The 72,089-nt window shown below is 37.5% G+C and overlaps 1 long non-coding RNA gene across 2 annotated transcripts; it reads left to right on the forward strand.

Moving 5' to 3' along the window:
- Positions 1-1,172: 1,172 nt before the first annotated feature.
- Positions 1,173-38,554, forward strand: LOC112541575 (uncharacterized). 2 transcript variants are annotated; one of them, XR_015794231.1, is made up of 5 exons: positions 1,173-1,423; positions 20,652-20,698; positions 24,413-24,604; positions 34,883-35,035; positions 38,159-38,554. It is a non-coding gene; the product is annotated as an uncharacterized LOC112541575 (long non-coding RNA). The 2 variants fall into 2 exon arrangements; XR_003085575.2 differs by lacking the exon at positions 20,652-20,698 and having other exon boundaries at positions 1,179-1,423.
- Positions 38,555-72,089: the final 33,535 nt, after the last annotated feature.

A 72,089-nucleotide genomic window follows, 5' to 3' on the forward strand; every position in this document is an offset into this window, starting at 1 on the left:
GCCTAAGCTTCCCCAAACTCTCCCCCAAGACTCAACCATTTTCTGCCTCCTCCCAGATCTTCCTATCATTCAAGACCAGGAGAAAGAAAGTCCTCTCCTTGTTGACAAGGGGAGGAAAGTGAGTTGTTTGTGAAGAAAGAGAACTATCACAGAAGAAAAGCTGAATGGAAGGGGAGCATGGGAATAGGAGAAAGCGTGGGAAGAGGAGGGCATGCACAAAGAAAGTGTAAGGAGAGGATGTGGATGGAAGCAAGTGGGAGAACAGGGTAGACAAATGGTTGTAAAAGTTTGTGTGGACAGGTGTGGAAGAGGGAGGGAGACAAGAGAAGGGAATGTTTAGGACATATTATACATTCCTGAGAGAAAAGTGAACTAGGTATATATAGGTAGGAAGGAAGGAAGGAAGGAAGGAAGGAAGGAAGGAAGGAAGGAAGGAAGGAAGGAAGGAAGGAAGGAAGGAAGGAAGGAAGGAAGGGCAATGATTACATACTGAATAAATGAAAGCCAATAAATGATCTGCCAAGAGGAGGGGGATGATGAAAGCAGCATCATGTCATTGTGATGCAAGCTCCCTGCTTTTGCATGGGCACCATGAAAACCTCCAAACCTGTAGATGTTTCTGAAGTGGAAGATAAAAGTGCCATTCCTACTGACTTGTGACTTTGATTCTGCCTATGTTGGGGTAGGACCTGACTTTTTTTAAGGAGTGTATACAGATACGGCCTTGAAGAAAGTATTCAACAGTTGTTGAGGGAATGAGGAAGAAGATTGCGTGCCTGGAGTGTTTTGGTATATGAGGTGGGGAGAGAATGCCTGTCAGGCTTTGAAGATTTTGTTATTTAACCTTGCAACAATAAAGTAGTCCTTATGGAGTCAGTTTCCAGACCTGGCCTACCTTGCAAGGTTGACAGGATATAGCTCCTTGCCTCTTTCACCCAAGGAAATATGGCCTTGTAGCCAGCTGCTAACCTTTGAAGGAAGAAGTAGATATTTATTATCCCCCAATGTTGTAATCTTTTTGGTACAAGAAATGTGTGTTAAATAATCAATGCAAACTCTAACCTGTTTTTAAATTCTTTATCTGCCGTTACGTCTCTGTTACTATGTTGTATTTTATCTGTCCTTGAATTGGAGGCCAGGACAGAGTGTGATGGAAGATCTATCTGCACATTGGTGCCTGCTGCTGGTTCTCATGAATGAGGAGGTCAGGACGGAGTCATTTGGAAGGGCTGGCTGGGTTGATGTTGTCCTCGTTCTATGGGTACTCCACCTCAACATGCATAAAAAGTGCACTAAAACTGGTGTACTTTATTCCTTCCCACTGCATTCGGTGAAATTAAAAAAAAAAATTGAGAAAAGGCTGTCAGCCATTACAAGTCGGAAAGGATTTGGATGGAGTCATGGCCACAGTGCATTGAACCAGGTAAGCACATTTGCTCTGTGAATTTTGTGGGATAGATTGCCATGAAATTCTAATAGGATGAAAAAATTACATGTTTTCATCTGCAAATAAATATATTTTCCCTCCCACAAAATCAGGCTAACTTTTATATTATACACGTTGCCTGTTTTTTTTTTTTAATGGAGGGAAATTTATTTTGATGTTTCTTGATTTCAGGTGGAAGGCACTCAGTCTTTGTGCATATTTCTTTTGCTGATAAAGTTTCTTTGGGAGAATGACATGCAGATACAGCACTACCGTATTTTCAAATCTTGGCAGCTCCATGTATGACTGAAAAAGATCCATGCTCTGATTTGGTTTGAAGTCCTGAGTAGAGTCTCTGTGGAGGTAGATTTAGTATGATGAATTAGACAATTTTTCTTTCTCTTTCCTGTTTTGGTCCTGAGGAACTGCACAAGGCAGGCTAATGGCTGCAGCACACAGTTCTGAAATGGGGCTGAAAATAGCCTCCCGCCTCAACACTGTTCCTTGCAAAGTGGGAAGCCTTAAAGCACAGGACTCTTCCATCTCTAGACAGTGATACAACATACACTTCCTCTTCATATACCAATGGACAGGATCAGCCAAATTTAAGTGCTCTATGTCCTACTCTCTTCAGCGAGAAAGTTAATTACATGTCTAATTTTCTCCCAGACAGGCTGGACTAGTGCATTGGTGTAGTGTGAACCAAAGGATTTTCAAAAGTGCTACATTAAATCTTGCCAATTTAAGATCACTGATTTTGTCCCATGAAGTTTTATGAGTACCTTTGAGAACCAGGTCATAGCCACGTCCAAGTTCTTGGCTCATGTTTCTTAACCATTAAGAAAAGAAGTGGCTGCTTTTTAAAGAGTGCGGACAACTGATACATTCATGCTTCCAAAATTACTCCATAACACCTTTTCCAATTATTTCAAAGATGCTGCATAATCATACTATTTAGTCACCTGAGAATTTGCCTTTACTTTCTCACCCTTAAATAAATGGCTGACATGAAGTTCTATGAGAAACAGGATTATACTTTGAGATGCCATTACAATACATGGATGGCAAACCTTCCATAAGAGGGCCTCCATGCAGGGCAGCATGTATTACTCAGTACAGGGCACAAAATAGATACTGCCACATACACATCCTCCAAAATTGCTACAATGACAGATTGTTTATTACAACAGTGGACACTTTGCTTGATAATTAGAGTGATCACATCACTTGATCAATGAGAGCTTATTTACTTTTACAACATATCTTTGATTGTCTGGCCTGAATTTGGAGCATATGGAATTGGGAAGACTGATGCTGTGGTTGGTACCCCAAGTGAATTGAACTGGTGCTTCGAAACAGGAGCTAAATCCTTTACAGAACACTTGGCAAGACAAGCATTTTGAATCCATTTATCTGCAACACATTTTGCATATTTATTGCCTCTAAACTCTGGTTTGCAATATTTTACAAAGTTGCAAAATTCATGAAGTCCAGAAACACAAGTAGTTTTTGCATGTTCTCCAGCAAACACAAGTGAGTGACCATTTCAAATGATGAGATTGAACTAAAGGAGAATAGAAGGAAATATCAACTGTAGGATCACAAACAAGGGAACAATTGCTCAATTGGTGCCTGAAAACAGAATGATGAAAATAAATAAGTTGCCCTTAAAAAAGAAGTCTGTTAGTGCTTGGTAAATAACCTTCTGGGGCATGAATTAATTAATATAGTTAATAGGTGTGCTCTGGGTCTCATTAATTAAAGAATGTCATCTTGCAGGACTTAAGAAATGTGCCTACTGGGTTGGAATTCCTTCCCTCAGGAATGATCCCCCCTCCCCAAGATTTGTGTTCATGAAATTACTGAAGACCTGGTTGTTCTCCCAGGCCTTGAATGTGGAGACCCCTTTTTGTTTTGTTTTGGTATTTTGCTCTTCTGGTCAGTTGTATGTTATATGTTGGGTTTTTAGTTGTAAGCCGCCCAGAGTGGTTTAGGAGTCAGGCAGCCTATTAATCAATAAGTAAATAATCTAGCCTGTCCTCCAATCTGGTGTTTCTGATCAGTATGCCTGCTAAAAGATTTGCTCCAAATAGCATTCCTTCAAGCAACTAAAATGTTTTGCTTTTAAAATCATTGCCTGTTTGGGAATAATGCTGGGAATAACTTTTTAAAAATATGTATTTTATTGTGGTATGGGATTGGAAAGAGAAAGAGAAAGATCAGAAATACTCAGGTTCAGATTCACGCTAACCCATGGGAGTTTACGGGGTAACTTTGGATCAGTCTCTATTTCTCAGCCCAATCTACCTGGCATTTTGTTGTCATGGGGAAAAATTGAAGGAAAGAAACCTGCTGTATGCATGCCAGATTTTTGCTGCTGGAGGACAAAGTGGGATACATATCCACAGAATACAAATACCAAATAAATCTTCAATACATTGCATCCACTACAACCAAAGATACTGGTGTCTATGTTCAGGTCAACTGGGTAGAGAACAATACTGTGCAGGAAGCCTGGTTCCCCCTTCCGTCCCCATTCTCTGTGCATTCTGGAGGAATGCCATAGGAGAGCTGCACTGGGGTTTGTCTGAAAAAGATTACACCTCTCAGTGTGATCCAGGACCCTGATAAAGGAGGGTTCCAGCTTGTGCATTCAAGTTAAAGTGATTACACCTCCCCTTCAGATATCCAGCAAATGTGTGGTGCATGGGAAAGTAGGAATATAACTGTAAGTGTCTATACAGTAACTCCAATTGCAGTTCAGGAAAAAAAAAAGACGCATTGATCAGAAATTTGGGAAGCACTGACAGTCCATACTGATATCAAAGGCAGCAACCATTTTGTTCTGTTTCTTCCATGCAATTTTTAAAATAAAGACAATGGAAAATATCCATTGTAAAACACTTTGCAATAAATTCTGCAGTTTAGTTTTCCTATCCACCTGCCAAACACTTTCTGTTGCTTTTGAACAATTTGTCCCTTCCCTAAATCATGACCTTCGGGCTTTGTAAAATATAGGCAAAGAGTCTGCCTACGGAACTTCAAAGGCGAATCAAGGTGCCTCCAGAGCAACAATGGAAACCACGACTTCCAAGGTGGCTCCTTAATCTTGCATTGCCCAAGGTAGTTTTTGTTATTGTTGAGGTGGCAACTGAATGGTGTTTCAAAAACTAAATTAGAACGTGCATGAAAGGTGACCTGCTTTGTGTTTATGACCAGAACAAACAAAGCTCCAAAGGGTAATGTTTGCCCAATAACTTAACCACGGGTTGTCTCTCCTGTCTTCTGTGCAAGTAATGGTTGGACCACTGGGTGCTGCAACAGCAGTCATAAAGCAGACCTTTAAAGAACAGATTTAAAAAGACTCTGATCCCTCTTCGAATATCCACAACCAGTTTGTGTAAACCAGTGTTGTCCAAACTTGGCCACTTTAAGATGAGTGGACTTCAACTCCCAGAGGAGTTGGCTGGCTGGGGAATTCTGGGAGTTGAAGTCCACTCATCTTAAAGTGGCCAAGTTTGGACAACACTGGTGTAAACCAATAGAAATATGTTCTTCCTTTATTGCTAAATTCTTATTACTTATGGCACTAGTTCTATCCTATTTGGTAGAGCTGGGCAAATTTCAAATCAGTGTGGAGTAAGTACCTCAGCCATGGCTATTTTCCAGTTTCTGTGCAAGCCTGAAAATGCTGCTGCTTTATTTTAGAGTCTACTTCTCTAATATAGCTGCTTTAATTAATAGCATAAAGGTGTTTTTGCTAGATCAGAAGCATTTCTTCCAAATCAGTTTTGATGGATGCTGAATTCTACAATTCATTTTTGAAAAAGGATTGTCTTGTTTTATTACATTTTATTGCATTTTATTGCTGGCTGTTTACTGAGAGATTTCATTAGAATAGGAAAAAACAATTGTATTTAATAGGGCTGAGCAGCCCTTTGAATTCAAAGGAAGAAGTGTGCAAGCAGCACCTGGTGATGACAACTTAAACCAAACCCATCTTTTCCTGAACTTTGAGTAGCAGAAGAAGCAGCAGCAACCTATAGTAACTCTATGGAAACAGTTTTAGTCAGGGACTTCTTCTGGTTTAAAGCCTTGGGCAATGTTGCAGTTTAGAAAAGATCCATCTGGTTCAAGAGTGGTTGATGAGGGTTGTGAGTGTATCACTGCATATTCTAGAGTACTGTTTCCCTTTGAATCACAAGCACTGCACAGCATGAGGATTTAATCTGGATCTGGATCCAGTACGGTCCAGCAGAGTGGGTGTGCTCCAGGTCCCCCCATTAAACATTGTCACCTTGTCAGACCCAGGAAGTGTGCCTTCTCTGTTGCTGCCCCTGCTCTTTGGAACACCATCTCCCCATAGATGTGGATGGTACTCCTCTCCTGGGGTTCTGGAAGGCCCTTAAGGCCTGGTTCTGTTCCTAGTCCAGGGGTTAACATGTTAGTGGAGCCCCTGTCATGTTCACAACAGGAACCCTGTTGTGGCTATTTTTGTCAGGGCTGTTATGCACTGTAGTTATGTTTTTATTTGTATATTGGATGTTGTAAGCCATCCAGAGCCTTCTGGAGTGGGCAGCTATAACTGATCCTCCTCCTCCTCCTCCACCTCAGAATACATGACTTGCAAAATTATCTTCCTAAATCAGGGTCTCACTTCCCACACCTATGGTAACTTTATAAATAAAAGGGAAGATACATGTTATATACCTGTTTAATTTGTCATGTAGCATAGTGTTCAGAACTTTTGCAGATTTTTTTGAGGCGGCTTTTGGTTGTCATACACAGACACAAGTTTAGGCATATCCTTCAGGTCATGCAAGGCATCGCCAGGGTATTGTAAAGAATTAAACATACATATGAATGCAATAAAATATAAAAATAAATCATCCTATATAACAGTGGAAATTGTTAGTTTGGGTGAGCCATTTTTGAGTCTCGAGTGCCAACACAACTAAAAATGTTTTTAGCATCTGTCTGAACTGTAGCAGGGAGGCATCCCACCATCAAAGGCCTCTTCCTAGCTAATGTCAAATGTAGATCTACAGGATGGTACCAAGAATGTTGCCAGTGGGCCACATGCAGCCCACATGTGGCCTCCAGAGGATCTTTCTTCCCCTTCAGTGTTTTTTCGGGGGTTTGGGGAAAGGATGTAAAGAGTAGGGCTATGAGATGCTTCAGATTTAATTCCAAAAGGGTGCTTTGCAAATTCTGGGATAAGTCCCAGAAAAGACACTATTGCTTTGAAGAGTTGCAGACAGATGTTCATGCCCCCGCTCAATGTTCATACTTTTATGAGGAGCCATTACAACCCCATAAAAAGCTAGGGACCTCCCTCTCCTACAAATTAGTCTAAGAGAAGTTGCACTTTTGAAGCACAGCCCCTCAGCTCCATACAATGGAATCTTTGAGCTGTCAGAAGTTGTGTAGTCCTGCACTATGGAATACAACACAACCAGGAAGGCCTCCAGTGACTATTACAGTGGCTGGGCAGCTCTATATGGAATGTATTCTCTCAGATTTTCTGATTCAAAGTTAATACCAAAACCTTAAACCTAGGCATTGCCATATCAGTAGCCAATGTAGTTATTTAAAAATTGTGAGTTTTTGGCAACTGCCAGGGGCACCTTACAGCTGCATTTTGCATTAGCTTTAAGTTCTGGACAGGGGTAGCCCATGTAGAGCAATTACAGCAATCAAGACAAGGAAAGATTAAGCCACCCCTGTCCAGATATGGCTGAACAAATAGTGAGAAAAGATGCTCATATCACTGCAGTCACTTGGGTCTCTGCTCACAGTTATGCTTTGAGGAGCACCTCCAAGCTACACACCTCCTGCTCTGTGGAAACTGCCGTAGTCATCCCGGACAGGAAAAGTACCTATTTCCTGGATCTGAGAGTGACCTACAAACGGGACTCAGCATAACACTGGAGATTAAATGATACAGATGGCAATAATAGTATTACAGTTGCCAGGGAACTGAAAAAGTGTTATCCTGATTGTGTGTCAGTATAGCGTACGTACCTTCTAGCTGATGGCATGTGGTCATCTATGTTGGTTTGCAAGGCAGTCTCTAGATTAGAGATCCTAGTTTGCGTAGAGTAGTGTGAACATGGTTAAGTGTGGTTTGATTGTGCTTTTGGCATACTGGCCCCCCCAATGTGCTCAAGCTAAGTGGTATTATCCTTATTGTTAGCAGAGAATGCTGCATGTGGCACAGGTGTGATTAAGGCTGACAAACTAATCTGCTTCTTCTCTATTTTAGGTAGTCTTAATCAGCCATGACAGAGGGATTGTGAGACTAGGTAGTTTGTCTTAGAACTACAAGCACCTTGTTTTGGGGCTATAAGAAGTGAAACTCATCATAAAAAAGGGGCAGGTGTTGTTATAGACATCCTGCTTGAATCAGCCTGAAACCTGCCATCTGAATTGTATTGAATCACTCTACAGCAGGGTTCCTCAACCTCAGCAACTTTAAGATGGGTGGACTTCAACTCCCAGAATTCCCCAGCCAGCCTTGCTGGCTGGGGAATTCTGAAAGTTGAAGTCTACCCATCTTAAAGTTGCTGAGGTTGAGGAACCCTGCTCTACAGTATTTAAAAACAGATACTGAAAATATAGCAAGGCTGGCTGGGGAATTCTGGGAGTTGAAGTCCACCCATCTTAAAGTTGCTGAGGTTGAGGAACCCTGCTCTACAGTATTTAAAAACAGATACTGAAAATATAGCAAGGCTGGCTGGGGAATTCTGGGAGTTGAAGTCCACCCATCTTAAAGTTGCTGAGGTTGAGGAACCCTGCTCTACAGTATTTAAAAACAGATACTGAAAATATGCCAATTGTGTACAATGGAACATATTTTTCAAAATTAAATAGAATTTATTTTATTGTCCACTCTTAACAGAATGATCTACATATCTATCTGAAAGAGATATAGCAACAGATCAGATTGCCACTTTCAGCAGTGGCCAAGTTCTAACTGTGTTAGACTACTGATGGAGACTCACTGAATTGAATGGTCTTTTATGCAAAACTACATACAGACATCTATAATAGTGATGAGTGGCTTAGCAGAGGGCAATGCTCTGAAATCTTATGTTCTACTTAAAAGGCTGGATATTTTAAATGTATATTTTGTAAAAAAGCATATTTTATAATGGCAGCTTCCCCTTGCAATCCAGGTGGCACTATGCAGCCACAGGTCTCAGTGAGGACTGAGCTGGAAAAATGTTACACCTTTAGCAAAATAAAAATGTATACTGCTGCTTTTATTTATCCCATTCAACATGAAAACTATTTGGCTACAACAAATAGGTAAAAGTCAGACATTTTTAGAGAGATAAGACGTCCACTAATTTCTTCAAACATGAAAGGTATGTAGTTCCACTCTGAAAAAGAAACTACAGATGTAAGGTATCATTCTATGGTTACAAGGACCAGTGTCTGTTTGGGGCTGATGAATAGTTAGCTTACATATACATTTATATTATTTAAATTTTCATCACTTAACTACTTACCACTTGTGTCTTCTGGTAAATGTGAACTGGCTGTACTGGGAAGTACTATATATATGATTACATATAAATATTATTTCTATAGGCCCAGTAGGTTTGGTCAGCTGGATAATGCACTCTTGTAAAGCTCCCTTTATTTGTAGTTTAGAATTTCTGAAGGCTAGTTGCATAAAAAACAACAACAAAGTGACCTGTGGCAATTTATAACATAGTCCTAGGCATATCAAAAATAAATCTGATAAGGATCTAGACATTTACTTTCAAGTAGACAGGTACAGGAATAAATCTATTCAATTTGTTTTGACATTATATACATAGATAAGTAGCTAGACAACATCTTGTTAGATAGATGAATAGATAGAATTTACTTTGTAAAGTAGCATTCTGTTTGTTTTAAATAGCGATACCAGGGAATTTCTGCTATGTTTCCTGAACATTCCTGAGCCCCAGGAGAGAAGTGGCTTCACAGAAAGTCTGTGCATTTGAAATTATATTAGAAGATGTGGATACTTTTTCTGTAATGTTTGCTGAACAACAGATCATTTATCCATGCATGCTACCACATGAGGCTGCAATCCTATGCATATTTGCCCGTCAGTAAACCTTAGTAAACATAATGGCAAACATGAAAAAGATTGCACTGTGATGGATGGATTCATTTATGAATCAACCCCCAGTTAAATTCCCTGGAATACAGAATAATGGCTTCAGAATAACTTTTTATTCTTTCCAATCCAACAGTGTTAGAGAGAGATTATATAAAGGGACTCAAGATTTTATCAGACCATCAGCAGGATAAATTTCTGAAAAGAGAACAGAAAGGAAACAAATTTGGCCTTACAGGAGAAGCCAAGAAAAGGAAGACTGAGTTCAAAAGTGGTTGGATTTGTCTGCGACAGGGTTTCTCAACCTTGACAGCTTTCAGATGGATGGACTTCAATTCCCAGAATTCCCCAGCCAGCTCACCATCAGTAGGGATGCAGAAGAAGCCCAAGGTAATTTAAAGCAAACATAGTCTCACATTCCTTTCCCATATGAAAGCATCATTTTTGTGTTCAAGCTAGACTGAGAATGCTCCAGGAGGGTTGGGGAATCATCCCTTTTTCTGTTTCTGATTTCCAGCTTTTCTTCCTCTTTCACTTCTCCATGCAGCTGGTTTCACATTTGCTCTTAAAGAAGATAGCAGTTGGGAGAAGTAACAGGAGGAGTAGCAGCCCAAAGTGTTGATGCTTGCTAGACCTCACTGACTGACCATGTTCTACTATGTTCATGTATACCAATTCTCTGATCATTAACTGACAACTGTCACCAGAACATATCTTCAAGAGCAAATATGAAGCCAGCTGCATGGATATCTCTACCTCATATTAACTGATCTGGAACAACTACTACTGCTTCCTTCTGTATTTATTTTGCACTCACATTAAAAAAGATTGAGGCCTGAATTATGAGCTTTCCCATTCACATCATAGCCACAAACTCCTTAGATGGTCTTCAGCAAGCCACTCACAGTCTGCAACTGTATGTTAGGTAGAGTTCTGTGATCCTTTCAGATATGGTCTCTCAGAGTATTTTTCTAACTGAAAGCAACCTTTTTAGTGTCTGAGTCAGCAAAAGCTTATTTATCCATTTTCTCCATTCTTTTATAGGTCTACCTTATCCTTCACAATCTGTGCACTTAGAGAATCAAGATAAAATCTCCCTATCGCTTCTCCATGCCTTTACCTTATGGGTAAAATCAAAATCAAAATCCTTGGTAATTTGAGCTGTAAAATAACTTCAAGGGGATGAACTAAGTAGCTTGGATATAATAGACTGTTTTGTGGTTTAAAAAAGAAGGAACAGAGAATTCCACAAAAGTAGAACTATCACATATGGATGGCAAAAATCTGGATGGACACTGGATGGCAGGAAAATCAGATTTTCCAGTATCTTTTTTCTTCTATCCAGTAGTCATTTGGACTTCTGCAGGCCACATATGGTAGGTCTATTTAAGTGCAGCTAGTCTGCAGGAAGTGTTACCAAGCCAACTGTTAACCTTAGTTTATTAACTTTACCAGTTTCAAAACATCAGAGTCATTGAAAAGTGCCACATCATTGGAAGATACTTTTTTTTCTTTTCTTTTTAAAATAATTGTTATTAAAGAGGTTTTCAACAGAATAAAAACAGGACAAATTTTAAGTTGAAAGTAAGAAGAAGAAAGAAAAATAGTAAGTGAAGAAGAAAGAAAAAGAGAGAAGTAGAACAGAAAGAAAAAGAAAAAAGAAAGCAAAGTTATAAAGAAGTGGCTTCCAATCTTCTTAACAGCAGTTATAAATGCATTTATATTTTACGCTCTCTTTCTAAGGTTACATCATAATTTCCTTCTTTCCATAATCTATCCTTTCTAATAATCAAATCTATAAATCACAAGTTCATTTTTTCTTTTTTCAGCAAAAGTTATTGTCTTTTTTCCCTAAAGTAATTACTCTGGAATATTTGGTTAGGCTTCAGATGTGGCTTCACACTACATCTACTATCCACCCATGCTGTTCACAGCAGTGCACATTTGTACCATCTTTTAATTTCAAAGATGGCCTTTTTCCAGTTACAGTGAAATTATCATGTAGCCAATCAGATATGACTGTTTGATGACATCATGAAAGGGGAACAAAGTCAGTTCAGAGCGAAGACAGCATCTCCACTGGCATGGTCATGAAGCTCATATGAAGAATACAAGCTGAAAAAAGAAATGATTGTAAAGTGGCAGCTGATTTGCTCTGAAGTGTTGCTATCATCTGAATATTAGGTGGAGTGCTGACCAAATGTACGTCAAAGAAAGGCTGAAGAAATATCATTGTGCCGCTGCACTGAAAACAGTTACCCTCTCCAAATGCCTAAGGAGGGCACTTTTTACAAAGGAGAAAATGTCCACAGTATGCTTCCCCTTATTTGGCTTAGCCATAGAAATGAGCAAGTGGAGAGGACAGACAATGCCCCTTGTTAATGTTAGCAATGACCGCTGAATGGCACCAGCAAAGTATGCTGGCAATGTTTAACAACCCATCTGTCTTTCACCTTTTTCTGCTCAACAGAAACCTTTGTTTGAACCACATCCTCATTCAGGCAGACTGTTATCTACTTATCTGAAATATTAATCTGAGATGAGGCACTGTATCACTGTTAAAACAAGCTTTATTATTTTAAATGACCTCTTGTGTAATAGTTTAAAGCAACAAACTGTTTTTATAGGAAAGGAAAATTCTGTGCTCGTCTCTATTGCTGCAGAGGGACACATTCATATTGTGAAATTAAAATGGGGGGAACAGATAAAGCAGAAACTGCAGATGGCATTTGAATATTCATGTTACCAATAAGGAACTGAAATGCTAGAGACATTTTTCCTTTTCTCTTCTGTTCTACACCAAGACTGTTAATAATATTAGATGAATGGATGTTGTCGCCAACTCTGTACATTATTATGTTAAGTGCCGTACACTGCAAGTGTACATTATTTAGGCAAGAGAGATGAAATCTGGGCAGTCATTGTGGGGCTCGTGAATCAGAAGAGCTGGACAAAGCATCTTAAGTTGGCTCTCTGTGTCAAAGGTCAGAGGAAAGGCTTTAGCACAGACGCAATCCAATACAAATTTCTCCATATTAGTTATTTATTTAAAACCTGTAGAGCCCTTTTTCTCATCAGAGTTTAAGGCAAAACTGAACAAGAATAAAAATTAACACAATTGTTAAATAAAACAGCAAAAACAAAACATTATCTCCACCAGTCGCTTTTTAAACAATAATTGTATTCTTTCTGTGGGAACCTTCAAAAAGATTAAATCCAGAACTTAAACTGGAATAATAATGCAATGAAAGAAAATGTCAGCATTGATCAGATTCCCTCAAAGCCAACCAAATAAATAAAAAACCCTACAATGCTCCATTAAATAAAATGTGTACTACTTAAATCTCAATCAGAATAAACCAATTTGATTTGAGTTTGGAGTGGCTAGCCAATAGATAGGTGACTCGGTAAAACTCCCTCCCCCATTAAGGTCTAAGACTGTGCCCCTGTGGACAAGGGGTTATTGAAACTATAGCTCATGTCCGGTTATCTTGTACCCTCGATAAGGATCCCAGGACCCACCTTATAACTCCATACCTGGTAAAATATTGGGGAAACTCCGATTTTTTTAATGTACAATTGTTATCAGATCAGTACAATTCAGTCTCTTTGAACATAGCCAAATTTTGTTATACTGCTTGCAAAATTAGAGAGACTTTGATTGCCCACCGATGAACCCAAAACCAATTGTAATATTTTTATCCTGTTTTGTTTTTACTTTATTTTTAATTTCTTAATGTGCTTCTATCTGTAAATCTGATCTGTGACAGTAATAAAAATTCTGTTTTATTCTGGAGGGAGGGAGAGAAAAGCTTAAAATGATTTCCTGGCAGTTTATTTCACAGAAAATATGGAAAACTAATTGGTACCTATGAGGAACTCATGGAATGGATTAGAGAGAAGGGAGAGTTTGTTTTCCCTTTGTCTCACTCCTTTATCCCTTCTCTTGATTCCCCACTGCCAGGTTTTCTTGGAACAGTCCACATGGGCCCAACAACAGAAATGGGGTGAAAGGTGGGGAAGATATTTTATTTGATGTCAAGGCCATAATTGAGGATAGTTTTGCTTTAGAAGTCAGTCACAAAAAGCCACGTTCAACTTTTGACTTTGAGATACTTTCACCCTTACATTGCTGAAGGGCAAGGAAAGCAAGCTCCATCATTTATGCATTTAGTTTGCTAAATTAACACCAAGATAAAGGAGTTTGCTCTCCTGGAGCTACCAAACCATACCTGTATGTACTGACTGACTGTTGTTAGGCACCCTGCCCCAAAAGCCTGACCAAATCTCCAAGTTGCTGAGTCTGAGGGGGGAAGGTTCATTAAAACATTTCTGGTTTTCCAGTACTGTATTTTAAAATTGAATTGGATGTGAGGATTAATTTTGCTCTGAGTTAATGGTTCATTTGTCAATTTTAATATTTTGGAGCATAATCCAGCCAGAATGAAGCATGGCTAAATCCATCACTCTCAATAAGAGATGTAACAATAAGCATATGCTTATATCCCAGTGTAATCAGTGAAAATTAAAAAGTATGATTTTGACTGAATTCTCTTTGACATTTTTTCCACTATATTTTTGATTTATGATTCACAAAAGAACAATGCAAGAGAAAGGATCAAATACCATTTTCACAGGAAGTGTAGGTATATTATAGATTCACTGCAGTATTGCAGTTCATCTCGTATATAGCAATTGTAAATCTAATGCAAGTATCATCGAAGCCTGGTGTAATAAATTAAATGAATTTTAGAGATTTATGTCAGTGTGTGTTCTGTGTATATTCTAGTGTACAAATTAACACCGTTTCAAAACAATTGGTGTTTTTTTTAAGAATCACTTTGATGTTCACTCACTGTGGACCTGAGTGTATGTTTTATAAAAGCAAACATATGCATTTCCCTGTTTTAAAAGAGCAGAATATTTTTTTTAAAAGAAGAGAGAGAGAAAAGCAGTTGAATCCAGATTTTCAGAAAGGTTCAGGTACAGCCACGCTGTGAGTCAATGTGTTCAATTAGTACCTGGTTATGACTGAAATTGACCTGATGGCAAATATGAAATATCAAGGCCCTTGTCAGCACTCCTGAATGGGACAAAGAAAAGGCACATTAATGATTAACTCTGCTAAAAGCTCCAGCTTTTGTATTCCCATGGTGCTTGGCCTATCAGGCAGCCATGTGACATGCTCAGGCCATTTTCTAGCAGATTGGAGAAAGCTAGAGAGCAAACACAGGTGCTTTTCAGCCAGCCGTGCTGTCAGGGACAACCACAAACAGCCACAGCTATGCTTGGCTAAATTAACCCCTCTGTTTGCCTCCATCTTGGCTTCCCGGAGATCTCACTGGTTGAAGCCAGGCAGCCTTTGCTCCTGGCCTAAGCTATTCACATACCTCCCCCACCCCCGAATAAAAGAACGTTTCTGCTTTTAAAATCAGTCAGTATCCTTGAGGAGATTCAGTTTAAAGAACTGGTAAACTACTTTAAAGTGCTTCATTCTGAACTTTAAAATAAACAAATCAAATGAGTTTGCTTCTTCATTCCCAGAATAATTATTTCAGGGATGCAAACATGCATGATGACAGTGGGACATACATCAAACGGGGAGCCCCATCATTCAAGATTACCTTTTGTCAAAGGGTATTTACAGTGCAAGTAAAACTATTTAGCACTACACATTTGGAGTAATGACACAAGGAATTCCTTCTGTGCACTTGGGTTTGCACAGACGAGCTTTCCAATGGATTGCAACCTTGAGAGCTCCCTGGACAGAAAGGGAGGTACAAATTGATGGATAATGATGATGAAGGTGGTGATATTAAACAGCATTTGTGAACATGGTTTCTATAGAGTAATATAAGCAGAACAGAAAAAAAAAAATTGCCCTGAGGAGCCTACAATGTATGTCGAAGTTTGTAATTCACTGACATGCTGTAAATTTTAAAATAGTCCCTGCTTTCAGATATATAATTCAAACTATGGCCAATATTTTCATGTCATTATTTCTTCCATGAAACATCAGACTTACTTTCTTTTCTTGTTCAAATATTTATATTAGTGCCCCACTCAAAGAAATCAAGCCAACTGCAGTTTCACTGATATAATAAAGAACAGACCTAATACCGTTCATGTGATACTCGATGTGTGGAAATTTCTTCTATGCAGATGTTCACATCTAATTTTTGGCTTCTAGGAGTGAAAGTTAGAAGCACAGCTCCAGAGTTCTTTGCTTACATGATCTCATGACCTTTGATTCATTTCAAGGAAGGGAGGTTATCGGCAATGAGCAAAAATACATATTCCATATATAGCCGGCTGCTAAATACACATATCCATTTTTATCCCATTTTAATAAGTGCCCCAAGGAATTTGATTATAGGGCTACCATATCTGTACTGCAAAACTCTGGATGACCACCGGATGGCAGCAAAGTTTTAGTTTTCTTGATGTCTTTGCTGGCATCTAAGGACTTGGATTTTTGCAGCCCAGATGTGCAGCTTTATCATTATAACAATGTTTTAATAATCTCTATTAGGAAGGAGTTGTACATACAATTCTTGGGGAGTAAATTTTGCTGAACTCAGTAGAACTTAATGCCAAGGAGAGTTGTGTGGGACTGCACTGTTGAAGCCACTAAATTTCCTTTCCTATATTCAGGGAAGTGATGCTGGCATTCTGTTTTGACCACTGAAAGTGAAAATAACAACAAATCAACAACAAATAAGGCCCTTCCTCAACAACATTGTATACCAACTTTCAGCAGTTTCCCAGTGCTTCACATGCAGTATCTCAGTAATGAACTGTAATACCCCTGATACCTACTCAGTTTTATAAAAGCTCTACTATTTTCTGTGCTTTGTGACTATCTCCAGTTATTTGGGCAGAGGCCATTCATCCAGACTCATTGTGTCCTCAGACACGGCACAGACAGTGACCAGCTGCCTGTGGCACTGAACAGCTATGCTGCACAGAGTTTGCCTTTTAGTGGGTCTGGCACTCAGCCTAAGTAATTTAGAATATCTTGAGGAGGCATTCTCACTGTCTGACTTGTGAGGCCCAAAGAGAATTGTTCTACAGCTGTTACGCTTAGCCTAGAATCTGGAGTAAGTAACCCCTATTTATTAGTTGAAAGGACAATGTGAGATCTAGCAAGGGTGAACCACCTAATTCTTTAGGGATCAGTCAGAGGTTGCTTCATTCATTTTGCAGTTCGAAGGACCGCATGAGTTCTAAGGAGAGCATCAAAAATATCCATAATTTAGGGATAAGGTGATCAGATACGCACAGGAGAAGGTTCCTGAGCTTATAACAGCTGAGTGCATGGAGAATTTCAGCAGCTGCAGATTTTTTTCAGCCCTCTATGACAAGTCACATCTGCCAAACTTTTTTTCTCAACACAGCTATTCAGACTGCAAGTACCCTGCTGTCCTTTATTCCTTATATTCATGTATCTTTGTTTTAACAGTGACCAAGGTTATTATTCTCCAGCAGCACCCCAAAAGATTCTGGACCACATCTTTCTAAAAAATGTCTACAGTTCTTTTTTCAGCTGCTTCCTTATGAAAAAGGACTTGGGACACTTGCATGGTTGATCCATACTGCAGAGATATAAAATGAATGGCTTGGTACAACATCCAGGAAACATCTTCCCATGCTCTTGGTTTTGTATAAGGTTTTACCATGTTTTTGAAATGAATTGGGAAACTGGTGTCATGCATATTCAGATCAGTTCGCGATCATCTCCACCTGTAGCATGGATTGAAGTGGTAGGAAAGCAGCATGCGGTGAAACACTGAGCATTCAAGTGCATTGTAATATAAGCATATTCAATACTCATCTGAGGTGCAAGTGGTATTTCTAACCATTTTTATTTGCAACCTTATGTTCACTTGCAACTTTATCAGTAGCTGCTCTTTGGCATGATGATCTCATGGTTCTTCAAAATGTGCTGGAAAGCAGCGATGTGGACTGCACCAATTGCATAGTATTCCCCCTTCTTCAGTGGTGTTCTTTTCCCAACATTATGAACACTAATGGCTGCTTTAGGCCAGCTTTTGCCAAATCTGGTGTACTCAACATATATTACTTCTGGCCTATGGCTGTAATAATAAAAATCTGGATTTGGTACACTTCAGTTATATTCAACCACAGCTTCTAGAATTTCTTGGCTGTGTTGGTGAAGAATTCTACAAATTGTAGTCCAACACATCTGGAAGGAACAAGACTGGGATAGCTGATTTAGAATGAATTGGAATATTGTGTAATCTAGGTAAGGTGGATAGACTCAGTTACAGTGGCGATGGAGATGCCATTGGAAGAGCTGAAGGACCAGGTTAGGGACAGATCATCATGGAGAAAATCTATCTGTGTGGTCACTAAGAGTCAACAACAACTTGATGGCACATAATCAATCAATCAATCAATCAATCAATCAATCAGGTAGGTATTCCTTTCCCTAATTAGTAATGGTTCTTCAGGCTTAATTGGAAAATCATCTTGGGCCCTTCTGCATGGCAAATACAAGAAACAGTCTTCCTTGGTCTCTTGGGCTAGGATAAACTGTGAGAGCTACAGCAAAGAATTTCTAATGTACCACTAAGGCATCTTATTGTCTGAATCATGATTCATTGGGGAAGAAAGTCCCTATCTCAGTAATCATTTCATTCATTTACATTTCTGAATAATACAGAGTGACTCTGATTAGGGGCACATATTTATTTCAGAACAAAATTGAATCAAAATGAAGCACAACTTCCCATTCTTCTGAAACAACTGCATTAGGAAAGAATGGTTACAACCAATTTTTACATATTTTTCACACATGTGGAAGTGAAGAGTTACTTGTCTCTCTAATGGCAGCAGAACTGATTTTAGCAACCAAGATTGGTCACTGCCCATTTTATTTTCCCAGTGGATACAGTTCTGAAAAATTCAGGGTCTCACTATCAGAAAAAATGGTAGTGCCATTTTATTTTATTTTCGATGGAATACCTTAGAATGATGCAACATCTGGAACATTCTCAGAAAATAAAATATACCCATCACAAGCAGCTGCTAAAAAGCAGCTCTGTTGATATTACCAGCTGCCACCGTAGTAGCAACAAACAAAAATAAGAAAAAAGGAAGAAAAAAGGACACTAAAATTAATAAGACCTAGATGAATATAATATAAATATAAATATAAATATATATAGCCTCTATTAATGAAATATTAATGGAAAACCCCACTCTCCCCCATCCCAAACGTTGCAGAACCTTGCAGATGCTATCAACAGTATACAGTATATGGCTGGAATCTTTATTGGTCTCTTGGCCAGTCAAACAAACAAAAATAATACAATAATACATTGTCTGGATTATACTATCCTGCTGGGGGAGAAATTGAAGATGTTTCTTTTAGATGAATAATAATTTGAGGGTTCTTCCTTACTACTATGTTAATGTGCCTTCTTCCAAAACTTGAAATGGGAGGAAAGTATATTGATATAGGAAGCACAGCCCCCACAACTGACTTTCTGCCTCTAGGGCTTTTTTACTTCCCCCCTTTTCTCTCCCACCCCATACCCATTGTGTCTTTCTTACAGACAGTGTGCAAGGTAACCTCTGTTAAGTCCCATGGCAATCCATGGGTAACAGTGATCAGGCCCTTTTGCTCAAAGTGGCACAAATAGTTTATTAATTTATGAACCTAATAATGCTAAGGGCAATTGAAACAGCTAGTTTTATTTTTGCTTTTCAACTGGAATATTGACCCTCTGGTAGACCTGTATTCAGTCAATGTTCCCATGTCCAAATCCTCCAAAATAAGAATGATTAGACTCTATAAGTGAGAGAGATGTCCAATCTCTCTCACAGCTGCAATAAAAATGTTTATGGAGGCACAGAACCCAGCAAATGGACAAGAGGGGTGGTCTCAGAACAGACCTGCAGGACCAATTGAAGCTCAGCAATTTGCTGACCGATGAAGGCTCCTCCTCCATGTGCCCTAGAGTGTCCACATAAGAGGACTTGTCTTGCAATATGAGGGGAAACAGTAGTTTCAGCTGTGACACTTTGGTCAGCCTCAGTAGCAGGATAGCAATAAGATGGAGGCTACGTTGTGAGGATATGTCCTTGAAAAACAATTGGTGGGGTTTCTTTGCACCATGGTAAGCAGGCTGTACAGGTGAACAAAAAGGGAAGCAAAACGAATGTCCTGCTTTTATTTAATGAATAATGAATCAGATGTTATTTTTAATAATAAAAGAATAGATTAACAAAATGAAAAAAGTAGAACATGCATACAGGCACAAATGAAAATGCAGTCAAGCATGGAAATCCTAATAAAATGTTAGGCATACTATCTCATCAAGACCATATAATTTTATTCTTGACATTTATTTTCAACTGAAAATAGCAGGACAAGAATTTCTATGCACAAGGCAAGGTAGGAGCCTAGGGCAGGTGAAATTGCTAGGAAGAAACAGGGATTCTGATTATTTGGCACGGGCCTGTTGGTGGAGTCCTTTCAATGTAATGGATCTTTGTGTAAAATGCATTTGTTTAAGATGTACAGCTGAAACTCCCAAAGCCTTCAACTTTGATTTTTAAGGAAAATGTCCAGATCGTTTCCCCTGCGTAACAAGTTCTATATCAATTCCCTCACTGCAATAATTTCCATAATGCAGAAGACACAGCTAGAAAGCTGATGTACTTATTCCAAGAGGACATCTCAAAGAAGCTTGCAATCACTCACCACATTTCTTGATGATGAAGAGTTAGTGCAGGGGCAAATATCGAAAAATCTTTCAGACCTAGCAAACTATATGTGCCTTTAGCATACAGTAGATCTGATTCTTGAGTGATTGGTGTTTGTTTATTAGGTATTAGCCAATGGGATCAAGAACAAGTATTGGGAGAGGGAAGGGATTTTATGGCTTGCCCTGATCCTATTCTGAATTCCCGCTCATTGCTGTTGCAATCAAAGGTCTCTGGATCAGGCCTTCAGGAAGTTAAGCTTCCTCTCTTTCGCCAATGTAAGTGTTCAATCCACACTTCTCCTATGTGGTTGCTATTTAGTAAGTCATGTACTTAGTGTCACAATTAATTGGGAACTATTTGTCTCTACCTAAGGTATCTTCCACTTCACCTGCTATAACTCAAACATTTGAGGAATCAGGGTAAGTTATTTCAATTATGGATGCGCTCCAATTCAGATGAACTCCAAATGTGATGTGGAATGGGGCAATTTGGGTACCTTTCAACTCCCTCATGGTGGAATATGCATCTTTCCCTTGATTTGCCCGAGCCAAATCCTTTGGGCTGAACAGCAGGGCACATGCTACAAAAACTGGGAAAAGAAAACTAAATAGTATTTTCCCATTCTTCTTTGTTCCTGCACCTTCACTATCTCTTCCTTTGTCATAATTTATTCCAAAGATAATAATTTGATTTCTCAATTTTTGTTCAGCTTATTTAATCAATCATTCTTTCAGTACTATTTTTAATTTGTAATGTACTGTTGTGTGTGTTTGTCCTTTTGTCTTGTAAATTATGTCCTCTTCACCCATCCATCAGCCCTACTATTATGTGGATGTGTGTACATATACAGTAAGAATCCTTCCTTAACCACTTTTGTCCCAGTTCAGTTTCTTTTCCCATAACTCACAATGTGTGTAGCTGGTGGGACTCCGCAAGGGGAGGGTGGTGGACAGTGGTAGACACACTACAGGCAGAGTTAGCGTGGTAGACACACTACAGCTTGACTCTTTTTACAGAAAGGCAGGCTTCCCCACCTTAAAGTTAAAGGGACATTCTTACCCATTGTTATTGGTTGACTTGTGTCCAGAAGGCTGCAGTATTCTGGGAAAGGCCAGGGGAAGGGAGAGGAGGCTGGCAGCAGCTTGACTAGCTGTCCTGCTACCAGCACTAGTCTAGTAGTAGCTCCACAGAAAGAATAGGGCAGTCTCATGGTTCCTTCATATATGGCACAGATGAAGGAGGCAATGGTGACAGAAGAGGGGGTTCTGTGCACACTAAAACAACGTAACTATAACTCATAAATAGACATATGTTCTTGGGGAAACAGGCAGACTGTGCCACTTGGTAAGTTGCTACCTCTTTGTCTGGTGCCAGTCTCTACCACCTGCATCTCTCTGCCCTGGGTCTCAGTGCCCACCTGATTCCTCAATGGATTCACTATGTTATTGGCTAGGTACTGTTACTTCAAGGTTCAGTCCCAAGCATTTGGTAACTCAATGTGGATATGAATTCACACAGACTGTGAAGTAATACCATAACTCTTTACTATAAATTTAAGGAAGAAAAGAATACTTCAATTTGTTTAAATCACACTGGTGTGCTATATAAAGGACAAATCTAGAAACAGTTTGCATCAGTTAGTCCTACCCACTACCTAGTATTGAATTGATGACAATACTTACTTTATTATGAAGGAGATTTGTGGTGTTACATATCAGAGTACTGTGAGCATGCAAAATGTACCAATGGAAGAGAATATGTGTAGCTCAGGGTTGGACTGTGGAGTCCCTGGAGTTCTCTGAGCTTGGCTGTTTTCTTGCAAATGTTTCGTTACCCAGCTAGGTAACATCTTCAGTGCTAGAATGGAGTGGGGTTTGCTCTCTGTTTATATACAGTGGCATGCCCTGCCAGTGTTGGTGGGGGTGGGGGTTTTGTTTTGTTTTTTCCCCTGGTAGTTCCTTGATTAGGGTATTGTTTACTGCTGATTGTATGTCTGGTGATAATCTTGGTGTTAATCTCTGCTTATCTGGGTGATGATTGCTGGTGAGGAAATGTTCTGGTCTTTTGCTTTCCTTTTTATTTTCTCTTTTGAATAGTGTGTAGATGTTATTTATCTCTATGTGCCTGTTGATGGCTGCCTTGTCAGAATATCAAGCTTCCAGGAATTCCCTCGCATTTTTGCATTTAGCTTGGTCTAAGATGCTGACAGTTTCCCAGCTGAAACTATGGTTAAGTCTGTCCATGTGTTGTGAGATTAAGGAGTTTTCATCACGTCTTCTGACTGCTAGTTGGTGTTCATGGATGTGCTCTGCTAGCCTTCTACCTGTCTGTCCTACATAGTGGTTGTTACAGTCCTCACACTGTATGTTGTAGATGACTCTTGCCTTTTCTTCTTGGGCTACTGGGTCTTTTGGTTTGCTTAAGATGTTTTGGAGGGCTTTAGTTGGTTTGTGTGCTATGAAGATGCCATGTGGTTGTAATAGTCTGTTGGTAGTTTCTGAGACGTTTCTGATGTATGGTAGTGTTATCCTTTTCGTAGCTTGTGTTGGTTGTGTTGTAGTAGGTTGAGTGGTCAGGCACTTTTTGATAATGTTGCGTGGATATCCATTTTGTTGGAAGATGTTGTATAGGTGGTCTGTTTCCTTTTTCTGCTGTTCTGGGTTGCTGAAATGCGTTTGTGCTCATTTGAATAATGTTCTTACACAGCTCCTCTTGTGGGAGGTAGGGTTGTTACTTTGGTAATGGAGTACTTGATTAGTGTGGGTTGTCTTCCGATAGACTTGGGTTTCTAATCTGCTGTTGTTTCCTCTGCTGATGAGGATATCCAGTAAGGGTAGCGTGTTGTTGTTTTCTTCCTCTCTGGTGAATTTTATTCCTTTGAAGATGTTGTTGATAGTTTCATGTGTCTTCTCTAGTTGTTCCTTTTTTATTATAGCAAAGGTGTCATCTACATACCGGATCCATACTTTAGGTTGTATGTATGGAAGTGCTATAGATTCTAGGCATTGCATTATAATCTCTGCTATGAGTCCTGACAGTGGTGATCCCATGGGTGTGTCTCTGATTGGTTGGTATATTTGTCCATCAAACTGAAAATAGGTAGTGAGGCAGAGGTTGATGAGGTCCATGATTCTGGGTATTTCGATCTGGGTATATTTGGATAGGTCGGGTGTGTTGTGTAGTACTGCTGATATGGATTCTTTCACTAGTTCTGGCAAGTTGGAACAGGATGTGGTCTAACAACAGATGATAGATCTTCAAAATTCTCATCTCTAGTTTCTCTAGAACAGAAGATACAGTCATTGTCTGGGCAATCAGATCAATGAAGGACAGGCGGTGTGGGGGTTGATTGAATTTTTCATTCCCCAAGGATTACCGGGATTACTTCTACATGGTAGAAATAATTGGAACAAGAGGTCACTATGGTCAAAATGCAAAAAAGAAAAATACAGTATGAGATGAATCAGAATCTCCAGATTGGGACTGCAGATAAACCAGCCTGTTCTACCACTTTTTAGTAGACTTGCATATGTGGTAGATCTACCTTTTGTAATTTCAGGCTGAATTTGTTTATACAGGGATTCTCTAAAAAAATTAAAGACAGTTGGCTACTCAGGAGGGATAAGAGAAAAAGCAACTTTATTGCTTTCTAGTGGCTGGATCCTGACTGTATTCAGAATGAAAAAAAATAGAGAAAAGAATCAAAGAAATGTACATCCTTGAAGGGTAATCTGATAATGCTACAGCTCCAAGTTCTGCAAATATCAGATATGATTTAGGACAGAGTTCTCCCCAGACTGAGACAAGGTTTACTCAGTACTAACAATGAATTATTTCTGAAAATAATAAATCATATTGAACTTTACATTGAATAAATAACTGATAAATATATGCTCTTTGATAGATTTATATGCCACCTTTCATACAGGAACTCAAGGCAGGATATGTAATGCTCCATTTCCCTATTCTTCCCCACAACAGCCCTGTGAGGTAGGTTGGGTTAAGGGAGTATGACTGGCCCAAAGTCACCCAGTAAACTTTGGTGGCAAAGGGTGGACTAGAACCTGGATTTTCCCAGTGTCAATCCAATAACTTAACCACTGGTTCTCAAAACTTCTATTTATTATCTTCAGACTATGGGGGAAGAAATGGCAGACTGAAGATGGCTCCATGAAAAGCGGAGCTGACAACTGAGGTTGAATTAAGAGCTGGTGAGTAGACTGGCTCTTCATAATTCCTCTCTGGACAAGAAGAGGACTTTGGATTGCCCACAAGTGCTCCAAACAGCAGCTCCTCATGATGGGACTGGAAGATAATGGTCTCTGGTGAGTTTAGAGCTCTGGGAGATGAGGGAATAGCCTCCTTGCTCAAACTGCAGTTGGCACCTTTGAAAGGAAACTAAGTTTGCATACTTCCTTTTCTAATCACTTTCAGAAATTGCTTGTTAACTGCTTTTCAGCTATTAGGAACCTTTGGATCAATATGTTTGACAGCATCAGGTGAGTTTCCTTAAATCCTTAGTGAAAGAAGTTTTAACTACAAGTGTAAAAACTTTTAAAAAAAAATTTTTTTTTTTTGGAATAAACAGCAAAAGGGTAATTAAAACTTTGATTTTAGAAAGTTACAAATGGACTAAGGCTCCAGATAAATTTGAAAGAAGATTTTGGAATTAATTATATAGAATCCTTCCCATTGGAAAGTGCTTTGGTTCTTAATTAAAAAAAAAACCATAATAAGGTAAAATTTTAAAAACTGGACACCAGCAGGAACTAGAAGAAACTAAAGATTACAATTAAAGGAGAAGACCACTTAAACTGGACTTACTAATACAGAATGAAGCAAAATATTTTGACATTGGACATACTGAAGGATATTTTTAAACAATGGACCCAAAAGTTAATTTTAATAGTGTCTACCTTTATAGATAGACTGTGTCTAAAAGATGTTATTGAAGAGGAGCAAGTTCTATCTGACAAAATCGAGATTGAGTTGAAAGTGGATTTCTACAAGAATGGCAAGGAAAAAGATGTTACACTGGACATAGAAAAGAAACTGGCTGATGTCTTAATAATTAAAAGGGACATACAAACAACAAACCAAGAGAGTGATCTGGATAATTTTCCTATATTGGATTTACAAAAGAGACTTGTTAAAGTTTTGAATAATTTTGTGAGAAGAGACAAAGAAAAAATGAAAAGAGATCAAGTTCTATAATATTATTTGAAGGGACTGAAGATCAAGATTGTTAGAAGTAAAAGGAAGAAATATAATGTTGGTTTACTTGATCAAGGTTAAAATAGATATGTTGTTATCTCTGGTAACCCTTAATCAATTTTCACTGACATCACAACTGAAATGACAATGCTTTATGGATTTGTTTATAGAAAAGAGATGGGATATGGAAAGGAGATCATTTGTTGTATTTTAAGAGAAGGCAATAAGTTACTAAAATTGTTTATACTTATTGTGATGAAGGTGGGAAGTCACTTCTTTATATCTTTCTTTTCTTTACTATATTCTTATTTTTCTTTCTTTTCTATTTCTCCTCTTTTTATTTCTTTTCTGCACCTTCTACTCTTTCTTTTTATTTTTCTATCTTTTTTCTGTTTGTATTAATTTTTATTGTTGTAATTATAATCTTAAATTACTATATAAAAACTTTATTATCTTCTACATTCTATTTGGGATGACCTTTAGAAAAAATAGTGAAGAATTTCACTATATACACTCCCCTGCAAATCCTAAAAGAAAAAAAAATCCAATCTATCTTCATTTATAGGTTAATTTGCACCGAACAAATGTCTCCATAAACAAACAACAGTTAGCAAAACCATATGGGCGTTTGCCTACCGGGGTTATTAATGTTACACATTCCATCTGGAAGGATCCATTTGGAGAGACAATAAAGATCCAAGGTCACATTAAAACACAAAGTTGATTGCAGACAAGGTTCACCATGTATGGAGTTATGGTCATAAACCATTATAAATGACAGAAATGCATAATGCATTGTTCTCCTGTAACCAGAACACATGTAGCAAAAGTTAATTTCATTTTATTACAAATTGCTTTATTACAGCTCACAATCAAGGGAAGTAAGCAGTGGGGTCCCCTAAACTTCTGTTGGAACCTGAGTTATTGATTGTATTTGTAAATGATTTGGAGTCAAAGATGAGCAGAAGCCAATTTTATGGTGCCATCAAATTATTTAGAACAGTGGGAACTCAAGCAGACTTTGGAGAGCTTCAAAAGGATATCACCAAACTAAGTGACTGGGCAAAAACATAAATGTAAAATGTAAAAAGGTATACTTTGGGGGTAAGAGGAATAGCCATGGATCCATGGATCTGAACTGGCCATGGTTAATCAATAAAGAGATCTTGGGACAACCCACTTAAACTCTGCTTTGGATGGCAATGAAAGCCAGCTGGAGATTGTTGAGAGTATTAGGAAAGAAAGAATATGTAACAGCCAGTAGTGTAATGCTGTTTTATTAATGGTACAAGATTTGGGAGTTCTTAGAGATGGGAAACTTTTTTAAAGCCTTTCCTTGATGAAACTACAATAACTTTTTATATGTCAAATATCTACAGAATCCATTCATTCATTCATTCATTCATTCATTCATTCATTCATTCATTCATTTTTTTTTTTTTTTTTACTACTGAAACAGCTAAGCAGTTTATGCCTTGGTGATATTTTGCCTGGACTATTGCAGTAGTTTGTTGACAGACCTTCCTACCCCTGCTTTCCATACCATTTCCCGTTCAGGTGTAAAATAGTGCAGTCCATGTGGTTCTGGATCTCTCCGGATGTACCCCTACTTGTTTCTGCCAATCCTCATACTGGCTGGGACTTCAGGAATGTTACTATTTTTAATTGGAGCTGACCTCCTAGGCTGTGCATACAAGAACACCCCATTATTTGAATAATGTTCCTGTGCCCCTTGGCTTGTCCATGCAATCAGGGTCACTTAGTTTTCCCTTGCCTCAGAACTGCCACTTCGCATTTTGATTCGTTGATTCAATTTATATCGCCACCCATCTCACCTGGGTGAGACACTGGGTGGCTTACATAATTAAAAAACAGCAACAACAATTAAAAATAAAAACAAAGTAAAAGCCATTAAAACCAATGAAAACCGTTAATTAGAACAATAAAGCTGATTTGCGGGAGAGTACAATAAATTATGAACAACGCAACCAACCAGCAGGCTCGATACCACCAATGGACCCCCAGGCATGATGCCAAAATCATGTTTTCAGAGCCTTCCGGAAGGGTCATGGGCAATCTAACTGCAGGGAGCTGATGTGCCAAAGGGTGGGTGCCGCAGCAGAGAGCACTCTCCTCCTGGGTCCCATCAGATGCTATTCCTTAATGGACATGCCTCTCCTGAACTTTTAGACATTTCTCCCATCTAACTACTACTTTCTGAAATCCATTTCCCATTGAATTATGTTTGGAATCCTGTTTCCAGAGATTTAAAATGCTTTTTTCAGGATCTTTACAAAATGGAGGGGTCTTTCTTTGCAGGGGCAGTATCTGATTGAAATTAGGGTGTTTCAAAATGATTATGTTGTTATACTGTTGCTACTGATCTATACTGTGCTACATCTCTATTGTATTGCATTTAAAAATAAGCAATATTAAATTAAAATACTACTGTGACCTGCTTATGGAATGTAGTTATATACAGTTGCAGCCGTCCCATCCCAGAAATTCATTGCAGAGCAAGGGAGGATGAAGGAAATCACAACCAAACTGATCAAAGCAACAAAGCATATTCCCTCTAAAGCTAGCATGCACATCCTTAGTAACCTTGTGCCCGTACCTTCTGTATTTCTTTTGATTTTTTCCTCTTAAAATATAGTTGATTTGCTTCCACTGAGCCTTCATCTCAAAGGTTAGACCTTTTAAATCACATATTTTTTCAATTAAATTGCTTTATGAATATCAAGTTGACTGAGTGAGAGAACATGGAGAGAGTTTCTCGGGGATGATCCACAGGAAGAAAAATAACCAGAAGTTCTCTATTCTGAGGAACGGAGTGCTCAGCTGTGAGGAGTGAATAACTGCTGACAGAAAGGAGTGTGTTCTGAGAGGGGCTGATTGCCCAGTGTGGGGGACTGAATGACTGCTTCCATTCAATAAGCAGAAACTGTAATAGAATTATAAGGTAGCCAGATTCTAAAGAGTAAGTTCAATACAGAAAGCGAACAGCAAGAGAATTCAAAGGGAAATCTCTAACTTTTCCCCCCCTTTACATCAAAGGTTTACACCTGGATAATCTGAGAAGAAGAAATAAATGCATTTCTAAAGTGAAAGGTGTCAGAAGCTGTCAAATCTGTCAAAAGTGAGCTGGTTGCTTTTGAAGGAAGATTGGAAGAAAGGTTCATAAAGATGAAAGAGGAGACGAAAGAAGATGTTACCAAAAAAAAAAAATATTGAAGAATCTAAAGGGTATCTTACGGGAGGAGTTAAACAACTTAATAACCAAGTGGAAATTTTAGAAAGTAAAATAGGAATAATAAATGGAGAAATGGAAAAGGAGTTATTAGACAATTTGGCATTATTGGAGTTGAGACAAAAAGAATTCTGCCTGAGATTTAGAGCAGTTCCAGAGGATCCTGGAGAAGACACTACAGAAAAGATTGCTCAGTCTCTAACACAGTTTTTGGAATGAGATGAAGATGGCCTGGAGGCAGAAACTGCAAGGCTATAGAATCAACACACAATTTGCAAAACTAAGAAATGTACCAAGGGATATTCTTGTGTACTTTGTCAGAAAGAAGACCAGAGATCAAGTTTTGCAGCAGTATTTCATCACTAGACTGAAGATAAATAATGCAGATGTGATTGTACTTAAAGAAATTCCAATTGGAATACCGCACAAATGAAAAGAGTAATTCTTTTTGACTGACAAGCTCAAACAGAAAAATATAACACTTTGATGGGATAAATTGGAAGGAGTGATCTTCACTTTTAAACAACAGAGATTCAGACTGAATTCAGTCCAAAAAGCAAGAGAATTTCTAGAAAAGTTTAAAGGGGAACTGGAAGAAATGCAAATGGAAGTGACAAAGGAACAAGAAACAAGAGGCAGAAGCTATCGTGCTAGGGGCTACAAGTGTTGACTATTCTAAGTTTTTGGCATAAATATGGATTTTAAATGCCTAACATGAAATATAAATGGAGGAAATGCTCCTCAAAAAAGAAAAAAATATTTCATTATTTTAAAAAATTGAAACAAGATGTAGTTTGTCTTCAAGAAATGCATATTTAAAAAAGGATATAAAATATTTGATCTGCAGAAAATTGAGTGAAGAATTTATTTCAGCAGAAATTAAAAAGAGAAATGGAGTTGCTTTGTATATAAATCCAAAATTGCAACCAGAATTGATATTGACTGATGATTATGGTAGATATGTAGGGTGGAAGCTACTTTGCATGGAGCCAAGACTTTGTTAATGTGAATTTATGTCCCAAATGAGGATAAAGTAGCTTTTTTCAAAGAACTTATGGGCAAACTAATGGACTTACATATGAAAATTGGTATTTAATGGGGGATTGGAATGAAGTAATTTGTCCACAAAAAAACATAACCTCTGAGAAAGATATTAAAACAACACAAGGTAAATTACCAATTTTTTTTTTTTTTTTTACATGATGGACAATCTAGAGCAGTGATTCTCAACCTTTTTGAAGCTGCCGCCCCCCTAAGGAGCGGAAAATTTTTCAATGCCACCCTTGGGGGGGGGGGGAGTTACTGAATTATAAAAGGCAAAAATTTTAAGTAATTTTTTTCAGTAGACTTACACACCAAATTTGTTCGATTTAACTCGATACTTTTGCCCTGGAAGGTAATTGCATTCCTTTTATTAAAATTAAAATGACTAATGCAAAAAAAATGAAGCGAACGAAAAGCAACTCAAGAAACACGGGTCAAATCAAACATTCATATTGAAAGGACGCTCAACGCACGCACTGCGATTAATCGTGCAGGAAGACAGCTGATGCACGCGCTGCGATTAATCGCGCGGGAAAACAGCTGACGCATGCGCTGTGCTGGTTGGGATCGGAGAAGAATCGTAGTGTCGAGTTCTTCAAGGTCAACCTACCTAGAATACAAATTCGTCTCACCATTCTTAGAAGTGCGTGAGGGCAGCCGTTGCGTAAGTTTGTTTTATTGCTGGTACAAATGGTGTAAACCGGATAATCGATTTAATAATTTTTTTGGGAGTTTTAAAATTAAGTTCGAATGTCAAAACATGCTCATTGCCCCTCTACCGCCCAAAACATGCCCACCGCCCCCCTACCGCCCAAAACAAGTTCACCGCCCCTCAGCATCCTCCCGCCGCCCCCCGGGGGGCGGTACCGCCCCCGTTGAGAACCAATGATCTAGAGCTTGTAAATGCATGGAGATACAAAAATGGTGATACAAAAGAATAGAGTTATTTTTCTGAAAGACGAGATCTTTTTCAAGAATTGATCTGTTTTAGATATCTAGGAATGTGGCTACTAGCATTCATAATGGAGATACTGCCAAAGACTTTTTCAGACCATAATCCAGTGGTTTTAGCATTTAAAAGAAAAACCAGTTCCTTCAGGTGGAGGTTAAATGAAACATTTTTGCAGAAACAGTAATGGAAGATTGTAAAAAGAAGTAAAAATAATTTTTTGATAATAATCTTAATAATGATACAGACATAAGAATGGTTTAGGACACAAGTAAAGCTTTTATGAGGGGATATTTTATACAGCATAATAGTAAACTAAAGAGAGAGAGAGAGCAGAGTAAACACAGGCAATTTTAAATCAGATAAAACTGAAAGAAGAATTAAAGCAATTCCCAAAAAAGAAAATTATTTCACAACAAATTAAACTTTTACAATGGCAGCTGTCTTTGTTAATAGTAGGAGAAATGGAAGTCAAACTGAATTATGCAAAACAAAATAATTTTGAATTTTCAAATAAGCCAGGAAAATGGTTGGCATATAAATTGAGGAAAGAAAAAGAGAAAATGATAATAAAATTGCAAGATGGAAATACTACATTAATAGATAATCTAAAGATGCAAAAATATTTTATCAATACTACTCTAAATTATGTAAAGAGAAGAAATTTCCCTGGCAAAGAATTATAAATATTTAAAGAAACATAATTTACTGAAGATCACAGAAAAACAGTATTAATGAATGGACCCATTACAATAAAGGAAGTTTGTGAAGCTATAAAAAGGTCAAAATAGGGAACGCGCCTGGACCAGATGATTTACCAGCCTCTTATTATAAACATTTTGAAGATGAATTATTACAGCTGTTGCAAAACATGAATTCTATTGTACAGACTGGAAAGATACCAGATAGTTGGATGGAGGCTAACATAGCATTAATATCTAAAGAAGGTCAAGATTTGACTTCATTAGAAAATCATTGCCCAATAGCATTACTGAATAATGATTATAAGTTATTCATGATGATTTTAGCTGGGAGAATGAAAATGGTTTTATAGGACTTTATTCATGAAGATCAGTGTAGATTTTTACCTAAAAGACAGCTGAGGGACAATATTAGAAATGTATTGCATATTTTGGAATACTTAGACAACATAATGAAAAGCAAGCTGCATTGATTTTTCTTGATGCAAAAAAGGTCTTTGACAATTTGAACTGGACTTTTTTGCTTAAAATTTTGGAAGAGATGGACTTTGGCAGGAATTTTATCAAATGGGTACAATCGATTTATACCTCACAAAAGGCACAGATAATTGTAAATGGAGAATTAACAAAACCCTGTGAGATATAGACAGGGACTAGACAAGGATGCCCCTTGACACCATTGCTATTTATTTTAGCTTTGGAAGTATTGAGCAGAGATATATGATGAGATGAGAGAATTGCTGGAGTGGAGATTAAAAGAGAAACATAAATTACAGGTGTTTGCTGATGACCTGATGATAATTTTGGAAGATTCTCTGGAAGGAATAGAAACGTTAATGGAAAAGCAAAAGGATATTGGGTTGTTAGCTAGTTTTAAAATGAATAAACAAAAGTTGTTAATAAAGAATATGAGAATAGAAAAACAAATGGAATTGCTTTTTAGATTTTGGTTTTAAAATTGAGAAAAAAGTAAAATACTTGGGTATCACTATAACTAATATGAATTGTATGTTATACCAGAATAATTATGTTAAGACATGGAATGAAATCAAGAAGGTCATGTTAAGATAAAATTACAATTGTCATTGTTGGGGAGAATTTCTGTGATAAAAATGAATGTTTTGCCAAGAATGATGTTTTTGTTTTAAACAATACCTATTATGACAACTGATGTACCATTTAAAAAATGGCAGAAAGATATATCTAAGGGTGCATGGCAAGGGAGAAAACCAACAGTTAAATATAAAATACTTCAAGATACAAAGGAACGAGGACAATTGGGACTGGCTGATATGAAATTGTATTTTGCAGCCTGCTGCTTAGTCTGGATGAAAGAGTGGGTTTTGCTGAGAAATAAGAGAATTTCAGAATTAGAAGTGCACGATCTGAGGTTTGGATAGCATGGTTTTCTATGGTACAATAAAGTTAAAGTTAATGTAAATTTTAAGAATCATTATATTAGAAGTGCCATATTGAGAATATGGAACAGATATAAACCCAGACTGTGCCCAAAAATGCCTTTATGGGTCTCAGCACAAGTGCCATTTTACAGGAAAGCAAAAGCAGGTAAAGAGAAATGGTTAACTTACTGAGAGTTGTTAGAACAGGGACAGGGAGAATATAAGATGAAATCAAGAGAGCAATTGGCTGCAGAGGGATTTTGTTTTCAATGGTTTTCGTACGCACAACGTTGAGAGAGAGATTTAAGGTACATACCGTATTTTTCCGTCTATAAGACAATACTTTTTTCTAAAATCGTTACACTAAAAATGGAAGGGCGTCTTATTGCAAGGAAGTGAGCCGAGGAGAGAACTGCAGAGTTGCGAAACTGCCCATACTTTGTCTCTGCAGACAGGCTTCCTCCTATTGCTAGCCTCCAATCACGAGTGAAATAGCTTGTCTCTGCAAACAGACTTCCTCCAATCACGAGCCTGATGTAACTGACGTCAGCTGATGCTGAACAAACCAATTGGAGGAAATCTGTTTGCAGAGACAAGCTATCGGCAGTTTCACTCGTGATTGAATGTAATCAGTTATGCAAAAGAGCATGGAAACAGAGGTGTAGAGAGAGTTTGGACCTCCTCCCACTGAGTGTATCATGTAAATGTTACCTAATTACTAAATAAAAATGTGTTCTCCTTTATCTTTAAAATATTGATTTCTTAATTTTGGGTTGGAAAAGTGGGGGTCGTCTTATACATGGGGTCGTCTTATAGATGGAAAAATACGGTAATAGGATATTTGGAATTGAGCAGCAAAAGACAGAATTTGAGGTTCAACTATGTACAAATGATGAACATGTACAGTAATTGCTAAAATGTGTAAACTTTTATTGAAATTTGAAACAGAAGAACAAGTGAAAAACTGTATGATAAAATGGGCTAAGAACTTTGGACACAATATACTGATGGAACAGTCAGAAAATATGTGGTTAAAAGGATTGAAATTTAGGTTATGTTATAACCTAGAAGAGATTTTTTTTATATGATGTATCATTGGTATAACACTTCAAAAAAATTCTGAAATGTGTCAAGGTACTTCAAATTTATGTTGGAAATGTGAACAACCTGAAGGGTCATTTTATCATGCCTGGCGGACTTGTAAAAAAGCCAGAAATTTCTGGGTTTAATACATATAATGATACAAAGAATTTTAAAGATCAACATTCAACTGAAACCAGAACTTTTCTTGCTGAGATTAATGGACAGTCAATTAGAAAAGAGACATGGAAGTTTATTTTTATATATGATTATTTCTGTGAGACAATTATCTGTGCAAAAATGGGAAAGACTGAAATACCCACAATGGAGGAATGGTTGGTGAAGATGACAGAACTAGCAAGGTTGGCAAAATGAACTTGTTTGATTAGAGAAAGATAAACAATTACATTTATCAGTGACTGGAAACCCCTTATGGACTTTTTGCTGAAAAAAGAGAAAATGAACTTATGATTTATGGGTTTGAAGATTAGAAAAGGTACAGTAGCTTATGGAAAGAAGGAAATTATGATGTAACCTTAGAGAGAGAGGGTAAAATATAAATGCATTTATAACTGCTGTCAAAAAGATGGAAGCCACTTCTTTATAATCTATTTTCTTTCTTTCTTTCTTTCTTTCTTTCTTTCTTTCTTTCTTTCTTTCTTTCTTTCTTTCTTTCTTTCTTTCTTTCTTTCTTTCTTTCTTTCTTTCTTTCTTTCTTTCTTTCTTTCTCTCTCTCTCTCTCTCTCTCTCTCTCTTTCTTTTCTTTTCTTTTCTTTTCTCTTTTCTTTTCTTTTCTTTCTTTTTCACTATTCTCCCTCATTTTCTTTGTTTCTTTACTAATATTTGTATTGTTTTTATCTTGTTAAAAATTCCTTCAATACAATTATATTATAAGAAAAGCGAAAGTGAATGGACAAGAGTTGGTAATTGTGACTTGCAATGTTTGTCTTCCTGCCTGAAAACAGCCTGACATATATTGCAGCTGATACAAGCTTGTAGCATTCCTTGAAGAAAAAGTCAAAACGTTGAAGCAGTGGATGGCCATACTTCAGTGGATCTGGCTCCACCAATGCAGGCACAAACTTGGCTGAAGCATCTCAGAAACTCAACATGACATGGTAGGAATTATTCTTTATCACAACTCAGGAATGGTAGCCATTGCAAACAATAGCAGTCTCTGACTGTTAAGGCTGATTCCTGCCTTCTTCACATTCAAATCCAATGTTCTCTCTTCCCATGTTTCCTTCTGTGTAATGGTAATCTAGCTGTCCTTATCCCACACTTGCTTGTAAGTAGCAGTTGCATGTTTATATTCTCTGCATTCCTGTCTGGGGAATCTCTGGCTACTAACAAAACATTGGCAGCTGATGAGAAAAGCAAGGACTTGTCAGTTCAAAAAGAGGTTCTTCAACAGAAACTGACAATGGAAATAACTCTCCATAAGGCAGACAGTCAAACAGAGGAACAAGTACTGTAGAAGAATCAACCAGAAGCAAGAGACATAAAAGATATTGTGCACTGCTAAAGTCAGTTTCAGATCCCTACAGATGACCCAGGCTCTGAGTATTCATGGGAAGAAAAATAAGACACTGCAGAAAAAGAGAATGGATAGAGGTCAGAGATAATGCATCTGCATCTAATAAAAGGATAAAGAAAAAGTCATGATACTTGGTTATTAATAGCTCTAAGGAAGTGAAACAAACATATGCTGACTAGACCTATTGAGTTATGAAGTGTACTGTCTGCTAGGAAGAAGGATCGTAGATGGAGATAACAAATTCTAAGCCTTATCAAGTCCCTTGACAACTATCTCTTTCAGTTGGTATGTGTAGGGATAAATGATACTGCAAAGAGATACAACTATATCACTAGGGACTTTGAATATCTCAGAAGGAAACTCAAGAACTTAGGGATTCAGGTGGCATTCAGATCCATACTTACTGTCCAGGAAGAGGATTGGAAAGGGAAAGGATATTGCAAGTCAGTGACTGGGTAAGCAAATGGTGTTGATGGGAAAGATTTGAGTTCTGAGATCATGGTCTAAGGTATCTAGATGGCTGTGGTATAGCAACTGAAGAATGTATGTATGTTTGTATGTATCAATCAGAAAAAAATCTTTCAAATCAGCATAAAGTTGTTGTGATAGGAAACATATTTTGGAAGACAAACTGCCTGGAATACTTGTATTTTGGAACACAGACTACTTTCCCAGAAATTCATGACTTGTCTTGCTGTCAGTGTCTCTTGCAGATGATGGAAGAAGACACAAGTGGATGAGCTATCTTTGATTTGATGCTAAGCAGTAGGGAAGTGTGAGTTGAGGAAATAGATATGGCAGAAACATTGGGGGAAAGTAGCCATATAATGCCGGAGCTCAATTTTAAAGGAAATTAAACCCGGACATGATAAAATGCCTAATTCCAGCAGCTTTGAATAAATTTAGTGAAATGATAAATAAGATTCCAGGGAAAGAGAAGCTTAGAGGAAAATTGGTGGGGAGTTTCTAAGGAAGGAGATGCTAAAAGCACAATCGCATACTATTGAAATGAAGGGGAAAATGGACAACAGTAGAAAAAGCTAATGTGACTACAGAAGTTCTTCTATTGTGAATATCTGAAAACAAAAAATGTATGTGTGTGTGTGCATGTGTGTGCACACACACACACATCAATGGATGAAATGGAAAGAAAGCCAGATCACAAAGGAACAGTACAAACAGGTAATCTACAAGAACTATAGAACTGATGTCAGATCCAAATGTCTTCTTTAGATATGTTCAGAATAAAAAGAAAAGGAAAGGATCACTATACCAGCTGCTCAGTGAAGATGGCAAAATACAAACCAGTAGGAAAAAAAGGCCAAGGTACCCCATTCTTCTTTTGGGTTAGTCTTCTTCAACAAAAAAAACTCTGTGTCCCACTAAGAAATTATAAAGAACAGAGTGAAGGGCAGGATTGAAGCTTGAGACTGAGAGAAACATAGTCGGGGAGTATCTCTTAACTCTGAATGAATTTAAATCTCTTGGACCATGAATTGCATCCTAGGGATCTTTCTCGGGCATGAATCGGTAGGTAAATCCAAGGCTCTGGAAATCAGTTACATTTTTTCTTGCTGTGCAACTGGAAAAGTTTCAAATCTATTTCTCTTCACCAAACTTTTGATTAGACCCTTTTGATTTAATTAAATGTATCTAAGACGAGCTTAAGAAATGCTACCTGCAACATCTGTGATCCTACTTTTCTAAACCACAACATCAAGATTTTTCTGTAGCAAGCAGCAATTATCGGTTCACTGAGGAGTAAAAAGCTTCATTATGAAAAATAAAATGTGAAACTGAGCAATAATGCAGGAAATGAATAATGCCCAGAAGATGTGAAAGGTAAATATAATTGTAATGCAAACATATTGGCTTTAAATATTGGCTTTTACATGACAGCTGTTCTCTGAGAAGCGAGATTGCCATTGGCAGGTTTGATTTAGCCACTATGAAGCTTGCTCCTATTTCCACTGTCCTAGTTTCAACCCTTCCCTTTTACCTCATGTGGAAAGGCCAGTTGACTACCATCAGGTTTTAACCTATGAAACATATTAACTTGATTACGTCCCCAGAATAGTATCTTTTCTAGACGAGGCACCCAGCAAGAGGAATACATCACGATAATTACAGCCTTACTTGCCTCAGGAACAGCTGGTATTTACTTTCTTGATATCCGCATTTCCTTATTCAAACAAGCAAACTTTACAGTACACTGGCTCTCGCTGCTTCAAATGAGTTGCCTTGAGCTGATTCCCCATTGACTGCCTTTGCAACTGCTGTTATCAGGACTGGTTGAACAGCACCAGCAATACACATAGTTGCATTTCAGCACAATTTGGAAGGATGGAAGTAGCAAAGTGCAATTTGAGATGTGAGATTGTGTATGATTTGCGAATTATAGCACAAAAAAGTACAAGGGTTTTTCAGGGTTACATTCATTAGATTGTAAGAAACAATCTAATACTGTGCCTTGGGCCAGGCCAGGCTGTTAAACAACTTTTTGAGAGCATCTTTTATAAGCTAAGCATCAGCTCAGAAATTCATTCAGTAATTTTCTTGAGATTGCTTTTTTCACTATTTGGAATATTTATATGTTTAACTTTACACTCTTAGTTAGTGTGAGTCATAACTCAGAACTAACACCAACATTTTGGATCCTGTCTAGCTTCAATAACTATTTCCAATTGCTATTTCATATCATCAGCCACCTGTTCTGCAGGACAGAATGCAGAGATCCTTGCACAAAGTCTTCTACAGTTTTGGCCAAGACAATACCTCCTCCAGTTAGAGCTGGGAATGCATCCAAAGTAGATAGTTGGAATGGTCTACAAGATCCGTGCTCTTGGGAACTTCATAACCCACTTCATATTTCATGCCATATTACACTGAGGAAGTTGCATCCTTGGGACCTCAAAAACACCAGTTCTACATCTGAATGTATGAATACTTTATTACAGCCAAAGGCTAGATACTTAAATTAGCCTACAATTCCTATTTGTATAGGAATTCATTGCAAATTGTATACAATGAAATGTATGGTTTTAAAATTATAAAATTAATAAAGCAGTTCCTGGAGAAACATTCCTAATACCTAATAAAATGAAGGGTTCTCAGAAACTTTACTTCCTCTTGATTTTGGATCATAACTTCATATATGTAAGGTCCATGGGAATAAAATCAGACTATAATTCAGCAGCAAAATAAAACATGGCAAATATTTTATTTTCTTCACTCTGCAGAAACTGTTTCCACTGACACTGTCATCTCCAACCTCTATTTTGAAAATCTTTGAGCATACAATCCCTAGATATGTGTTGGAGAAAAAAATAATAGAATGCCCTTATTTCACAATGTGATGGAATCAGTTCAGGTTGACTTTACCTCATCTAAAATGACCTAGAATTTCAGGCTTTTGAAACAGAAAGGACAAGGTGAAAGTCTTTGATGGAGAATAACAAATTCAGAAACAGTAATGATTAACTCATAGCAGACTGCCTGCAAACTGCACAAGTGGTTGAGGGCATCATGAATGGTATCCCAAAATAGCAGTCAGAGGAGACTTTTTGAAATGTGATCCAAACTATTGTCAATAAAGCTGTACCTGTTTTACCTGTTCTTTGCAATCTGGCAGATCCTGATTAGTTTTTAAGAACAAAGCAAGCACCTGGAGATTAGGTAGATATTGTATTTACATGTGAGCAAATGTGTCTATTATTATGAACTAACTTTATACAATTGCATGAAAAGCACCTCTCCCTTCTTCAGCTAGACACAGCTAAAAGCCTAGAGTAAAATATTAAAACCCTTTTCTAATCATTATTTATCTCTTTCTTGCACAACTTTCTGCTTTCTCTATACTTACATTCTTCAGTAATGGTGGCATTCAGAAAAGAACTCTAAATACATTCCAAATATTTCCAAATAGTCTTGAAAAATATTTTAAAATGCATAAAATGTGGAATTTGAATTCATTTTTTTTACCATCAGTGAAATCCAAAGCAAAATTCTTGAAATTTTGCTAATACTTCAGTTTAGATTTGCATTAATTGATTGATCAATCAGTTACTTCAAATTATAACATCGTTTGTGCCAACACCTTTCTCCACTGAGAGAAAGATTAGAATCCTATTTTATGTAATTCAGTTTCTCATAGCTAACAGAATGAACATTATGTATACGGGGGCAAAAACTTAGTTTCTAGTTATTGATTTTCTAATTTATTTACTAATCCTCCTCATCTTCCACAACAGAATTGTCAAATTAAAATCCTTGGGAAATATCACTCTAGCAAGTATTCACTTTGAAGAAATTAATATGCATTCTTTTAAATGAATTAAGTTGATTTATCTAATAAGCTATACTTCTGAGCAAAGAAGTATGTCGGGCTTCTCTTGACAGGCTAGACTAAAAGCTGGGACAAAGATACTTCCAAAGACATGCTGAGCAGTACATTTATTGTAGATAAACTAAGGAAGCCATTATGAAAGAATTCCAGTGACTATTTAGCTCTATCTATAGTGAAATCAAGGGTTTCATTCTTGTGCTTTATTGTCTCACTGTGTGATTAAACCGGAGGGGTGATTTCCACCTGTCTCTTGTTTTGGCAAAGGATCCAATCTAGTTTCAGGCTGTTTTTGACAGAATGTCTGGGAACTGGCTGTCCCAAAATGTATGTGAACTAAATGCAGTGCCTCATGCTTTGCCAAGATTTAATCAAGGTGGTACCGAAAAACACAAACTGCAACTAATTCAAAGTCTTGAATGCAGTCCTCCAGTGTCCTTCCAAAAGTTGTTGGTGAATTGCAATTTTTCATATGACAAAAGCAGACACATATACTAAGGATATTACCTTTTCAAATTTATTTTTATTATGTTATTTTTTAATGAGGCTCAAATTAGATTTTGTCCTGACCTCACTCAGTTTTCTAATGTAGCACTGGCCAACCACTGAAAAGTGAAGAATGGCCTCTCCTCATCCAGCATCCTAGTAGTAAATCCCTGATAAAGAAAGTGCTGTTGCTACTTAACTTTAAACCCTTTAAGAACTGAGATTAACATAACTGAGAATCTAGAGGAGACAATACAATATAATACAGACCATAGGCAAGATGTGAATAACAATCTTGATGGAAATATTGATGGAATATTGATGGAAAATAAAAATTGTAGGAGTTCTGATCTATGAGGCTCATTAATTTCTCCCCCATTTTACAAAACTTAAAAAAGGTGACAAACAACTCCTTTCATTTGATCATTCTCAAATTTGAGCTGAACTCTCAACATTTTAAGTTTTTTCATATTTTAAGTGACTTTTTAAATAAGGCTGTGCTCTAACTCAACACAAAATGGAGTCGTTTTTTACTTACATGGGGCTGACCAGATGTCTCTAATTTGCTGTATTCCCTACTCAAAACTTCTATGAAGCTCTGCTGCCAATAGACAGAATAGATCAAGAAATCTGCCAGACACCAAAGAAAAATGGGGACCTTTGAGTACTTGTTCTTCTAAAATGATATAAAGAATAGGGGGGTAGTTTGGCAGATCTGTCTTACATCAGAATGGTCCTTGTGGCCAAACTACCATCAGTTGTCCAATCACAGTATCTTGGTGAGGGGCAAAGAGAACTCCTTTTACTGTTTCCTATCTCCTATCCTTAAAAGTAAGAATGCTTTTGTGGCTATCTTATGTACTGTGACTGCTTTAAGGATCCTAATTTCTTATAAGGAAAATATGAATGAGTTACAGTTCTCCCCACTCTTAACTCTCAATAATTAGTTGACTGCATTCAGAAACAAGCATAATTTCTTAGCACCACCAATTCCCTTCAACCAAACTCTTCATCCTATCTAAATGTTTTTAACCAAAATACCTCATTACAGGGAATAGGTTTTGTCCAAGTTTCATTATATTATTCACAAAACAAAAAGTTATGAATACTTAAAAAACAGATTTAAAAGTATGTAGTTCAAACTCATCTATTTCTATGAAATTTGGCACTTACATGTTCTTTCTGCAAATCTCATTCTGATGAAAATAAAAATTATAGAGTCATTTATTCATGCTATTCCCATGCTGAATAATTAATGGTGGACTCAGTTTTTCAGGTTTATGATCCAGATTCCGTATGAGTTGGACTAAGTCACCCCCTAGTTTGCACAAGACAGGTTGGGCTCTTTTAAGAGCCAAGGATCTGCCCTTGTGTCCTATATATTGGCTCACATGTTTCATTTATAAAACTAAAGAATGTCAATTTTTAATGACTAGACAAGAGTAGAAATTAATGAACTTTTAGAAGAAACCTTACATATATTTAATAGCTCCCCCCACCTTAAGCTTTCCACTGATTGCTTTTCTACCTGTTATTATTAGTTACTTCTACAACAATATTACAGTTTTATGAATAAATGCTATAGGATCAAAATATGCATGACAAGGAGTGGAATCACATCCTTAGTGACCATGGAATAGTTGGGAGAAATTAACTGTTTACTACTTCAAGATATTTAAAAAGGTAATGAATGGACAAACAACTAAGAAAAAGAGCACTCGGGAGATGTGGCTCATGATAGAAAATTCAAACAATATTAGACTCTGAAAGTCAACATTAGACACACTTCTACTAAGGACCTACAAACAAACAGAGTTCCTCTGTACACACATTAACAAACAGAACTCAAACAAGGATGGCGGCTTTCACCTTTCCAATCCCTCCAGCACAAGCTTTGCTGTTTTCAGGACTCTGACTTAACCACATATGTAATACTGGGCATAAAGTACTGAAAAAATGGCTTGCCCCATCTTTCCAGATTGGTATTAGCATTCTAAATTTGCAATGGTTGCAATACATCTGAAATATCTTAAATAACAAACCAGTAAGTTATGATACAGGCTGCTAAAGATAAAATGCTAGATGTCTGCCAGCTATAATGCACAACCCTATCTTTTAGCCATAGATAAGTGAAGCTACACAAAATATTAACTCAAGAAACAGCCATTTCTTAATGTGTCCCATACTTCCTGATGTAACAGAAATTGTGGCTTTGGATTTTAAACCCAAACCCAAAGCCAGCATGTATGTATATGTGTATTTATTTATTCAATTTATATAGCTGCCCACTTGATTCAGGATGACATCACTATTAAAAGCCAAAGGCAATTCAATAACCAGGAACAATCATAATGAGCTTACAAAACCTTCTGACCCAATGCCTGATGGCGGGGGGCGGGCTCAGACTTTCAGAAAGGGACAGGGCTATCTGGATCTCAGGGGGAATGCTACTCCATAGGGCAGGCACAGCAACAGAGAATAGAGGCTGCTTGGTCCTGCCACATAATACTGCTTGGGTAGTGGGGGCCAGAGCACGCCAACTCTGTCAGATCTTATTGGATAGGCAGAGGTAGTCAGAGACAGGTGCTCTCACAAATATCAAGGCCCTGTTCCATAAAGGACTTTAAAAGTGACAATCAGCACCTTGAATTGCATCCAGATGCCCACTGGGAACCAGCACAGCTCGTGAAGTAGCAGAGTTACATACTACTGAGGTGTGTCTATAACTTGCACCACTGAGGAAAGCTTGGTGACCCAAGAAAGAATCTGCAGGAATACAGAGCAAATGAAGCCAGGGTGGAATCTGAGAGATCAAAAATTAGGTACGTCCAAACAGAAGATGATGGGTGCCTGACAGAATTCGCATTCAAGGCTGAAGCCCACATTATCTAGACTTGTGTATTTCTATCCAGAAAGACACTCAACTAGGGATCAAAAAGGATGCACCTAAATATTCCAAATAAGGGTCAAATACATCTTACCTGCAAATAGCATCTTGCAAGCAAAGACAATCCAAAGTACAAATACAATCCCTTCCAGAACAAATAGAACATAACTTGATTGGTGAATTTATTGCCCTTCCCGAATACAGCCCCATACAAAGTCTACACATCTGAACAGCTCTGAAGCTGAAATGTGACAGTAAATTAATACTACACTGTTTGAATGGACTCTACATGAAAACTTTAGTCACTTGATTGTATGGCACTTTTATTTCCCAAGTTTCAATAAAATGCCAATAAGAAGACTTGAGATGAGACTTCTGATGAATAGCAGATGTATTTTGATCAAGACACAGCTGGGTGACCCCAATCAACACATTAACAAAAGATGTTGATGGAATCACACTTCACAAAACAAACATCAGAGGCTTTATAGACATTTAAATCTGTAATCAGATAGTACATCCCCTCATACAAGGGATTTTTGGGACGGTCTGAGCAACTGAAAGGTGGTTCTTAGGAAAGTAAACTTAAATGTAACTTTTTCTTCTGGTTACCAAGGGAATGGCATACCAGATTCTTCTTATCTTTCTCTAGAATGTAGGGCCTCACAACTGTTGCAAAAAGCTTGGCACAACAAACAGCTTGTACTCGGCTAATTGCTTATTCGAAGACAATCGGGCATTCAGCAAAGAGATAAGGGGGGAAGAAACCAGTGCTCTTTACAAAACAAAAGCAAGTTAACCCTTTAGAAATAAAATAGAGTGCACTGTTACAGGTATGGTTATACATTATGTGAAGCATATATATATATATATATATATATATATATATATATATATATATATATAAAAATATAAAATTGTGTATCAAAATAATGCCCTTCATGATTAACACAAAAAGGTATATTGTAAAAACGATCTGCATAGATAACATAGTTCTAATGATGTTGGATGGAAACTGGGAAATAACCTGACATCTCCTGGACAAGATCAAGAGGGAGAGGATAATCTCCCAAGAAAGACTGTCCTGTAATTCAGCCTTTGACAGTCTGGAGCCAAATGGACATGCTGGCTGAGAAATGATGGGAGTTGTAGTCCAATACACTGTAGAGCACCTGCTTAGAAAAGGTTGTTCTAATTGTTAATTGGAGCTGTGTCTCTTTGTGTGAGGTGGTCAATAACACACAACCATCAAAGCTAGGCTGGATGCTGCTTTTCCGTATCTGATAATGCGGCACTCTTCCCTGGGATCAAGGTATTAAGGTTTAGGTTATTTGTATTGATTTTATGTGCTGCCATGCTGTGTCACTCATGCTCATATTTGTGGTTCACAAATTCCTCCTTTAAATGTCACATCCATTTCATCTCCTTTTGCCATCAATACTGCAAACGGCAAGGTCTGTTTATTAACCCCAAGTGCCAGCATTGTTGCTGGCAGCTTCATACACATGTAGTTGCTAAGCAAATACTATACTTATATTTTGAAATCAAGTTCCTATTTATTTATTTATCTATTGAAAAAAGGAAAACATATAGCAGAAACATAAAGGTGTAATCCACCAGAAAATTCTGCAGCATTTTCATTCATTTCAGCATGGCTTCAGCAGAATTTTCTACTGAGCAAATTCATTTTTTAATTTTTTTGGTCAAATAATTATTTCAGAAAAGCAAAGAAAATGGTCATGAGGGAATCACAGAACACATAAAACCACATATGTTATGAAAACAATATTGTTATTATAATAATATATAATAATTATTATTATAATAATGTATATCTTGGTTTATATGACAAATGGAACAGTAACTATAAAAATGAAAATGTTTTTGATACTTTGTATCTATAGGACATGAACAAAGTGTGATTATACACAATTCACTGCAGAATTTTGCCCATGTATCCTATCCACAGCTTGGATGGCAAGTTTTGGTGAGCCATGTTCCCTTTTCAGCCCTGAAAGCTGTTTCCAAGGGCAGGAAGCAAGGTCTAATGCATGATGGAGCGGCACATATCACTCGGCTCAGCATACACAAATGAGAAAAGATCTTAATACACACACTCCTTAATGTAGGGATGCAGCCAAAGTTCCCAAAAGGCCCTCTAATCCCATGTCCCAAATTTGGCACTGTGTGGGTTTTTTCCCACTAATTGTTGATAATAAATTATTGTTTATATGCCGAAAAGCATAATTGTTTGTTTTAATGTTTTATACTCTGATTTGGAGTGATTCTCCATTTTTATTTTTCATGTTTTGCAATGTTTTAACTTTACTCCAGTCTCGCCTACTTTGCATCCTGGCCCTGCCCAGTACAGCCCTCAAAGACGACAATTCTGGCCATTGAAATGCTGGCCACTTCTGCCTTTTTGCCTGTAAAGCTGCTTTCTGTTTCAAGAGGAGACAGTTTGACTGTGGGAATATGAGTGAATTTCATCTTCAAGGGATTCCACAAATTCCACCATCTTGCTGCTTGCTTTCTGCTAGAAGTTCCACTTACAATGCCAAGTCTGCATTGGTCTCTTCCTTTAAATCCCGTCTTAAACTTCACCTTTTCCCTAATGCCTGCTGTACAGCTTTAACAAAGCCTAGGCATATGTAATCTCTTCATATTTATTTCATATTTATCTCTTTCCTTTTTCCTCCCTCCATTTTCAAATTCTCCCTTCCTCCTTCCTGATATTTATTATAAGCTTGTAGGAAAGAGGCTGTAATTCAGCAAAGCACTATGTATCATGAAGGTGCTAAATAGTGAAACTAGTAATGTGGAAAACTGAGCCAAAACAAAGCACTTCTAAGCCTAATGATTTTAACTGCAACTCAGTTAGTGTTTAACCCAGCCCTTAACATTCAAACAATTTAAAGATACTTTATTTCAGCTAGGTTATGCCCAATATTTCTTTCAGGTACATAATTTTTCTGGCCTTTCATTAATATACAAATAGAATATTGCAGTTATTTGGATTTTTTCCTATATAATTGTTTTATTTTGTCTGACAATTCTCCGTTCATCATGATGAGTTGAAATGCTTCAAAAAAGGTCTGATTAGACTAATATAACTGTAAATTAATTAAATCCCATGATTCTTTTACCTCTCAAGGACCCAAAATTTGTCATCCTCATTTTTTTACATCCTATAATTTCAACTGTCAGTGCCCCAATTTTAAATCATCTATTTCTCTTTCTTTGCCTGTCATAAAAACAGATCTATTGTTAACTGATTGAGCAATACGTTGAAAGCAAATACACTCCCCTCTGTATGTTAAATGAATTTTGAAACCACATGCACATCAATAAACATGTAAGGGTAAGGACTGAATTATTCTATGATGTATTCACTTTTACCTTGCTGTGAACCAGCACTAAAAACAGCAAAGTTGTTTCTCCTTATTTCTCCACGAGCAAGCTTGCTTAACACTTTTATTATATTTGGCCATGGGACATTTGGTAAACTTGCTGATGATATCAGAGAATGATTTTACAAACCAAGTTACACTACTGGCACCTCCAAATTCTAGAGTATTTGCTCTGTGTTAGGTGCAGACTTACTCAATGGGATTAACAAACATTACAAGAGAAAAGAGGCAACGGGCAAATCCGCCCCAGTTGTTTATAAAACCTTTACAACTCATCAGCTTCCATGAACATACTGGCACCATTCAATTACTGTCCCTTTTAGAGAGCCTTAGCAAAACAGCCACTGCCCATGTAAATAGACAAATCTGAAAACTAGCAGGTCTTGTTGGCTTACATACTGTAGGTAATGTTTTCTTTTGCTCAAATTTGTTCTGGAAACTAATCACACTCTGATAAAGCCATCTGCAAATATGAGAAAGATTGACATCCACATGTCAAAGTTTACACAGCCTGACCAAGTGTACATATAGTCAAGATGATGTTAGGGCCCTGCTGTCCTGAGTTTCGACAAGGCCATGTTCAAATGGAATGACAAAAGAAGATTTCTATATGGAAGGCAATGCAGAGGACCACTTGCACAAACACCAAACCTGAGACACAAGCCCGCAAAAGCCCCTACGTAATTAAAGATGCACAAAAGTACTGTGAAGAATTTGCACAGCTCCAGTTTATTTTCAGGGGGCTTCCATGGGACGATTTCTCAGTGAATGCCCACAACTCTTTGTCAGGATCATCTTCAAAATTTCACTAAAGCATATAATGCATTTTGAATCAATGTCTTATGATCCCGTGTGGATTATTTTAAAGGCCCAATCTGATTAAAACAATCACTTGAGTTTGATTGCTAGTATCAGATTTATGCTTCAAGTCATATAACATTAGGGAATATCTTTACAGTGTGAACCCAATAGAGAGTGGATTTATTGGATATGGTTGGGCTGAGTGTTTGTGAAGATATATTCCCCATATGTTAAATATAAAAAGGTAAAGATACTGGAAGTTAAACTCAACTACTGGTGTCCACTACATGGACATTTGGCACTAGTATGGAAGTTGTTTGCAATTGCCTTCTTCTGGGAAATTTGCAGATTCGCTTATATGCAGTTGGCGATCCCTTGGATTTATTGCAGGCAGTTGCTAACCATAATGTCTAAAGCACAGAGTAAGTATATTCTTATGGCGAGTCAGTAGCCAAGGGTGGAGCATTAGGGATTTTATTTTTTGGTAAGCAAAAATGTATAGAGAGTTGAAATCCCTTTCTTTCAGTGGTGACAGTTCTACACGACAAATAATTCATTGACAATCTTCTTCGTTAAGTTCTTCTTCCAGGCTAAATTAAGTATAAAAAGCTGGTTTTCTAGATTGCTTTCTTTTGCCATTTGATAGAATAAGAAATAACATATTGCTTGCCGCATCTAGCAGGTTTTATCTGAGTGTGCATCAACACATTAGTACTGCTTATCTAATTATTGGAGAAGCCACCTATTAATTGACTGATGGATGAAACAATGTTGATTGACTTGACTAATGCCTTTTGGGTCAGATCCAGACCGTCTACTCCTCTGGAGCCTTTTGTTGATACAGGTTATCATATAGTCTTCACTGCCACATACCATATTTTGCAGCGAGATCAGGTGAAGATCAGCAATAGACTCTGACTCAGCATAGCTTCCTTGCTGAAGAATGATCAGTTAGAGCTGGTCCACAGCACTGAAGGATTTTCATTTGGCTTCCACTATATAAACAAAGTTTTTGTTGACTCATACCCAGACCTTGTGCTTCTGTTTTGGACTAGATTCCAGCGGCTGGCACCTCTGCTCTAACATTCTGAGTGTACAAAGACAGTATAAATTACAATCCTTAATAGAACTGAGAAAGAAAGGATTTACACAGAATTAAATGAACTTCCTATTCTATTTATAATCAAATGAAATATTACCCTGACAGAAGGCTGATGCTGGATTGGCGCCTTTGCACAAAATGCCAATTTCAAGAACTGCTAAGTGTCCTGTGCTTTATTTCCTGGTGCTTATTGGAATAGTTGAACCAGTGCCTCTGGGGATAAGCTCGAATACTTCATACAGGCTCCTGAAAGGGGTTCTGAATAATACTTAGGAGACTGTCCCACCAAAGTGAAGCACTTTCAAGTCCCATTAACTTAAGTATATTCTTAAATCTCTCCTTTTGAAAATCAAGGGGACTTAAATGTACTTAACTTTAATGAGACCATGGCCTTGGAATTAATAAACTGATTTTCCTAAGTTCTCAAAGCATTTCAGACAGATTGCCTCAGCAGCCCTGTCAGCTAGATGGCATCTCTGTCTATATTCACAATGTTCAAGTTGATTCTACTTTATTTATCGGCTCATTTTGGGGAGATTTCTGATCTAGTAGGTTTTCCCCACTCAAATTTGTAATGAAAAATCCATTTAGGGCAGAGGAGACTAGGACTGAGTATGCTTTAAACATGATTGGGAAGAAGTGCTTTGGACCTTATGTGAGCACATGCTCAGCATTCCTCTGTTATTCATTAAAATGACTTGACTTTCTTCAGGTTTCTGCATAAGTCTGAAAGAAAGATAGTGCAGCTTCAAAAAAAAAAAAATCACTTATTAATGTTAACATTGACAGCCCTAGAGAAGAGGTTTTTTTCTTCTCATGGATAAGCGCCTGAGGTCTTGAATATTTATTTTACTGTAAAAATGCCTGATGTGCTCATAGCAGTGTAGAGCTGTTTGTCTCTTAAAGCATTTCCTGGAATGATATGTGACTATGCATCTAATTTAAGGAAGAACTAGAACAGAAGCAGCCATTGACTGAATAACAAGCATTGTACTACTATGAACACCCAGGATATTCTGACTTTTTTAAGGATAAAAAACAGTACCCAGATTTTGTGTCTGAAAGCATTTACTTTTTTGGATCAAGTGGGAGCAAAAATCTAAATTGTCTCCATGGCAGAATAGAGGATCAGGAATGTTGCAGGATATTTAAAGACACCCCCCCCAACACACACACACACACACACACACACACACATACAATTTGAACTTCAGCCCATTTGATCCACATCTTCTTCATCTGAGTGCTATGCTACATGAGTTCTTGTTAAAATAACATTCATAAATTGTAATCTCCATTGGTGCTTTGGTCAGACAGGCATAGGAAGGTGTCAATTTCTCTCAGGACTAGGAACCCCCCCCCCAAAAAAGTCCTTTTGTCTCAGTAGGATTGTGTTAATCTAGATCAGTTCATCCTATGCCAGATATTTGCTTAGATATTATTGTAGGAAACTAAATCAGAGGTCATCCAATGAAACTGAATCTTGGAAGATTCAGAACAGACAAAAGGTTTTTTTTTTTTTTTTTACACAATGAGTATTGAACTTTGGAATTTGTTATCACGAGATGTGGTGCTGGCTATCAGCTTGGCTGGCTTCAAAAAAGAGTTGGACCGATTCACGGAAATCATGGGGATCAATGGCTATTAGCCTGGATGGCAGGGTGACTGCCTCTCAAGACCATCTGCTGGGACACTAGTGGACTTCCTTGTGCAGTTGGTTGGCCATTGTGAGAACAGACTGCTGGCCTAGATATGCCAGGGGTCTGATCCATCAGGGCACTGCTTATGCTCTTATCTGATTTCAATTCAATAGGGTTTCAGTCCCAGGACTGCTTTGAACACCCCGATGGATAAATTATGCCAAAAGAAGGGGGAAACATGACCCAACTAATTTACTTGGATTTCTTGATAATTGCCATTATAATTTACTACTCCCTCTAAATAACTGTCTGGGATGGGGAGTAGTATTTCTATTTTAATTCACTGCTTTTGCTCCTACTTCTGCTCTCATGCCTACTTCTGCTTTTAGGTCTATTGCAAGAACTTTTTGCATATGTGCCTCTATGAAATCTAGATATTATATACCTCCCTCCCCAAATATCAGCATAAAGATCACCCTACAGATAGTCCTTGTTTAGCGACCACAATTGGGATTGGCAAATTGGTCGTTAAGCAAAGTGGTCACTAAGTGAAACATGATTTTACGACCTCACTTCAGCTTTCCTTTGCTTTACAGACTTGTGAAAGTTGTAAATGAGAGGATTGGTTGCAAAGTTACTTTTTCATCACTGTCATAACTGCAAATGGTTGTTAAACGAGGCAGTTGCTATATGAGGATTACCTATATACTGAAAGTAACTGTTCACCACTATATAGGCTTTCTTAGAAGAGTCTACAGTTGTTTTAAGTTCAACATTTGAGAGCCATGAGGTCTGTGTCAATGATAGAATCACATACAGTAATAAAAGAAGATGGAACTGAAATAGTCTAGTTTATTTTTTTCCCAGAGGTGTGGTCTTGGGGGCCCCAACAACTAAAAATAAAGACCTGGGAGGAGACCCAGGTGGCCTGCAGGTGGCAAGTTGCCCACCCTAGCCTGAGGAAATGAGTATTTAAAAGTAACACTAGTTAAATAAATAGAAAGGGAGCAGGAAACTTTTGAGTATCTTGAAAGTTTATCAGAGTCAGAGAGCTAAACTATGATTAATATTGGAGCATCTTTTGTCCCTGATGTTATTGGTACTATGATTTAATATGATCCTTCAAAAATCATAACCTTAAAAGTCTCCAGGCCCTCCTCTATTTCTTACTCTCTCAGTCATCCGCCTGAATTGTTTCAAACATATTCCATTCTTCAAACTGCATACCAGACAATGGCACAAATATACCTGGGATTTTTAGTTTTTACAAGTGCTGTTTAAGATATAAATGCAAACGCTGCTGTTCCTAAGTTTACATTTCACCAAGCACTAGAAAGTGGAGAGACATCCTGCTATCGTCATTGTGGCTTGAGCCAGCCTCTGGGAAAAAAACCCTGTAGTTTGGAGTAAAAATGTGAAAGAGAAAGGGAAGGCACTGATTGCTTCTACTGTTTGGCATAAAATCTTTTTCCCCAGCCTATTTACTCTTCCTTCATGTATATGTTTGGCAACTCAATCCTCACTCATTCTCTCTGCATGACTAAACCGTCTCAATATACTTCTTTTGTACTGGTCACTCTATTTTATATTTAATCCAAATTCATTCAAAGCCCATTCATTCTTGATTTTATCTCTTCTTGTTTCACCACACTCTTCTTAAGAACCTTATTTCTACTGTGATCATTTCTTGAAACAGATACATTTTACTATCCTTCTACCAGCATTAACATTTCTCCATCCATTTTCCCATGTTTACTAAATATTCTACTAAGATACACAAATCAACCTGCTTGTTCTAGTTCTTTGCCACTTAAGTATAATTTGCAATTGTTCATTTGCTTTTACCTTTTACTTTAGTCTTTAATAATTAATTTTCAGTTTCAAAGTCCTTGTTGCATTGTTCTCTCTAATGTTCACTGTAAATCATTTGGGTTCTTAGGCAACATTAATGCATAATCTACTTATAAAAGTATACATATATTAAAATCCCCAACCATCAAAACTCTAATTTTACCACAAGCCTTCCTTATACATTTATCCATAAACACATTTAAAAATCAAAGGGGCATCATTTATCCTTGTCTTACTCCCTACTTAGTGCTGAATCAATAGCTAAGAGTTCAGTTTCCTTCAGAAATGCTTTACTTCCATCATTTACTATTCTTAGCAACTCAGTAACCAATCTTCAATTTCAGATATGTACAAAATATTCTATAATTCAAAGTTATTCACTTTATTATATGCATAAAGGCAGAATATACTCACCAAATTTTGCTCATTGTCACCTCCTGTACCCTTTCAATCAGAATTTTGCAAAACACCTTGTAACCTTCACTAATTATTTTAATCATAAAAAAGCAATCATACTTTTAGATTTATATTCATTCCTTTGCCATATGTAATAATAACAATAATAATTTATTAAACTTGTATGCCACTTGACTCTCAATGACTCTGGGCAGCTTACAATATCAAACAAAGAAATCACAATAAAATCAATAAAAGATAGAGATAAAAGATGGCAAGTATATACATCAATAATCTTTTTTTTCTTTCTAAGCAGATACTCACCAGTTGCTATTTTTATTCATTTGTTGGTTTCCAAATGTCTCAGTTACTTTTCTTGTGGACTTTCATCCCATTCCATCCACCCATTTTTGTCAATTAGCAATCATTGTTCCCTGGATTGCATTAATTAAGAATGTTACAGTTTCTTCCCAAACCCATTATCATTATTCACTGAAGTGTAACATACAACTATCATCAACCTACTAATTTCTACTTCAATATGCACCCACAACAACCTAAATGACACAAATCCATACTTTTTGTCATACATTTAACTCTTGTATTTATAATTGTACTTACTCCTTCAGCTCCCTACATATACATTAATTCCTCCATAATATCAAACCATCTTCATCCATATCTATTACATCTTGCCCCTTTCTCTTAGTTTCACAGACACATGTCTATTTTTATGAATTTCATTGATGCATACATTTTATCATTTACTCCTCTAACATTCCAAGTTTCATTCTTCCATATGCCATGATCATTATCAGATGGGTACATAAGATTAACCTCTACCATCCATATGGTTTTGGCCAATCAAAGCTTTCACATAACTTTTTTTTTAGTAAAACAGAGAAACTGTAGACTAGTTTATACCAGTCTTAGTTATATCTATACCACATGCAGCATTCTGTACCAGTAAATTTTGGCACATTTCAGACAGCATACCACATACACAAACAATCCAAGCTTACTCATACTATTCTATGCAAGCCAGGATCTCTCTCATCTGCCCATGTGAACAAACTAGGAGATATACTGTACACTGTGAACCAACACATATTCAGTGTACACTAAGAAACTGTATGGACATTTTGTAGCCTATACAAAGAAGGGTGAGTCTAGCAAGAATATGGCTATGAAAGTCTAGTTTGAACACTTTAAGAAATATTTCAATTTGCTTAACCTGAAGTTGGCAGCAGAGATGGCATCAGCAGATCATGAAGCAGTATCCAAGTTTCCTACCAAATTTTTTAAAAGATAGAATAACATGAATTTATTATTTCATTTATTCAAACAAGTCTTCTTCTGGGAGCTCATACCTGATTGCACTTTCATTTCCAAAGTATCAAAAACAGCATAGAGTTTCAAAGCTATCAAGGACAAGTTAATCCTTCTGATGTGTGACAATGCTTCGGAAGACTTCATGGAGAAGTCTGTACTTTTATACTAAGCTTTCAACTCATAAGGGCAAGAACCTTCCTGTTTTCTAGAGAGTAAACAGAAAACATGAATAACTGGTGCACTGTTCATGGATTACTTCAAGAACTGTTTAACTCATTAAATATAGCACTATTTGAAACATTAAAAATACTTCAAGAGTTTGTTGCTTCTCAAAAATCTCCTGAGCAATCTGAACACCAATTATAGTCTACCTGTCCAGATATTAGAGACCTGTTTCTTTCTCCTCCAAACACCACCTCACTCCTTCAAGCCATGAATGAAAGCATTATAAAACTGTTTAAAATTATTATATGCACTATACTTTTGATCATATTGCCAACATCACTAATAATAAATATGACTTTAGAAGATGAATGGAAAGGATATTCAATTGTTCACAATGACTATCATTAAGAAGTATTTGGATAAATTAAAATGATACAATCTTAATACCGATTATTTTGGCCTGGAATTATTAATAATTTCATTGGTTTTCCTGCAGTCAACCACACTGTGGATTCAACTTGACAACAGGTAGGTGACAGATTTTAAGATATGCAAAAAAGAGATGTTAATCGGCTCTTGGATTCCATTCTCAGAAGTGAACTGAGGAACATTTCCAACAGTGGATTGCTTTATCAAGTGATTATGAAAATGATGAAGAAAATCAGGAGGAAGATCCTAAGTCAAGGTTGATTTTATCATATTTAAATAAGCTACTGCAGCATGTTGCTGATTTGGCTATTGAGGTGGTGGAGGTCATGAAGTTTAGAAGAACAAAGAATGACATCCTGCAAAAAAGGAAAAAGAAAAAAAAACTCCACCAATGAGCCAACATTGGCAGGCAACATGAAGACCCTTCTGTTATGGAGGAAGAAGTTAACAATAACAATCAAGTCTCTCTCTTGCCATCATCAATGTTGTCATCAGCATTTCATCTTCATCTTCATCATCTGTCATCACAGCAATAAAGGCAATAATTGTCTGAAAAACATACAATATTATTCAAAATATACACTGAGTTTTCTTTACAACTGTTTCTTTGGTATTATTTATTGCTGTTTCTTTACTGTTGTATAACATTAGTCTATACATGAACATGTAATGTATTATAGGTTTAATAAAATGTTTAAGGGGTTTTAATAGATTGAATCATGACTTACAGTTCTTTCTTAATCCCATTTCTTCCATAAATTTTTAAGTTTAACTGCAGAATTATCCAATTGTGAGGTTTTTCAAAACCAAAACCCTCATGGTTAGGGAAGGGGTTATTGTACTTATGGCTACCATTATCTGAGCAATATGTTAGGAACGTCATCAAGCTTCTAAGATTGGCTCTCAGCTGCATTTCTAAAGGAGCAGGGGTCAGTTCATTTCTCTGCTCATTCTGACTTTAGTCTCCATTTCTAGAATGCCAACAAGGGGGATTAGGAATGTGTAAATATCTTAGATAAAATAGAAAGCAGCCTGAGACTTTCCAGACAGTATGTGTGCCAATCCAAACAATCTAAGCCAATGCTTTCAGTATTTGAGAAAAGTACTTGCATAGCTGAACTGTGGTCATACTTTAAAACATAAGAAAAGGTGGAGTTCAGATGGGTGATTAAAATGCAATGCCACAGAATATGACACAAACAACCCAAGATTTATTTCAGCCCTTTGAGGTAGGCAAGGTCAAGAAACAGGCAGGGCCAGGATTTCAGGAACGCCCTTTATTGTTGTAGGGTAGAATAACAAAACCTTGAAACCTGTTAGAGTTTCTCTCTACCCCATCTTATACCAAACAAAATCAAGGTGGGGTTATTTTCAGTTTCTTTCTTGTGCTTTCCTCTTTCTCAGGACTGAATGAAAGTCTCCCCTTAATGGTTCACTTATACTTTCCTGATCAGAACTGCATTCTTTCACAATATCAAGACTCTGCTGGCAGAAGGTTCTACTAGCCAAGTTCAGGTGATATGGATGGTAAAAGGATATCCACACTTGTTCCTATGCCCCTCCAGAACTTTGCCCAAATGCACACTGACAATGCATTCTAGGGCAGAATCCAGTACAATTTTACCCCTTCCATAGATTTCATGGCAAAAATATCACGTCTCCTGCAAAATTCTTTTTGCGTGTTTCCCTACTGTTCCTAAGCTAGGATTTATTTGGATACAGAAGAGAAACCACTGGTAGATTAGGGCTAGAGGATTTCTTGCTGTGGAATTCTTTGGCCAAAGGGGAACCCAAAAGTCACCAATCTCACTTTTGTCCATTTTGTAAAGTTTAGGTATGCAACTTCTTTTAGCCTGAGACCCATGAGTGGCATGATGGGGACCACACTCCAAAAAGTAGATCAGACCAGAAGAAGAACACTGGCAGAGTCATGGATTGACTTCTCATGTGCTTAAACACCATATGAAGAATGACCATGTGGTGGCAACTTTTGGAAAGGTTCTAAGGGCCACATTTAAGGGTTTTATGAGTAACACGGGGTTCTAGAATACAGTCCTGGTTTACAGAAATAATTTATATTAATCATGTATATACAATCTTTCCTCATTCCTTTTAATCAGTTTCTGATCCATAGAAGAATATTATAGCTTAAAAAATATTTTATGAATTCTTATATTACTCTTTGAGGTACCTTTGCTTCAACATTTGCTTCATATGTTAACAGCTGTTACAACAATTGTTGCAGCCATTTTATGGTTCATTTTAAAAGCTAGGGAAAAGATAAATATCTTAGAAATAATGGACAAAGGGATGACCAACATATATGAGTAACATTTGAAACTACTATATTTGTTGCTGCAGTTTGAATGATCTGAAGACCCACCTAACTTGTCTAAGAAACTAAGGCAAGCCAGAGTCACTTCCAAAATCCATACTACATTCCTGACTTCAAATAGCACAACAAAATAATACTTTTCTTTACTCCTAATTTCTTGCAGCAATCATACTGCAGAGTGGTATGCATTTTTCTCATCTACAATTCATAATTCCACCAAGAATTATTGTTCATACCTCCCATTAGCATAGCTCCACACATTCTGTGGCATTCTACTATGTAATACTTTTTACTCTGTTCCAAACAAGTTCTATATCCTTCTTCCTTATGCGTACTTTCCACTTATTCTATTGGAAGATTAATTTCTAACTGAATACTTTTTCAAGCCAAACTCATACCTTCTCTTCCAGTAGTCATTCTACTTTCATTCTAGTTTTTTTTCCCTTTCTTTTTCCATGCTCATTCTCCCTAAGATGCACTCTTGACTCTACCAAAAAAACAGTCTGATCCACACTCAGAACCATTCATCACCTTTGTATCTTCTGCCAATTCTCAATCTTTCATCACAGTCAGACCATTATACTTATCCTTTTGCCATGAATAGACAAGCTTAAAGCATGTATCTAAAATGAACAATTTCTTATAAACTGATACTTAACAGTCACTATTCTCCCTCATTCTTAGGTCTCCAAATGGCCCAATCACTTTTTCTGTTCTTTCACATCTCATTCCCATCTATTCATGTCATTTAATTTTTTCTACTGATTTGTATTCATTCAGAACATTCATGGCATCCTCAGGAAGAGGGCAAGGAAGAAAATGATAAACTCATTTCATGAATGCATGACACCATCCACATGACTTGTGTAGGAAGTTGGAATGCAAGTATGAAAGGTGGGGGTTTGTGTTTGGATGTTTGTACCAGATATTTATGATTGTTGTACATTTTTCCCCCAAATTCATCCCTGGTCCTTTTATTATCACCATTCATTGGAGCATAACAAACAACCATCAGCAACCTAAGATTTCCAACTTTCACACATATCCACAACAAACGTAGTGACACCAATTCATACATTTTAGCCCTTTTATCCATAATTAAACACATTTATTCATTTTCATGCACATTTTCATTAATTTGGTTCCACAAGATCAGTGCAGCTTTATTTGGTTAATTATACCCTTTGCCTTTCTATTAGTTTCACTACAACCCAACTATTTTTTATTCAATTCATTTGTTAATTCATGTTCTTTACAATTTGCTCCTCTTACATTCCAAATTGCAATCTACCATATGCCATAGACATCAAGAGAAGAGCCCATGACTGTAGGGCTGCCCATCATGTGTTTGGTTAATCTGATGTTTTTAGTAAGATAGACTAGGCTACTAGCTGTAGTCAAATCCTTTCCATATGCAACGTTTGCATCTATTGTTAAGGATATAATACCTGTCAATTTTGGCACATTTTGGTCAGTTTTACCCCAAGTATGCTCATGCTATTCTATACAAGTTAGGATTTCTAATCTAGAGACTATTTTGCAAGCCAGCATACTGTTCCCCATATTTCACTAACTAGGAGGTACATGCTGTGTACTGACACATTCAAAATGCTCTGATGTTTTTAATCCCATAAAAATCTTATGAGGACTAAATTGCTGAGTTTCACTAAAGTATGGAAGGTTTATTTTGGTGGCAGTCAATAAAGGTTTTATAACTGGAACAGCATTTCCTAATATATATTTCTTGTGGATTATTCTTCATCCAGAGAAAAATAGGAGGTGAGGAACTGAAGCCAGGTGGAATCTTAAGGCTCTCAACTCCCACACAGAAGCCAAGCTAAATAGTGCTGCAAAGCATGCAAAGGCCAAACCAGATGAACTGGTTGACTTGACCCCTTCTCTTCTACAATCCTAAGAAAAGAAGGCACGTGAATGTGCAAGCTGTACAATACAGTGCCTACTTAAGGTGCAGAGACTTTGAAGGATCCGGACTTCCCTGCAACATTAAGAATTGCTAACACTGGTGCCAGTAAGAGTATCACCTGAGCCTCAGCATTTAAGTATTCCATCTATAGGCTTCAAGGGCTGAAAGTCACCCACGTTGTTCCTATCTTGCTTAGCCTTTGTCTTGTCATGATGAACCCTGGCACCTTATTCTTTAGACCTTCCTGAGTTTGCCTTTAGGACCATTCTAGAATGTTATTTACAAAGCTTCTTAACCTGAAAACTCAATCTAGATCCTTGGTTTTATAACTTCTGACTTTGAAATCAGCTTCTTATCTTTGTGTCTGTGAAACTGTTTAATGACCAGGTTATTTCTTGTGAAGATTTACTGCTAACTTTTGGGCACACAACAAATTGTTCAGTAGTAGACATTTGTCAGCAATATGCCAGGGTGTTCCATAAACCAAATGGACCAGAGGAAGCTCCTAAAAAAAAACATTAATTGCCACATCCATGCATTTGGACTGGAGTTGGAAGAAAACATGTGGGAATTAGAATGCATGGAATCTGAATTTTGAAGCTGCTGACAAGAAGACAGCTTTGAATGAGGGACCTTAAGTAAAGATATTCTGTTGCTTTGAGAACTGATACTACTTTAAAGACTAGCATAGTTTTTGCCTGTATGCTTAATTGCCTATTTATGAAATTCATTTATATAACACCTTTTCATCATCGTTTAGATGAGATGATATTGATCATGGTTTTTCATGAAACCCTAGAGTTCTACAAGAACTTGATGGGGTTCTGTAAAAGACTAAGGGCAAAGAAAAAATGTTTCACTCAAACACAGCCAACTTTCTATTACTAGATCTTTGGCTCTTGATCAAGGGCTCCAAGAAGTTTTATTATTAAGTAACAGATTCCACAACCTGAAGAAGTTTGAAAAGCCCTGGTGTAAATAACATCAGACACCAGACACTTTCTCATCCTGGCACTGACTAGATGTAGATGGGTTTAGTTGCACCTTAAGTGAGTACATTATATTCTCAGACAATTCTAAAACCTATTTCCTCTCCCACACATATAATTTAGTAGATAAATCTCCAGATAAATAAGTTTCCACCTAAGGACATTGTTGTTGTAATTCTTGTTCTCCTTATCTTCCTATGGTGAAAGAAGGGAGCTATGGTGGATACATATATCAGGCTGGCTTCAGAAGTGAGGTAACCTTGAGCTAAGTTTCTTCTGGCAGTTCTTTATCTCTTAGTGGACCCTTGCACCTCCTGGTGTGGTTGTATTGTTCTGAGTACCATTGGACAGCTGAATATGGCAGTCCTTCCTTCCTTCCTTCCTTCCTTCCTTCCTTCCTTCCTTCCTTCCTTCCTTCCTTCCTTCCTTCCTTCCTTCCTTCCTTCCTTCCTTCCTTCCTTCCTTCCTGTCCAGGCTGCTCCAATCAGGTCCAACTCCGAGTGAAATTTCCCACAGTCTTTTACAGGAGTATTTAATTATAGGCAATGTGAAAAGGTAAAATGGGGATTTAATTCAGCCACCTGATACTGTTCAAAGTGCTGGGCCAGAAAAGAGAATTAATGGCTGTGGACAGGGAGATGAGAATAGGGAAGCTTTAACACTGAGCCTAGCCAGTGTGCCTATGCTAGCTCTGAACATAGTTGACATGTTCTGTCTTTTACAGTGGTCACTTTTTTTTTCTACAAGGTTACTTTTTTCCTACAAACTCTTATATGCTCTTGTTGCAATATTTAAAATGCCTTGCTTGACAGGGCATCAGCATCTATCAGTCACTGTCTGCTGCTGTTTGAGAAACAGCACTGATAGACTAGCAGCTAGCAAAGCCTTCGGATCACCCCTCCAGCATGCTGTGATTCAATTAGTCACGGTCAGAAGGTGCTATTATTATTCATACATTACTGATTGTTCCATAAGTAAACAGGACTATGATGGGGTCTGTGATCCCCCCCCCCCCGTGCCCTTCTCCAGGACGCAAAGGAAACTGCCAGGGAGGCTATGGGGTGGGACATTTTCCGATCTGATTTTCAAGCTCCCTCTGGAGTTGAGCCTTCCTGGTTCTTCTCATCTGATTCATAAGCAGCTCTGAGTAGAGTTATCCCCGGTTAACTCAACATTGGCCCTTCCTCTGTGGATAATCTTTCTCAAAGCCGCAACATGCTTAATCAGAATATGTGGTGCTTATCTGCAATAATGATCAATATCTGTTCTTGTGACTTCCTATGTTACCTTACATGCTGCAAAAAGGTGGTTTGAAAATGTAATCTGCTAAGTATGAATGTTTCTTAGTCTATCCCAATCCCTGAACACAGCATAAAGTACAAAATGAGACAAACTTTCCCAAACTCTGGAAGTCAGCTACTTCCTCAAGTTACTTGACTTTCAGGGATTCTCTCATCACCCCACCCAGCATATAATGAATTACTTATTTCATGGGTGAGCAGGCAGAGAGACTCATGTACATTTCACAGGTACACACAATACTCAATGGGTTGAGAGGGATGTAAGCCTCCTAACTATTGTTTTGGCAGGAGGTGCACTATCACTTCCACCTTGAACCATATTCTCTTGCTGAGCAAGCACTTGTCCAAGCTCAAACTTCCATCCAGAGAGGAAGTAGCAGAGAGGAACAAGGCTCATCTAGATGTTCTTAACATTAAACAAGAGGAGGACCAAACAGGTCATTCCTCCTTCTGTTGCTTCTTGCAGAGTTCCTGCTTGGGATTTGCCTGCATGAGAGAGCAGAGAGAGATTGTTTCTACCAACCGCTGCTTCTCCACTAGCTAAGCCAGCTCATTTCTAGCAGTTCACTTGCATTACCCATGTGCTTTCTCAATTTAGGAGTAGGATTATTTGTTTCTTTTTCATGTATTTTTTTCTTTTGCAATTTTTTTTTTTTAAATGTGAAAAATCTCTGCTCAGACTTTCTCGTGATGTTTGATGTGGTACTAATTTTATCAATATTTACTGTACAGACATTTTTACTGATAATAGTTTATTAGGTTTTATGTTTTACCCAGTTTTAGTCTATATCGCTTAGAGATTATTTTAGGCAGTCTAGAAAATCCTTAAAATAAAGAAAAATATGAATTTGTTGTCATTTGCAATTTTCTTAATAAATGTAGCTCTGTATGAAACTTCCTCTAATACCCTAAGGGTATGCTTTCAGAAACACAAATGCTGTATCCCCTAATGGATGCTTATATTACACTCCATGATTATTTTGTATGCAACTTTCCAAATGCATTCTTTTTTTAAATGCCATATATAAATGTAAATGTGTTTGTAAAAACTTTGAATGGAGAATGGTGGGCAGTGCATCCTGGCCCTGCTGCTGTTCTTGCAGATGATGTCATTTCATTCCCATTGATGTCTGAGAGAATTCATTTTACATATATACTTAGGATAGAGATTGATGAATCTTTTCTTATTTTTGGAGGAGGGGGTAAATCTTCCACACATACTTGCATACAGATCACACACATTCTCACAAATAATGCAAGTCCATTTATTAACACACAGATTAATTTACACATACATCTTTTCTCACACATCAAACTAAACATATCCATTCATTCATTTTTACACACCACACAGAAGCATTCTGCCCTTTACAGTTTGGCTTTTTGAAAGTCTTCCATAAGTGTCTTCAGCGGCTGCAGTTCTTCCAACCATCTTTTAAATTGTAGTTAGATTTGAGAGAAAAGAAATCTATTAGAATATGGATTTTCCCATTTGTAATAAAGGAGGTGTCAACAAAATTAGGCAGAGGACAGTTAGCAATTTCTTACTGAACAATGACACTTTATAAAACTAAATCTGAAGCCGATATTGGGATTTTCCCTTAAATAAAGTTTAGAGAAAATTCAAGACTAGCCAAAAAAATGGTTAAATGTCTATAACTATTGTACAATATTCAGAGTATGACAAAGGGAAAGGGGAAATAAAGTAATATTTATCTATAATACTTTTAGTAGTTTCTTCTTTTTTAAAAAACAACAACAAATAGTGGAGATTTTGGCACTTAGCTCAGAGATATAAATTCCTACTTACACTATTAAAATAATTTAATGTATTTAAATGTAATTTTAATGGTTAATTTCTAATCAAACATACACTGAGTGCTAACTGTACAATCTTAGTAATTCCTTTATCCATTTATAGATATTATATTTCTATACCAATTCTTTTTTCTTGTTTGTTTGCTTTTTTCTTTTAAACAGTATTGATAAACAATAAAAGACTATCCCAAAAGTTATCAAAGGCAAGCAAAATGCCTTCATGTACAAGTGTGTGACCATACTGCTTGTTGCTACTGTACTAAATTTCCAAAACAAAACTCACAATGAATTTGGAATGTCTTATACAGATGAAACACTTGAGACAGTTTGAAGAAGCCAAAAGAATGTTGGCAAGCTGAGTGAAAATTCACAGAAACCTTTCCACTGATCCATTTTTTAAAAATAAAGTCTCACAAACAACTGCTACATTTTACATTTAGTTGCTAACTCAATGAAAGTTAAGAAAACAGTGAACTAGTCCCTCATTCCAGCATCTCTCAACTCATCTTGAAATTGGGAGAAATCACCAGCTTATATTGTGTTTAACTCATTCTTTATTAATATAAAACATTTCAGAATTGTTGAGGTGAGCAAGGACAAAAATCAATGAATGATTAATTTGTTGAAACTCTTCTTTCTCTTTTCTTCTTCAGTAAGAGAACTTGATGAACTTATTGTATCTTTGTTGCTGATTCATTTGATGGCCTAACGTTTAATTATCAGTAAATACATTTGGAAGATCTTTTGGCTGTAGTTACCTCTATTTGGAGAACTGAATGCATACCCTTATTAACTAATCTCTGAGTTGAGGCTAAAAGGACATAATGATGTAGATGGGCAGCCTTATATCTGCCTATTTTGCACTGGTTGCAGTCATGGAAAACTTGGTCTACATGGGGCTATCTCTTGATTAGTCCTTCTATATACAGTAAACGTCCAGTCCTTGGCTTAGTACTGGTTAATATTTATTTATAAATTTGATAGGCTGCCTCAATCTAACATGACTTTGGCTGGCTTACAGAAATAACAATTAAAAAAATACAAAGGTACAAAACCTAAAAAAGAAGAGTCTGGAGAAACAACATCAACTAAAAACCACAGTATCACAGATACAGTGTCCCTCATTCTCACCCAGGGGTCCCCAAACTCTTCAGCTCATCAACCCTTTCATGAAGTTTCTGATTGTTCATCAACCCCCAAATATTTATTATATGAAAATAATTTAATAAATACTACTTTAACTAATAGTACTGTAGTACAAATAACAACAGCAGCAATAACAATAATGGATAGTTCCATTGATCCTTGTGGGTCAATACTGACCACTTTGGGGAAACCCGCTCTAACCCAAGCCCTGGGGGAGCAGCCCGGTCTTCAGGGCTTGTTTTGGTAAAGTCAGGATGGGGGCCATACAAATTGCAGGGGGAATGCAGAGGCAAAAGAACAAGAGCAGTAGAGAGCTTTCTTGATTTCTTTTGACAAAGCTTACTTCTTAATCTAGATATATCTTATCTATTCCATGAGAAAAGCTGGGACCTGTAAACTGTTGGCTGGTCTTGTTTTCCCCACTCCAAAACAATTAACTGCTAAATGGGAGATCAGATGAGGAGGAATAAAATGAATAATGAAAACTGATGGGTCACATCTGGTCTCTTCATTTTGCCTGCCTGAAACAGCTTTCAAGAGCCAGAGCTAACTGCATTGGGTCCAGGTATAGTCCTATCAGGTAGACCCACTGAAACTGGTGATAGTTAGTCATGACTTTAGTGCCACTGATTTGAGTGGTTCCATGACTAAGAATGGATACAGCTCTGAATTATGATGAATATACTACATATCCACATTACTAATTCACTGATTCTATAGAAATATTTCAACTTTTACAGTAGAAGGAAATGTAGAAGAAAATACTGATCTGTCCTATTATTCTATCTTGCACTGAATTATACAGTGTTTAAGAAAAAATGTTGATGATTTCTTGATCTGTTGGAAAAAAACACAAATTTGAGAGTATGTCCAGCTTTCTATTAACTTGATATGCCTGGAGCATGATACTAATGTCTATGACTATCTTTCCATTGAAAGCAACTGGGCTACTAGTTTCAGTAGGATTAACTTAGGACTAACTTTAGCTGAATGGGGCAACATGGGCAATTCTTTTAAGCAATTCTCTGATGAAGAGATCAGCTAAAGGAATGAGGATGACCATGCAGAAATTTTGTAAGGGAAAGGGAAGCAGATTTTGAAAACTCTGCCCAAGAGCGCTGCCAAGAGGAAAATAGAGAGCATAGTTACATATCATACAACACAGACAATGCAAACAAACTATTCACGCCTGCCACAAGGATATTTATGACATATTCAGCAGTTGTCATGTCAACAGTACAATACTCACAGAGCTAAATCATGTTCTTAGTGGGTCTCAATACTAAACTCTATGCAACCGTATTCCAGTTAGTAACATGAAATAGATTCATGGCTTGTTTAGTTTTGACATTAATACGACTATGGTTTTGCTACTGTGTATTCAAAGGGAAAAATGCAGAAGCAGAGTACAGATGGACCATTAGGGACTTCTGTCAGGCAACTGGCAGAATAGTCAGGTTAGATCAAGGAGAAGTAGCACTCCCCTGGGCAGAGTTGGTGCACGACTTGGGAGACCTCCTAGATTCACGGCTCCTGCTCAAGAAGCAGGTAGCAGCTGTGGCTAGGGGGATCTTTGAACATATCTATCTTGTGCATCAATTGCACCCATTCCTGGCCCAGGAGGCCTTGCTCACACTCACACCTGGTCACTTCCCAGTTGGATTACTGCAATTTGCTCTATGTAGGGCTGCCCTTGAAGACTATCTGAAAATTACAGCTGCTCCGGAAAGTGGCAGCATGCACAGTTCTGGGTGCTCCACGGTTTGCCCATATTATACCAATGCTGCATGAGTTGCACTGGCTTCTGTTTTCTTTTTTCCTGGATGCTGTTTTTCATCTTTAAAGCCCTAAATGGCATGGGACCAGGTTATTTATTGGAGCGCCACTCCCTGAGGGTATCTGCCCATCCTGCCAGGTCAGGTAGGATGGGCGCACTCCAGGCCCCTCCCTTAAATATTGTCATCTAGCAGGATCTAGGAAGTGTGCCTTCTCTGTAACAGGCCCTGCCCTGTGGAACACCCTTTTCCAAAAGATCTGGCAGGCCCCTATCTTTGTGGCCTCCCATAAGGCCTTGAAGAGCTGGTTCTTCCCACAAGTGTTGTGGTAGGATGAGGCCAGAGCCCAGCAAGGTAGAATGCTGATGTGTGGGAGAGTGTTGTCCTGGGGTGCCAGGAGTTTATATTGTGCTTGTTTGGTTGGAGTTTTTTTTATAATGTTTTTATTGTTTTGTGAGTCACCCAGGGTTGTAGTTCATAATACTGGCAGCTATATAAGTGTGAAAGCTTCATTTGGTCCAAAATACAACAGTGTACTTGTTGGGTGGTACTTGCTGATGGGAGCACACTACACCAGTGCTGTAGGTCTATGCAGCAGCTTCCACAGGGTTCCAGGTACAACTCAAAGAGGTGGTTTTGACTTTTAAAGCCCTACATGGATTGGCACTGGACTGTCTTCCTCAACCATTTCAACCCACCTGGCCCATGTGGGAGAAGCCGTTTGTTATTCTCACTTTAAGGAAGTCAGGAAAATGGAGGCTTGCAGGCATTGCTTTTCTCTAGGTACGCATGATCTGTGGTATAGCCTCCCCTGGAAATTTGGTTAGTCCCCACTCTGTGGGCTTTTGATAAGCTTTTAAAAACTTAGCTATTCCAGATACGTTATTATATTCTCTTGGCTGTCTTTTTTTCTTCTTGCATGTATAAATCCAAAGGGGGGGGGGAAGGGAGGAAGGGGCATATTAGTTAAAGTACACTGTGGCTATATAAAAATGCAAAGCCCAAGGCAAAAACTAAATTTGCTTACATTAAAGGAATTTAACATCTACAATTATTAGTAGTCTAGAAGGTTCAATCAATTTTTCAGTAAGTATAAATATCCACACAAAGAGAGAAAAATTTAGAAAGAATAACTTACCTTTCTTCTACTACAAATCTGTTTTTCAGAATCCAATAGAAGCAAAGGGCATATTGAAAAACAAAGTGTTTTTCCAAACTGACTTGTTTATTAAAAGAAAAATCAAATAATTATTACCTTAAGGAATGGAAACCATTGATGGACTATTTGCAAAATGCAGGCGGGGCGAAGCTTACATGGGGATTTGAAGATTAGATTATAAATGTAATGGGATGTTTTGACAAAGAATTATTCCTATTTAATGCATTAAAAACTAGCACCTATGACATTCTTACTATTCTCAAGACCAGAGATAGATTGGAAGCTATCTATTTTTCATGCCTTTCTTCTTTTCTTTTACTTTATCTCACGTTTTCTCTTCCTTTTTCTTATAATTTGTATTTTTCATTTTCTTTTTCATTTCTGACTTTTAACCTTGTAATTTTAAAATTTCAATAAAATATTATTATAAAAAAAAAGAAAGAAAAACAAAGTGTTTTTCCCATTAATATCTACTCTTGCAGTGAGATAAATACAATCAAGGCCACCTTGAGGCTGAGGCACAGGGAGTCCAGGATGAGGTTTCAGTCTTTAAAAAACTCAACCTCACTTTGGTCTGCTGCAGGGCTGGCACCCCTAAAGGAACCTAGGCATTTGCCTAATGTGGAACAATGGGCAAGAACAGAATTGTGGGCTATGAGCGAGCACACAGACACAGTACTTGCTGATTAGGGTGATCACCAGCTGGCAAAGAGATGCAAAATACTCTCTTTGCTGCCATCTCATGGTTGCCCAGATTGTTATAGCCCAGATCTATACTGATGCACCACTCTACCGACCTCGAGAGAATGCCTCAAATTGCCACCGCTGCTGGTTCTTCCTGACAGCAGCTTGTATATACACACCTTGGGCAAGTCTGCTCTGTTTATGCTGCCACTAAATCTATTTATACCTCTGCATCCTTGAGTAGAGAGAAAAATATATGCATGAAATACTCCTGACCTCTATCACACCTTTATTGTCTCTGCTCCAAGTCACCCTTAGTCACCTGACTTGCCCCCAAAGTAACAGGTGACAAAGCAAAGCAAATGTTACCCACCTTAAGTCTATTATTGGATGGTATTGGAATAAGCCCCTTCATGGCTCACTGCCTTGTCGTGGCGAAGGGGCTTGCATAACTCAGTGAAGCCATGAGCTATACTGTGCAGGGCCACCCAAGACAGACAGGTCATGACAAAATGTGGCCCACTGGAGAAGGAAATGGCAACCCACTCCAGTATCCTCACCAAGAAAACCCCATGGACAATGTCAAAAGGCTAAAAGATATGATACCAGAAGATGAGCCCCTCAGGTCGGAAGGTGTCCAGTATGCTACTGGGGAAGAGTGGAGGGCAATTCCAAGTAGCTCCAGAAAGAGTGAAGCGGCTGGGCCAAAGCCGAAAGGACGTTCAGCTGTGGATGTATCTGGAAGCGAAAAGAAGGTCCGATGCTGTAAAGAACAATATTGTATAGGTACCTGGAATGTAAGAACTATGAACCAAGGCAAGCTGGATGTGGTCAAACATGAGATGACAAGATTGAACATCGACATCTTGGGAATCAGCGAATTGAAATGGATGGGAATGGATGAATTTAATTCAGGTGACCATTATATCTATTACTGTGGGCAAGAAACCCTTAAAAGAAATGCTGGGAAAGATTGAAGGCAAAAGGAGAAGAGGATGGCAGAGGATGAGATGGTTAGACAGCATCCCTAAGTAATGTCTTAGGGAAAATTGCATACAAAACTCTGTATAAGAAAAAGCACATACAAAACTACTTTATGGAAATTTGCAAATTACAACAAATGCAAATTTTCCTGAAGTTTTAAAAAATCAGACAAAACTAAGGGAATAGAATGATTAAAGTTTGCAAACCTGGTGTGGACCTGCATTTAAACTGATGGATACATTTCTTAAACTGAAGGGATTTTCTGCTGTTTACAAATGTCCAAACAGTCAGGAAAGGTATTGAATGCTGCTTCTTTCCACTTCCACTGTGCAAAGTCTATAGCTGGTAAGATTTTAGAAACCATTTGAGCATTCTAACATTCCTTTAGTCTCACGGCCCATAAATTAAATATTACCAATTATACCTTTGCCAGCATACACTGGGCAGATCAGCACTATAACAGAATTTCAGCTTTTAAAAAAAGCTATAAATCAAGTTGAAGAACAAAAAGAGGGGACAACAATGCAACAAGCAAGCAGTTAGGTTGACTGAATTCTTTGTATTATGTGAATAAATGATAATTTCAGACTAAATGGCTACTGGGGAAGCAGTGATACATGCCATCCATATAAGGAAATAATACCGAAATAGATTTAAAAATGTTTCTACCAAAGAAATCATTAACATGCTTAGAGATGAATTCAAACATATTCTTTCAAAAGTTATCCCAATGCGTTCAGTGAATTAATTATGTAGATTAATTTCTATGTAAGTGTACATGGGACTGCATGCATACTTATTTCTAAATTTACACCTCATCATTAAACACAGGAGATTAAAATAAGAAACTAAAGTGCTTGAGTCTGAGTATATATAAGGTAAATTTATTAACAGCTGTATTTTCCAAAAAGTATGAAACTGCAGAATCTAAATAGGTAACAGGATATTGTAAGAGAAGATGATCAATGCAATGCCTACAAATTGGATTTGTTACATGCAATCAAATCAATGTCATGCACTTTTCTGTTGTGCATATGATATATATATGAAGAGATAACAAAGGGGCTATATTCTGCCCATCCATAATCTTTAGCCACCAGATAATCAGAATTTCATGTTTTTTCTTTGCTTGAGCATATGTGTGCAATTCATCTGCTCTGCACTTACTTTGCAATTTACTTTTCTTGTACTTTATATAATTTCATTTGTTAAGTATTTATCAGATCCACCCTGCACAAACTGAGGTGGGCAAACACTAATCTAACCTAACTACATAATATACATCATAAGAACAAAATTTCCAGCTATATATAGGGAAATTGAAATAGTTCATATCTGGGGGAGGGGGAGGGGGAGGAGGGAGGGAGGGAGGGATGGAAGGAAGGAAGGAAGGAAACTCCCTTTTCATAAAGTGTATTATTAAATTTTTTCTTCCTTTATGTGAGTGTATGTTCAGTGCGTAACATTAGGGAATAAAAGACCATAAACTTATGATATATATCAGCATTGCTTCATTAACATTTGCATCTATATATCACTAAAATATGGACATCAGTAAAAGGAAGGGAAAAGTTCTTATAAAATATACTCCCAACTATATACAGTAAGATTACCATCTCCAGAATGATTGCTGGTGATCCTAAATTTTAAAGTTCTACTTTCAACTTGTCTACAAACTGGCAACATCTGCAGTGGCTTCCAGACTACACACAGACATGTCTGATGTGAATTATTTAACACAAAGTGCCATGACCTCCATTAACAAAGGGAGATGCTTTAAGACCTGTGGACAAGCACCCTGGGAAGCAGCTGGATTTGAGTCAGGCTTATTGAAGATGGGCTAGAATTTATTGTATGGGGAGACTGTCATTAAAGAAAATCCAAAGAAATGTGTTCCAATACAGCACTTGGTCAGTGAGGATATAAGAGGCACAGTCGTAAATTTTCCTTAGTCAGTCATCTCATCATCATCTTCATCTCCCTCTCTCTTTTATTTCTCTCTCCTTCCCCCTTATTCTCCCCCTCCCCCACACACAGGGAAGGAAATCTTTGTAATGAAAGTATACTTTGAAAAAATAAAATGATATTTCAGCATTTCCCTCATTTACAAGCAAGAAAAGAAGTGAATGGGGAGGGAGAGAAAAGAAAGACTCGCACTTCAAGGCTTTAAATGTGAAACTTCCTAATCCCCTGAAGTCCACACTAGACTTCTAGCCTCCATGGAAACACCAAAGCATTCATCCAAGTGATTGGCCTCCAATGAATTTTAGATAAGAGAGAAGGGAAGGGAATTGATGTGATTTTAATGCAGAAGAAAGAGCTGGAAGGGAGGTCCACTTGGTTCATATTTGAATAAAGCAAACAGGGCAGACAAAAGGCTGACAGCAGTAAATGACATTGTCAGGACAAAAATTATCAGCCAGTTTACAATCTGTTTGCTTATGTTGAGCAAACACCATGTGGGTGGCATCCTTCTGGCTTCGTGAATGGCAGAAATACTTGCGGGCTCCAGAGAAAGGCGGCTATCTTTCCTGCTACAGTCCTGCCACTATTAGATAGCCATTTGACAGCCCACACTGAAAGGGGAATTCAGGGCTGGGCTTTTATTTATTTATTTAGTTAACATGGCTAGTGTGTGTGTGTGTGTGTGTGTGTGTATGTGTGAGAGAGAGAGAGAGAGAGAGAGAGAGAGAGATTATTTTTTAAAATCTAGATAACCAACTTCAACTGGGAAGACATGCTCACCTTTTTAAGGATTGGTTCAGTAAGCGATTGGGACAATTTGCTTAGAGTTCTACACAAACTCAAATGGAATGGTGAACTACAAAATAAAGGCTGGGACCTCTGCTCAGCTGTTCTACTTTGCAAGGTTTGGGGTGGGAATATCATGAAATAAGTCCAAGCCTGCTGCACTAGGCTCCTTGGAAGATTTGCTAAGTTATGTTTGCTCTAAAAGGGGAGTTCATTGTTACATGAATAGGTGGTTTACTAAAAATTGTTTAACAATTCTAGTAAAAACCAGCAACTATTTAAAAAAACACACGCCTAGACTTAGGAAGAGATATGTCTGTAGATAAGGAACTTTCTGCACGTGAAAGCAGCAGGCTTTCTAATATGTTTTAGACATGGATGGACATTCTTGTTGTAAGGCTTACCTGTACCCCACTGATACACAGTAGGATGCATTTTTTGATGCCAGTGAGGATGTAGCATATTGTCAACCAGGATTACCAACTATAATATAGGAATACTTGTCTGTATATTAGGACTGGAAGACCACTAGATGGCAGCAAAGAGATTCAGAAAACTATCTTTGATGCCATCTAGTGGTCACATGACATTTTGCAGCTTGGATATGGTAACCCTATTGTATATAACTGGATTTGTACCTTACTTTTTATGTTGTCCAATTGGGCAACTCCTCAGCACTTCTTAAATTCCATTCATTCTGTTCCTCTTTCATTTTCATTTCCTATTGTCATGATTTCATTCTAATCTACCAAGGTTATATGTAAGGTAAGCTTCTGCCATTGTACAAAACATGCTTTCGAATAGGTCACTTTGGGCCAAATTATATATTACTTTAGGATATGGACATTTTTCTTGCTTCTCTTGAATAAATGTAGTGGATCTCATCCAGATTGGGACCTTAACATAGAGTTAAGAGGGCCTCAATTCT

Source organism: Python bivittatus, unplaced genomic scaffold (genome assembly GCF_059951505.1).
Source record: "Python bivittatus isolate LINGU-HERP-01145 unplaced genomic scaffold, Pbiv_v1 ctg000960_np1212, whole genome shotgun sequence".
NCBI lineage: Eukaryota > Metazoa > Chordata > Lepidosauria > Squamata > Pythonidae > Python > Python bivittatus.